The sequence below is a fragment of the Tympanuchus pallidicinctus genome, unplaced genomic scaffold (genome assembly GCF_026119805.1).
Source record: "Tympanuchus pallidicinctus isolate F22 unplaced genomic scaffold, pur_lepc_1.0 scaffold2, whole genome shotgun sequence".
NCBI classification, from domain to species: domain Eukaryota; kingdom Metazoa; phylum Chordata; class Aves; order Galliformes; family Phasianidae; genus Tympanuchus; species Tympanuchus pallidicinctus.
The window spans coordinates 45,294,298-45,365,008 of record NW_026294721.1 but is presented as its reverse complement, the minus strand read 5'-3'; the positions used below and the strand labels follow the sequence as shown (position 1 = coordinate 45,365,008).

Genomic DNA, 70,711 nt, shown 5'->3' with positions numbered 1-70,711 from the left:
AGACTGAACTTCAGATGGCATGAGCAGTGCACTATGCAAAGTGCAGATTGACTTATGCTCAGGTGCTTCTGTGTTCAGCCACTCATCTGCAATCTAAAAGTCAGGTGTCACTTTCAGAGTTTCGGTACAACCAGACACGTTCCTCCACGGAAGAAGTAGAAGATCAGAGAAGATAGAAAACAATAGAACTGGATGCCTATTAGGAAGAATTTCTTCTCAGAAGGGGTGGTGAGGCACTGGAATAGGCTGCTCACAGAGGTGATGGAGTCACCATCCCTGCAGTGTTCAGGGAAAGGGCAGAAAAGGAAAGGTAGAGGCATTAAGGCATATGTGGGCAATAATGGTGGTAGGTTGGAGTGAATGATCTTAGAGGTGTCTTCCAACCTTAAAGATTCCATGAGTATATGATTCTATGAAATAAGAGTAGGAAATCAAAAGAGAAGAAAACTATGGTTGGAAAGATAATCTTGATTTTATTCCTCAAAATTTTTTAATTAAGGCCTTTTCCTAAGCACTGAGAAGATGTCAGGCAGGAAGAGGGAAGATGCCTTTTAAAGGTAAAAATGATGTGAAAATACTAATAGCCACCAGTAGCAAATTGATGGTGCTGCTCTTTCTGTGGTTTCTCAAAGCTTAGTTTTGAATGGGGAATGTAACAAAGCAAAGCACTCCCAGAACCAAGCCTTTGTCTTGTACTTTCCACTGAACGCCATGGGCTTAATTCCACGCAACATGAAGTCGGGCATTACCCTGAAGGCATTTTTTTAATGCCAAAATTGCAGTAAAAGGCTGTTATTCACATTTCCTACTTTTCATCAAAACCAGTGACTGTGCAAATTAATCAGCTCTTCCTGTTCCCTTTCAGCAAGCGCACGTCTCAGTTTGTGCTCCTCTCCCATTGCAGAAGAGAAATAAAGATGCACTTGAGAAAGGATGGATCCCTGCCTGCATGTTATGTCTGCAAGAACAAACATCAGACGTGTCTGGACAGGACACGATCTCAGTAAGGGCTTTGGTTCTCAGCAGTGGGAACACGCTGGGACAGTGGTTGTTGTTCCTGCTCCAGCCCTCAGAGGACACCACCTTGTCCCAAGGCAGCATTGCTATACTGTACTGTGTTATATCCAAATAACCTGAGGATGTAAACCCATGATGCCTTCACATATGTTACAGTGTGACCATGTGCATGAATGTCCAACCTTTTGCCTTGCTTAGGTCACAGTGGAATAGTCTTGGGCCTCATAGAAAAAACATAGGTTGCTCGAAAGTAATGCTTTCCATTTATTTCCATGGTAAATACAACAGATACGAAGACCACAATAACACTATTTGATAGAGTAAATTTTCAGCTACGAAATACTATTTTTCAACATAGTCACCACCGTCAGCTATGCATTTTTGCCAGTGATGAACAAGAGCCTGCATGCCAAGCACCACCATGCAGCGGCCACACTGCCACATGACCCATCGTGCGTCTCAGCACAGTGGGGAAGTTGGGCCCAGGCCTTCCACTGCTCCATGCCCTTTCCAAACTCCTGTGTAATCCATGAGCCACGACACCAGTTCCAGCAGAGGACTACCCTGTCTGGCTGTACATTTCAGCCCAGTGATCAGGAGCAGCATGGAGAATGGGTTGGTGTTCAAATGGCTATAATTAGGCTTCAAAGCAACCATTATGATGAAAGGGGAAATCTCACATTCCTCCTTTCCACACTATCATTTCAGGGTATCTGGCAGCACCCCAAGAAGACAAAACTGCATCGCCTTGTGCCACCAGGGCTACCTGTTTGCAAAGAATGTCTCACCTTTGCTTTATAAAGGCATTTTTCTGCAGGAAGAGAAGCCGTGCCCTTTTGAATTAAACATTCTCTTTTCTCCATGTCTGTGGGCTGTTATCTGCCCGGTATTTGAGCACTTTGCAAATATTTGACTGGAAACGACATGAGATAAGGATAGGTGATGATCTACTGGCGCAGTGGGAGGCATGCTCCACCGAGCAGCTCTGTAACTGCAGGGGTACCGATAAGGGTCACCATGCTGCTGCTCAGTGCTGGTACTGGCTTAGTATGGGTTTATTCTGAACAACATTACTTTTCTTTCCAAGCTGTCCACTTTACGGAATGGGGGATCTCCTGCCAGGGTCAGTCCTCTGTGCTATTCCAGCGCTTTTCTTGAGGATATTAACAGTTTCCATCCTCCTCCTAATTCCATGCCATAAAACATCCCTCTTACTCATGCAGAACACTCCGATCCGCCCCCTTGCCTCCTGGCTAATTACCGTCATTATCCGGCTAGACAAACTTGTCGGGAGATAGGATCTCCTCCCAGCCAGGGTCAGCGCAGGAAGCTCTGCCATCTGCCACTGTGTCAGTGTCACCTCTGCAGCTCTGGTTCCTGTCAACCAGGAGAGCAGAGGAGCACTGCCACATCGAAGCTGCTCCAAAGGCTGCTGTGCTCTCACTAACGTTGGTGGGCAAAGGACACACTTACACTCTTACTCCTGGTACAGGAGTCCTCCTTTACAGATGCCGAAAAATACATATTGAGCCCATTGCCTGGATGTATCATTAATGAGATAAATCATGGAATCCTTCACTCTGAACTTCACAGTTCATCCTAGCACAAACCCCAGGTTTTTGTGCACTGAGGATGTAGGGCTTGTGCTGAGAAAATGGAGGAACTTCCACCTTTCACCTAATTCCTTTCCTGAGTAGGTGAGAACACTCCTTCCTCTTATAAACCTTGGGTGACTCCTCACTTTGCACACACAGCCTGGCATGCCCAGCAGTGGTGTGTCACTGCTGTACCAAATAACTGTGCTGCGTGGTACCAGCCCTTAGGCACCAGGGACATCTGTATCACTCCATGGGTGCTCCAGAACGGAAATGTGCACATTTATGGGCTGCTGCAACCATGGTTACAGCGAAACAAAACACTCCCTCCGCTGCTGTGGTGACCCACACTGGGGATGGTTCCAGCTCTTCTGAGCACCTGCAGGGCTGCAGCCAACCTTCTGAGGCTCAGAGATCAAAGGGATTGTGCTGCAGATTCAAGCTCAGCCCCATCTCTGTCCAGAGAGACCATCTGGAGTCCTGCAGTTGCCCCTGAGAGAAGGAGACACTGGCAAGCTGTGGCCACAGTATGACCATCACATCCTGATGTATTGGATGCCAATTGTGCATTGGTTGACTTTCACCTCTCTGTGCCCCAGTTTCCAGATCAGTGAAAGGAGGACAACAGACACCATCAGCTTTGAGCTCTCCTGATGGAAAAAAGCCAGGTTGCAGCGTGGGTCTTCTTTATACCCTCTGCCAGACCCTGGAAACATTCACCAGTAGGAGGGAAGAAGCTGCAGTGCAAGAAGGGTACTCCAAGCCAGATGTGGAAGAAGGGATGCTCTAGACAATAGCCCTCTGATTCATCCTTAAAGCAGGCCCTGTCCTGTATAGGAAAGGAGGCAGAAATAAAATGTTGCCTATGTGTGTAATGGGGCTCTGTCATCAGGCATATACAAAAGGCAGCCAAACGAGTGCTGTACAGACATGCTACTTCCAAAGGTACCCAAATACAGGAAGTATCCCAATTCCTTCACAGTGGCTCTATTTGAAGAAACGTGTGATCCAACCAGCTCTGTGAAGTCCACCACCTGGCTGTCTGTGCAGCATGGCAGTGAGCATAGTGGGTGAGGACAGTTATACTGGTCTGCCTTCAGAGTCTTCTCAGCATTCCCAGCAACTGGAAGAGCACCTGTGCCCTAAATTTGTGCTGCAAATTAGATGCACTCTGAGAATACATTTGTCAGTAGATTATTAAGCCTTCTGCATCCCCTATTCTTCCTTTTCTCCATACTTCCACATTGGTTTTGCCAGTTCTGTGAGATCTGAGTGATGCTTAGGGTCACCCCCTATGACAATATCTCAAACCCGGGCTACACACATCAGAATTCTTACCCCCAGCTCAAATTCTTTATATTAATGAAGATAGACAGAGAGCAAAGTGCTCCAACCTGCAGCCGGTCAGTCTGGGTACCTGCCTGAGATAAAGCACTGCTTCCAGGCCTGCTCTGCTGGTTTCAGTGATTCCTGTCTCAGAGCTGTCTCTGAGTGATGGAGCTGCTGACCTCCTGGTCGTGATCCCCCTTCCTCCCTCCCACCTGCAACTCTTCTCTTCGGCACAGCGATACCATCTTTCTCTCCACTGTAGCAAAAGAGGCAAAATGCATTGGGCCAAAAGGCTTTTGGGCCAAAAGGAATGCAGAAGGGCAAGCCAGCTGTGAGAACAACACCAGCTCTGCTGCCTCAGCAAGCAGCAAGCTCCACAGCAGGAGCCTGATACTCTGGGTGGAATAGGGAGAAGGTTCTCTTTTGACCCAGGCACAGTTGTGGATGAACGATGTCAGAAGCTGGAATGAGACAAGGCTGGAGATCTGCACTTGCAGCACAGGCATACCTTAAGGATCAGTTTTCCTCTATTGCTCCTGAAAATGCCTTGCAATCCATTGAAAGGATTTCATTGTCATGCAAACGTTCTGCAAGCCAGAATTGCATAAGTTGCACCAAATGACCCTATGTCATTATTTGCTGCACATCATTTTGTCACAGAGTAATGTCTAGATAGCCTTCCTGATAGACAGCAGGAAGTCAAGGCCTGGGGATTGGTGTTAGGAAATAGCCTCTATGTGCTTGGCCTGTCCAAAAACCATTGCCTGGGATGGATTTTTCAGTTTCATTGGTCTCACAGTCACCTCTCTACATTCCCTTGTGCATTATACCACCTCAGTACATTTATCTTTGGGGCTCTGACGGAAAGGAACTCTTCAGGACCCTCCATGTGCCTTAGGATGAATCAGAATTCACAGCCATGCAGAAGCCCACTAAGTGGTTTCTCTGTGGGTACTCACGTAGCATTCACCATAGTCACGCTGTCCCCCAGCAGAGCACAGGGCTGGACCTTGGCATCAAAGAATGAATTCTGAGCTCTGTCTCAGAGCTCTTGAGGACAATGATGCCAGGACCATTAGGATTTCTGCTGGAAAGAAATGTGCAGTTCCTGGCACAGAAGCCTGGTACTGCATACACAGGTGGAGGCTTGTCCCTCCATCAAATCAGTACATGCATCGCAGTGGTCCTTGCATGCGATGTGGGCCTGGAAGGTCTTTCTCCCCAATCCCTATTCCTGCTATGGATAAGTGCAGCAACATCTTCTCAAGACCAGAAGTAACACTGATAACATACACTTTGCCTGTGGGATATACACTTGGAAAAAAGAAAAAAGAAATTAAAGACAGTAAAATAACACTCACACCATTATGATCCCTGGGTGCATGTGCTTTGGATCTTTATAGGTCATTTCTGGAGCAGTTCACACTTCGGACTTTCAATATGGGCAGTGGCAATGAGTTCCACACGTAAATGATGCACGAGAAAGATGAAAAAGATTGATGGCTCCAGAGACTGGAGGCCTTGAAGCAAACCATTTTGTAATATCTTTTGCAAGACTATGGGGTGTAAAAATGCTTCTTTTTCCTTTTTTTTTTTTTTCTTCATAAAAAAAAAAAAAGATGAGATGAGATTCTTGCATACATGCAGGAGTTGCAGCTGTAGAAGGGAAGGATTACTGTGAGCTGAGGAGTGCTGCCATCACAACTGGTGGTACTGTGGGTTGTTTCCTGAATAGCGCTGCACCCAGCCCAGCATTCACCTTCAGGGAAATCCAACAATTGAGCTGCTTTAAGAAAGGTTATGACTTCTGTCATTATGGCTGCACAAGCCTTCAGCCAATGGACAGGGCACTGTCTGCCTGCCCAGGACTCCTCTGGAATGAATGAATGGTCCTTCTTCCTTTGGTCGTAGCACTATTGGTGCAGCATGCTGTGTTTGCCATAGCAAACCTGTTAGCATCTTTGGGATCTATGTAAATGCTGCTGCTGCTGAATTCAGCAGTTTCCTCTTTGAGACCTCTATTGGGTGACTTCCACGCTGCCCCCACAGCATCCTGCTCCTTGAAGTCAATGGGAACCTGGGTGTGGTTAGGAGTCAAGATCAGACCTGTAAGGAAACCAGGTGATAAGGAGAAGTGGATCAGTAGGAAATGCTCTTGGGGAATAACGTGTTCCCTCCCATAAATTAAAGACACAGGGAACGGCTAAGTGTATCTTCACTATGACACAAGAGACCATATTGTGACAGGATAATGACTGAGCTTTCTGAAAGGTTGAGTATACTGGTGCTAAATAAATGTCCCAAGCCACCAAATAAAATCCTTTCCTGGAGGAGAACATGCAAATTGGTGTGGTTGCTCCAAGGGTTTTCAGATCTCTGGTATGGTGTTGGCATGTCCTGTGGCAAAGCCCAGTCCCCAGCAAATTGACATGCTGCATACCATGTTCCGAATTGCTTGATGTGGCTGTTCAGGCTTCAGAGACTCAGCCCTAGGGAATGTGTTTTGCAGTGTCCATATCTTTGACAGCTTCTACTATCCATTGACTACTGACATAGCCGTGGCAGGTCACTGTGGAAATCACACAGAATCATTAAGGTTGGAAAAAACCTCTAAGATCAGTCCAACCCCCAGCCCATCCCCATGGGACCCCATCACCATGCCCACTAACCATGTCCCTCAGTGCTATGCCTACTCTTTTCTTGAGCACCTCCAGGGATGGTGACTCCACCACCTCCCTGGCCAGGCTGCGTCAGTGCCTCACTACTCCTTCTGAGAAGAAATTTTTCCTAATATCCAACTTGAATCAAATATGTCACCACTGTCCTTTTGCTTGCTGAGTTCATTCAACTAACCTTATTCCTACATCCTTACCGACTTCCATCTCCATTGTTTTATGAGCCAGAGGAACTCAGCTTATTGTGGGTCGTAAGTTAGAAAAAGGATGTCCACGGCATCACTGCAAATGCAAGAAAAATGTGCAGGAAGGTGCCCATGCATGCAGAGAACCAGAATGGAGAGGTAGAAATGATAAATAAGAGTTCATATTTTCACTGGCAGAAGTCACAATAAGTCACAGTATTTGTGTTTGCTGTGCAGGCACAGGCTGACTCCTGGCCTTTGTCCCTGACAGATAGGTGGGCTTCCATGAAGCATTAAAGTGGGAAATGCTGCTCCCAGTGCTCAATGTCACCACACACGTTGCCTGCGCTCATAGCATTCCACGTGCTGCTCCCTTGTCCCTGTTACCAGGGCTTTGCTTCTGCTACCACCTCACCTCAGGACGCTCTGCACTGCTTATGGGGCAGTGCTGGTGGAGCTGTGCCTTGTGATACACTGTTTCATCATGTTGCTGGAGTCATGCTCAACAGCGGGGCCAATCAAAGAACTTTGGAATGCTCTGCAGATGGGAGATGTCCTACTGGGAAGATCAATCCACAGATCTCCTCTTTGATGGATCTAGCTGCAGGCAGATGCTTTCATGTACAGCAGCACCTTCCCAGACAGATTATTTCCTTGCTCACACTGTGTACAGCAGTGCAAGCCCTGGATAAACAGCTTCATATTGCAGCACTTTTATAAAAGCTGTGACAGTTCTTTTCTCGCTCTGACGGTTTTCCTGTGGCAATGTTTTGGGACAGAGGAGGGAGAGAAGAGACTGGCAGTGACCCTCTGACCTGGCACATGCAACCCCAAGGTAACAAGGAGTGGTGCAGCAGCACACCTCCACCCAGCCCCAGCGCCAAGCACACAGATGGAAAGGAGGCTGAGCAAACATCCAGCGTGCTCACGGCTCAGAGAGGAGGCAGGAAGCTGTTTTGTCAGCATTTCCAGTTGGTTTCCTCAACATTATTCAAGTCAAAAATTCTCTACGTACAGCCACTTCCATTGCTGGGAGTGAAACGATAAGGATCAGAGGGAGCTTCGCTCAGACAGCCGTGCACAAGTGGTGTGTGGTTCCCATCGGCAGACGAGACGCATTGAGACACGTCGTGGTGCTGCCTTCTGTTACTCATTATCACATTTGCACCTGGAAACAGCACGAAACTACCACAGGGCCAAGTGTTACACATGCCAGCCTTCAAACAACCTCAATAAAGAGAGAAAAGGACATCCCATTGCATATGCAGATGTCAGGCCACATGCAGAGACAATAACAAACCCAGCCCCTTGGCTCGTCATTACATTTTTATAAGCCTGCATTTTGGGCAGGAGTTTCTTCTCAGTGAGATTTTGTCTGGTTTCCATTTCCAACAAGCAAGACTAAAAGTAGTAAATTCCACCTCATATCATCTGGCCTGACTCAGCCACATTCTTCAGCTTTATTTCTTTTTTATCTTGATGTCAGCTATTGACTATTGACATCCTTCCACGAGAGATCTCCTGGACGGTGCCAGTCTGGAGGAAACACCAGGAAGTGTGTTGTCGTCAGAGGGTTTATGAGCCTTTATGGTGACGGTTGCACCATGCAGCAGAGGTTGGCTGCAGCCGGCTCTGCCCCACAGCGTGCACCAGAGGGACTGCTCAAGAGGAATGGGGAAGGTGAAAAACTGCCCGAGGTATTTTCATTCTTCCATCCTTAGATTCCCATGTGAGCATTGCTGATGTTTATACCATTTGGCAGCCCTGGTTTTGGGGCATAGCATTCTATATATCTATAATCATCTCTCCATCCTCCCTATACAGAAATTCAGTGACTTTCTGTAGCAATTTGGTCTCTTTATTGTTCTGATATTTGTTCTCCTGAAGTGCAGAAAGGTGATTTCATTCAGCTCCCCAGGTTAATGGCAGATGAGGAAGTGGGTGTGAGGCAGCTCATGTACGCACGGTGAAACCCGGTGCCCTTTCTATATATAGCCTTGCCTGAACTTTCATTCATCCTGTTGCTATTTTGGTACAGCAAACATTCCATCTCCTGGGGAAAGTGCGTTAGCAGTGCAGGTAAGCAGAAGAAAGTGCAAATCAGTCACGCACGGAAATATTTAATGGCTCTAGAAACCTCTGCTGTTTCCAGAGAGCACAGAGAGCATCTACAACCAAAGCAATACCAGGGTGGAGCCTCCCTCGTACCTTCATCCAGTTAACAAGCAGAGCAGCATTTTGGGGGTAAACCCAAACATTCCCACTGATTCATTTTATTAAATTTTAAATCAAAGGACTATTTAAAATCTATATTCTCACTGAAACAGATTTTTCTGATGAAATGAATACCCTTGAGCACTTCTGCCATGCTCTGCCTTTTGAGTGAGAGCTAGCCAATAAGCATTAAAAAGCCATGGATGGGATTTTTTTGCCCTGGACAGGAGCTGGCTGTCAACAGCCCCTGGCTGCTTGGTCTGAATAACCATGCAGCCATCTGCAGCTGTTTGAAGTAGGAGCAGTGTTTGTCCTGAAACAAACTTCTGAATCACTGCTGCCCAGACTGTGCTCTAGTGGCATCCACTTCTAACACCAAGGGAGAACCTGCTTGTTGGATCCACTACACTGAGAGTGTCTCTAAGTGGGTAAATCAGGGATTTCTGTCCATACTTCAGCCAGCTTGCAATGAACAGCTTCCTCCATATTGTCATGATGTCTTAAATAATTCCTTTACTCTCTCATTATCTTGGCTAATGGATAGGTAACATTCTGAATGAACCCTGTGCTGCTTACACCCACCAATGCACACATACTTGCACACTGAAGTGCTCTCTCACTGAACACTTCTGTGCGCATCAACAAAGAATATCTGCTTACAAGATAGTGCCGTAGATTTGAATTGAAGCAAATCCATGATAGAAAAGTCTGGACATGATCTGATGTGGCCACTGACTCAACTTGTTAATACATTAGAAGTGAAGACATCGGACAGCCAGGTCCAGATACCCAAAGATCCTTTTCTTCCAGCAGGCATCAAGAACCTCATTATAACTAGGGGTCCAGTCCATCTCCCACAGTTTGGAAACATGCAGCAGTGTTCTGCTATAACCTCACATTATAACCAACAGGAGACCCCTGTATAACTTTCTGTTGGTCAGTTAAAGTGCAGCTTTTAAAATGACTAAAAATGATCAGAAAGGGAAAAATCAGTTTTCCCTTTTGCTTTCTTCATTCATCACCTTTACTGTCTCTTCCTCAGAGCACATTCAAGTAACTTGAAAAACCTATACCAGGATTGGGAATGAAGGTTTTGATTCATTGCTAGTGAAGTGTAGAAAACCTGGAGCTGCAGGCCAGCCTGCAGCCCAGGGACTCCTCAGTGCTTTGGGACATGTATCAGCATCCGTTGCAAGCATCTTCCTGGGGGACACTTGAGTTGGTATCAGCTCCAAAACCTCCCTGTGTTTCGCTGGTGCAAGGGTTTGGGTGTCGCTTCTGTCCCATCTTCTATCCTCCACCTATTTTTTCGCTTCTCACATTTTCAAGATGATCTCTGTACCTCGGCTAGGACAAGGAGGAAGGAACACTGTGCCATCTCCCGTGTCCTCTTTCCAACTCCTGAGCCACAGATGTCAACATCTGCTGGTCAATAAATTAACCCACTGGTATTTCTTCAAGTTGTGGACCAAAATAAGAACTCCAGGAACCATTCCTGGAAAATACTGAGGGCACACACAAAATTCTGTTTGATTCAAGCTTTACTTTATTAGGAAGACCCTGAATACATGCAATGATTCTATGACCCAGAGGATCTCCTTGCTACATAATGCGGGGATGATCACCCTCTCACCCTGTGGGAGAATAATACAGCAGAGCCACCAATCACAGTCTGAAGAAAACTAAGAACCTGTTACTTCAACCTCTTCTAATTACATGTGGGTTTATCTGAAAGTCTTCCATTGGATGGAATAACGAAAGACAGAACTCTGGTGACCCCACTCTGCAGGCAGCTGTGAACAAGTTTGCAAGTGCTTTGCTCAACAGGCACTGTACCTTCTCTCCATTCGAGGCTTAAGGTCTGAAGGCAGTCTCAGCAGCATACACTGGAAAGAGTGTTACCCTCTGACTATAAACGAAGATGTGTGTATCAATACTGCCATCTCTTTTGGCTTGAGCAATCCTCGACGTGGGGCGAGGTCATCATGCTTTCATGTGCTAGCCAGCGAGTGGATTCTCACACCCTTATCTGCTCTATGGGCTGAGGTGTCACTCTGTTTTCTCCTCTATCTGCATAACCAGGTGTTGAGCAACAAGAATGCCATTCCAGAACTTCTGACTGCCTTGGGTGTGTGCTCCTTGCAGGAGTTACTTCTGGGAATCGCTGTGAAGGGGCAAACACTATGGTTTCCAACAATTATGTTGCCGTACAGTGTGCATTTAAATGAATTGCATCATTTGGCCCTACATAATCCCTCCATTGTAGAGCAGCAGACACCTCTGCTATTTCAGCAGGGTGATCCAGCTCCTGGGAGCTGTGCGCTATTTGCGTGCCTGCAATGTTTATTTATAGTGTGTCCATGTGCCAGCGGGGAATTAGGGCTTATTTAACACTTTCCATTGTTTCCAAGTCATGGTAGCATTCATCAGACTCCCACAGCCCTGTGCCTTCATCACTCAGCCCCAGCACTCATTTCACTCAGCCGCATTCAGTACACATTCCGCGATGTGCCCTCAGCAGTGCGAACTGCCGCACACCAGCTCCACCCTTACTGCAGTGCAGCAACAGTTGGCTGTGGGGCAGCAAAGCCTCATGCAAGAGGGGATACAGATACAGCTCAGATGTAAATAGAGAGACACCACTTTTTCCTACTTTGACTTCTCAAGGCTTCCGTGAATGATGAATTCAGCTGCAACAAGGGATGCCCCTCATTCAAACGCATTGGCTGGCAATCCTGCACTATATAAGTGAGATATACTCCTAGCACACTGTACAGCCACACTGCAGCTGGGCATTGTGCAATGGCCATTAGCACTAATGAGCGATGTGGCAGCTGTATGGTCACTGCTTGGAGCAGAGCCTGCAGGAAGACAAGGGAGAAGATGGCAGTGTGAGTTGAAAGGGGAACGGATCAAAGGCACCGATTGGCATCAATGTCTCGCAGCAGGGCAGGGGTGATCTGCAGGTATGGAGCAGGAAGAGGTCAGCTATAGCAAAGCACTGCACCGGAGGAAACTGGGAATGAGGAAGAAGGCTGCAGACTGCACGTACACACTCTCACACTGCTTTGCAAGCCTGAGCAGTACTGCTTTCCATGGCTAAGCTGCAGGAGCACATCCAGATGTCTCTGCACAGCTCTGCCTCTGCAAGAGTTAGAAGGTCAGGGCGGTTGCATTCCATTTTCTCCTTCAACTCTCGTGAGCAATGAGGGCATAAACAGACACAAAGGCATCAGGCAGCCCAAATTTGGTCCTGTGTTTTCAGAAGTGCATTACTGTGGCAGTCTTTCATCTCAGCGCTGCCCAACTCTCCTAACGCCACCATGGCAGGTTTGTGTGCCATCCTGCCTTGGTACTGTAGTGCTGTGAGTGTATCTAAGCTTGTGCATGTAATGGGGATCCTGGCTCAAGGATCCAACTCACATTAAGCACGCATAGGGGCCTTCTGTGTGCATCACAGAATCATAGAATCACCAAGGTTGGAAAAGAGCTCTAAGATCATCCAGTCCAACCATCCGTCTATCACCAATATTTCCCACTAAACCACCACCCTCAACACAACATCTAAATGTTTCTTGAACACCTCCAGGGACAATGACTCTACCACCTTCCTGGGCAGCCCATTCCTGCACCTGACCACTCTCTCGGAGAAGTATTTCTTAACATCCAACCTGAATCTCCTCTGGCACATCACTGCCATTTCTACCTGCTCCCATCACAGCAAACTGGGTGCTGGTATCCACGCGGCCAATCTGAGTGCTATTCAGATCAGCACACTGATACTATGGTGTGTGCATGTCCAAGGGCAGCAGGTGAGCATGGCAATATCTGAGCTTTGCAACAGCTGCTGCTTGGGTCTGCAGTCGCAGTCACTGAAGAAGGGCACAGGCCAAGAGAGCTGGGGCTGTTCCAGCCTGGAAAGGAGAAGGCTCAGGGGAAACCTGAGAGTGCCATTTCGATATTTTAATGGGGACAGACTCTTTAGTAGGATCTGTTATGATAGGAAAAGGGGGAATAGTTCCAAACTAAGAGAAGAGATTTACACTAGACACAGGGAAGAGTTTTTTTACAACACAAGTGGTGAGGCACTGCCACAGGCTGCCCAGAGAGGTGGTGAATGCCCTGTCCCTGGAGACATTCAAGGTCAGGCTGGAGGAGTTCTGAGCACCTAATGTCACTATAGGTGTCCTTGTTCACTGCAGGGAAGTTGGACCGGGTGGCCTTTAAGGGTCCCTTCCAACTCAAATGATTCTGATTCTATGAAGATTTGGGGATTAGCTGTGATTTTTGCATTTAAGTATGGCTTCTCCTCCCACAGCACACAGCTGCCATAGAGACAAAGGCAGTGCCACCCCAGATGACTGAGCAGTTGGCTGTGATGTTGGACTGAAGGTGTTTGAAGATCTATGCATTTGGTCACAGACTCACTTCTCCAGGTTTGCATGCAGCACATTCCTCTGCTGTGTCTCTTGTGTCTTCTCTTCGATGTCAATCACTGGGCACAGCTGTGTAGGTTCCTTGTTTGTTTTGGAGCCAGTGGAAGTGTTGGAGGAGCTGTACTGTGCAGGAAGCAAAGCCGCTGGTGCAGCTCTCAAAGGGGGATTAGCGTGTCAGACACATGGGGAAGCCCTATCCTAATTGATGCTGTGCGTGCTCCCTCAATAGGAGGAGAAAATATGTCTGGTATTTGTCCAAGCTTGTTGGAGGGCAGAGAGAAGGGCAGGCACAGTGCCCAGCAGTGGGGTGGGCGTTGCAGCACCTGGGGTGGTTTCTCCCATGAGCAATGGCTCCTCCTCTCATTTCCAGGTGAACAGTTCACAAAAATTCACACTGACAGCGCCTGGAGCTCTCAAAGCTGTGGGAAGAGGGATGCAGTGGCACAGCTCAAACTCAAAGCACAGTACTTCTGCCTGCCGTTCTTCACAGCCAGTAGGAAGAACAAGCAGCATCCCCAGGACTGGATTCATTTGAATTAGTTCAGAAATCTCCTTTTAAATGAATATCTCTATGGAGATACCTTCTCCACTGTCCGAAACAGCAAACATAAGCATGGAACCATCTGCTCCATACAGGAGCATAAGTCACTTTGGAGTCCACCTCTATAGATAACTCAGTACTTCAGAGTCCACCAAAGACCACAGTGGATAAACCAAATGTATATAGTAGCAGAGATTTAGCAGCTTCAGGGTCTCACATGATCTAGAGGTTGGATTTACTAGAATCTTGCTTCTTACTAAAGAAAGAACAGCACCCCCTGAGGGCCCACACGCAGTACAGCAATGCAGCATCACCCCAACGAGCCCAGAGGCTGCAGCTCCAGGAACTGCACCAACCCCAGGAGCCTCAGGCTGCCCGTCTGTGGGAAGCAGCTGCTGTGCACAGTGCTCTGTGTGAAGCTATGGTCAGTGTGAAACTGCTCTGGTGTAACACTCTGGACCCATCAGCAGCACGCACCAGAGGTCAGCAGAAATTCTCCCATCACTTTTGTTTCTGTCACCAGGGCACTGGTCGTTTGCTTCTCCCTGGCCACAGAGCATGACTGGAAGAGGTCAGAATTGTTCAGCTACAGCCACGTGTTGAAGACCACGTCGAGCATATAAAAAGCAGAACATCTGGGTCTCAGGTGAGAAACCGCATTCTTTTTTTCTCAGCAAATTATATCTTAGAGACACTTTCGTATTGACAACTGATTTCTTAAAGTTTTTGCTCTCAGCCCTAAGGAAGTGAAAATTGTATTAAGGAAAAAACAGATTCATGCCTCGGTCAGAAATCCTCATCTTCTGGGGTGCTGAGGAGCACTCAAAGCATTTCCAAGCCAGCAAGAACCAAGAGTGCCCCATCTCCTATGTCAGAGTTGCTTGCATGGATTTTGCACACATATAGCTGCATTACACCAAGCATTTTTCTGTTGGTCTGCAGAAACATACCACATTGTGGTACCAACTCTGCAGCAGTCATTGGAGACTCTGCTTTTCCATATAGCACACAGAAACCCCAATTCCTGAATGTGGAACATGGAGCTGCCACCACAAACAGCAACCAGCCACACAGAGCTCAGCTGGGAATTTCCCATTGATGCAGAGGAGGAGGGGATGGCAACTTTGGGCTCTGCTCCTTGTGGTGGTCACAGACATCTGTAGGGAATGACAGAACCCCGATGCTTCTGCGGAGGAAATATTTTCTGGATTGATGCTGTTCTCCTTCTCCCCTTAATTTATAAATAGCAGAAAGCAGCAGCATCCCAGCTATGCATTTGGTGGGCGTAAAGGAATGACTCATTAGTCTGATGGAGAGTTATCTGGTCAATAAGTGCTTAAATAAGATTAGATGACAATGAGTCACTATAGATTGTAGGCTTGGGTGGCACTGGTGCAGGTACCACTTTGTTGGGGATCAGTGTAGGGCAGAGGTGAGGATGGGTTCAGGGAAGGTGAGATGCTGTTTTATAGTTTAAATACAGAATCGTACCTATAAGATACAGTCACCAGGCTCTCCTGTGTTCATTTCACCCAGCAACATCATCCAAACAAGGTCAGTTCTGCTGAATCATAGAAAGAGAGAATCATTAAGGTTGGAAAAGACCACTAAGATCATCAAGTCCAACCATTGGCCCATCACCACCATGAAGTGGTTCTGGAGCTACACAGCTGTTTCCCTCGAGGAGCCACCTGTGATTGAATGCATGCAGTGGCCCTCAGTGGTCCCATGCAAGGAGGATGCAGTGCCCCTTGTGCCCATGCCTCATTGCTGAAGGAATGTTGAGTGTGTTCCCTGAAGTCCAGGGCAGGGACGTCACCTGGGGGCTAGAGCTGATGTTTTCAGAAGATCTTGTGACTTATGTTGGGCAAGTATGGGCTTCAGGTCACAATCTCATGCTTCTAGAGCAATCCATGGTTCCAATACTGTTCTGAGGAGGAGGACTGTGGCCTCCTGCTGAGATATTTTGGTGTTCAGCAGCCATGAGATCCCAGATCACTTGCTGCTTGTTAGAGCCCTGGCCTGGAATTTCTGATAGATGTGAGAAAGTGAAATGACTCTGGCCATCAAGCAAGTCCTCCCAGGATGTGAGGGAGTTGCACAACCTCACAGGCATCATTACACAACAAACTGCATCTGCTCTGGGAGAAAAGTCTCCACCCTGGAGCATGGTCTGTACCACAGCTCTGCTCACAGTACTTTTCCAGGACTGGACTGGACCATCAGTCCAAAGTGCCACACATATAGCAGGATGCGGTACCTGGATGAAGTCATACGCACAGCCTCGTGATAAAAGGGCACACAGGTCTATAGGGCACATTGCTCAACTCTCCTGGTGCCTTTCTGTATTTGGAGCAGCCACTTTCTTGGAGAACTGCCCGAAGTATCTAGTGAGGAAATGGCTAAACTAAAGATCTTGTTGGAGCAAACGCCTGCAAACAAACTGCAACACAAGAGCTCTACTGCCTTAATGGACACACAAAGCAGATGAGCATACAGGAGAACATGGCATAGCTGGGTGTCCTGGCCCAGCTCTGCTTACTGAAAGGCCACAGTAGAACATCAGCAATGCATCCCTGCTGTATCTGCACACTTTTGACTTTCTGTTCTACTGCTTTTAGGTACAAGTTTGGCATTTGGCACACATTTTACATCCATCCCTCTGTGCTTATTATGGACTCAAAAACTCTTCATTAGGTGGGCATAGAATTAACTTTTTTCTTTTTTCCAGAATGTGATGAATCTGAACGTAGCAGTAACACAGCTGTAAAATTTGACATTCCCCATTACCAGAAACTCAAACCAAGCTCTTCATGCTGCTCCTGTACCAGGCTTATACCTACAAGAAGTGCTCACAGCAAAAATGCCTCAAAGATCAGCACAGTATGAGGAAGGACTAGAGCTCACCCTCAGCCCTCTCTGCTCTATAAATTGTTCCAGATGTGACAGATCCAACTCAACATGGCTTAGAGGCAAACAAATCCCAATGAATGGTTATTGTATTGGCAACATTCAGACATTGCTGCCAGCAAGACTATGGGAAAGAAAGAGGCAATTAGAGAAGATCTGCACAGTTTCAAGGGAGTGGTGAGTGCTTTGTGATGAGGCACTTGGACACGGACATGTGAGGAACCAAGGATAGTAAAGGATCAAACGTTCTTAATGTGTTTCTTAATGCTTCTCGGCACTGTAAGGAGAGCATTGGTGGGTGCTGTGGCATGAAGGTGAGTGCTCATATGCTGTAAGTCAGGCAAATATTTCAGCACTTAATTAAAGGTCTGGAGCAGCACAAGTTTCATAAACAATAACCCTGTGTTTCACTGCAGGATGCTTTCATTGTTCTGCATTGGAAAGATGTGATCCCATGGGCAGCATTCAACACTGAAGAAGCTCCTTCAGTGGGGTTTTGTCTATATTGTGTTCAAGGCTAACAAGCACCGAGGGTTCTTTTCCTTGTGCTCAGTGGCAACAATCAAGGCCAATGGCAAAAAAGGTATTTTACTGCCATGGTGCAGATGAAGTAGAACTGAAAGGATGAAGTGGAACTGAAAGCAAGGCTGCAAAGCTGCTAAGAATCATACAATCATAGAATGGCTTGGGTTGAAAAGGACCAGAATGATCATCTAGTTTCAACCCCCTTGCCATGGGCAGCGTCACCAACCACTATTCCAGGCTGCCCAGAGCCACATCCAGCCTGGCCTTGAATGCCTCCAGGGATGGGGCATCCACAACCTCCCTGGGCAACCCTCCAGACCAATAAGCTGGAGGAGAGTCAGTGCAAGTTAGGGCTTGGAGGGATCTCCTTGGCCATGAGTGGTGCCCTCCATGGCAGGATGTACAGAGAGGAGACACTGCCACAGAAAACCTATGGAGTGATGGCACAGAGTGCACGTGGCTGAGTTTGGCACCATGGGTAAAGTGATTAACTAATGAAAAAATGCAAGATAAACCCATGATATTCTCTGATAGGAGAATACTGACAGGTGGAGGCTGGAACATATCCTAGAAGCAACAACCAGTGGCAATGAGGCAGAGTTGCTTTCCCAGGGCAAGTTACAGTCGGAGAGCAGTCAGCTTTACAGACAGATTCAGAGATAAACCCTGATTTCCATATGTTTGCTGTGCCACATCATTCCCAAACATCCTTTGATCTCAAGCCCTCTGTTACTGTAATTACTGATGGATGGTTGATGTTCTGTGCTGCTGTCAGGACATGCAAGCACAGGGACTGCTCCTAAAAGGCCACTGCACAGTACAGTTCCAGCAGAGTAAGAAGTTACCTTGGTCCCGTCTGACCTCGATGCTACTCCTCTCCTTTGTGCTAGTGGAAAAAGGAAAGGGAAAGGGCTCATTTGGCATTCTACTCCTGCTCAACCTTGACAGATGCTGTAGGTCACTGCTGACCCTTTGCTTTACAGACACTCAAGTGACTGCTGTGATCATCCAGGTCCATCTCGACGACAATGCAGATCCCTTCTGGATGGAAGCAGCACCTGAGAACTCCCATGCCTGGAAATAAGATGCTGTATGCATTCTGTGCCAGCATCCAGACAAGTCTCCACGCAACGGAGGTGAAAGAAGATAACAGCATCAAAGTATCTATCAATAATGTAAGTGGTCCACAGTCCTATGCAGGGCTATTGGGAACATTGCTTTTAGGTCACAAAACATGCGGTTCTCTGCCAGAAGGAAGTTGCCCAAACATTTCCAGTGTGTTATTCCCCTCCTTAATTTCACCTTCATGGTGCATCAGCTCCAAAGTGTCAATTATGTTTTCCAAAGATTAATATTTCTGTAATGACACCAGGTGCACGGTTACACTAAATGTGCCCTCAACCCAATACTGGGCCATGGGAAAAACCTTGGGTATAGCTGAGCACCTTCATCTGATGACAGCCCTTTGTTTCAGTTAATTATGCTCTTCAGACCTGGGTCAGCTCTGAAACACGTGGCACCCATGTGGAGAAGTGGCACACAGCAGTGCTGCAGGACACAGAGCAGACTCATGGCACTGCTCCTGGTCGCTCTCCTCCAGCCTCTGCCTGGTGGCTGCTGCTCCAGCCTCCTGCTGCAACATTGGGTTTGTTCCTGGCAATCCCTTGTGCACTGTGAGCACATTTCCTTAGCACAGAAGTACCGTGGAGGTGTTTTCTTTGACCTGAAGCCACAGCAATAAATGTTAATTAGAGACAGATTAAAGGTGCAGTCATGGATATATGTATCCACACACACACAAAATCATCTCTGAGGTGCAGTGTTTTAGTCACATCCCATAAATGTCATAAGCGCATGTCCAGGACACAGCACACACTACAGCCCTTTGCTATAAAAATACAGTTCTACCTGGACTTATGTAAGGCCTTTGATGCAGTCCTGCATGACACTGTGTTCCTGGAGCTGCCAGTAGTGCCTCTATTGGAGCAACAGCAGATCTCCGTCCCACAGGATTTGAAGCTCTCCCTGTCCTGGCCAGAAGCATAGCTCATCCACATCAGAGCCCTGTAAGATGTGAGTGGAGCTGCACCTAGTGCTGTGCTCAGGCACTGCCTCACTGCAGTCTGTGCTGCAAACAGAGCAGACACTTCTGAGCTCCTCCATATGCACTGGAACCCAGAGATGCCCAAGGTCAGCTGTGCATACAGGAACATCTCCTTATCCTGCCTTGGTCTCAGTTAACAAATCTAGGGTTTAAGTTTGGGATTTTGAATTGCTTTTGCAGCCAGGCTCTGTTTAAATCCAAAAGTCGACATCGAGCAAGCTCTGGAGTGCTGACATTCATGGAGTATTTGGAGCTTCATCTCAGGAGTTCTCAGCCGCAACCGGGGACTCCTCCAGCTGCAGGCATTGCGCTGTGTGCGGGAACACCGAGACCTCTGGTGGCCACGCTGGGTAAACGTTCACCTTAGTGCTATGTACCAGCAGGACTTCGGGGAGCAGCAGAACTCTCAACAGACAGTGGGGATACTGGCCCATCCGCAAGCACACTGCTGGGCCATAGCTCCTTCAGCATCACTGCTCCCAGAACACTGTCCCACATTGAGCTGCAGCATTGCAGCACCTCCACTGCGGTCCTTCTGCAGCTGTGACATGTCACACAAACAGGATGTATTCATAGCAAGTCACACATCTGTCTGTCTCTGTTCTACATCAAATCATCCTATGCTTAAGGAACTGCTGAGTTTCCCAAACAGGCGCATGTTTGGCAGCTGCTGAAGTCCACATGGCTGGAAAAAGCCAAAGCTGAGCCATTGCCACTGGGTGCTCATTTGCTGAGAGATACCTCCAGTTCAGTGTATTTTATTACTTTCATATTAATGCCTGACTGCATCTTAGACTATTTTTATATACATATTACAATATTTTTTATTAAAACAGGACAAGAGCATTCAGTGAGCTCCAAGTGGCCATACTGATTGTTGTTACCAAAAATGAAACTGATACGTTTAGTCTATTCAGTATTTTCTTTTTAAATTTCATCTTTTATTCACTCTTGAAGAGTCCGTGAGTTATAGCAATCACAGCATTTCTCATCTCCTTCCTGAAGCAGCCTACTGATGGTTATGCAGATATGGCAGCATATCAGGTCATTAGACAAGTATATTGCTCTTGGTTTTTCCAGAGATTCTCCTTACCAATGCTACTACCTTTCTGGTGTGGATTTCCTCTCCCATACAGGTACCAAACACAGCCATGCCATGTGCCAAGGCACCACACTGTGAGCATTCATTTGGAGCCACAACCCCGGATCTGCAGGCCCAATCCTGGGGACAGCTGTGGGCAGTGTATATTGCAGCTGCCTGATCCTTCCACCTCTTCGAAGGAAGCCATGAACTACTCTGGAACTCCATGCTAAGGGCAGAGGCAATGACTCCAGGGGACAGCAGTTAAACCAAACACTTCTGTATTTAATTAACAGTTCCAGAAGCTCAGAACGCAGACAAACGCACAGAGCTCTGCCCATGACAACTCACTGTGCAGCACCATCGCCATCCCATGCCTCAAGTGCTGCCCACAGCAACTCCTAAACAGGAACAACATGGGGTGCTCATGTAGAACTGAACAGCGGTGTCTATTTGCTTCACTCCGCAGAGGTTCCCAACACCTCGGAAACATCGCTCAGCCCAGCAGTTGCCACTTTCCCTCTGCTCCCTGCATGTAGATTTTTTGCTCTGTACATCAATAACAGATTTCCCCCCACTAATAAAGCCATCCTATATCCATGGTGACACACACCAGAACATCAGTCCTGCTCCTCTTCATCCCCATCCTCATCTTCATCCGCTTGATCTCCAGATTCAATGTCATCTTCATCCTCCACCTGAAATTAAGGTGATCTGTGGTGAGCAGTGACATCCCCCCTTCTACCCTTCACATGTAACAATAAGCGCCACGAGCACCTCAGCTTTCCATGCAGTTCTGTGCAGTGCTTTGCAATGCCACCAATGGAAGTGTTCAGTGTTTGCTGGGGTGGCTTTCCTCTGTCTGTCCTACATCTGGAAAAATTCCTCAGCTACAGTGACAGCTCTGCAATTGCCACAGATATTCCCCAGACTGACATCTCATTCATACAGCTGGAGACAAAGCAGATCAACTGCTACCTCCCAAAAAGCAAAACGCACCAAAAAGGACTGATTAAAGTATTAGGCTGCCTGAGACCTTACTCAACTCTTTGGTTTGCTCACCGGCATCCCCAGGTCCTTCAGCTTGCTCCTGAGGGCAGACAGCTTCTGGTCCTGGTCAGCGAGCAGCACCAGCAGGTCATCCTGCTCCTTCTTGGCCTCAGCCACCTCCTGCTGCAGTTTGCTCTTCTCATCCTGAAGGATGGCCACTGTGCTGCTAGAGGAGTCCAACTGCTGCTGCAGCGATGCTTTTTCCTCTGAAAGGGCTTTGACTTCACTCTGGCAATAGGAGAACCCCCATGTTGAAATTTTCCAGAGAGGAGAGGAGTACACCTCCCATGCATTGCCCTAAGCTTATACAATGGTGGTAGTACAACCCCCCAACCCCCTTCTGCATGGCCATGGCTGTGGGCTGAGGCCCAAGGATGGCTCTGTGCTCACATGACTGACCTGCAGCTCCCCCAGCTCCTGCAGCAGCCGGCCCTCCTTCTCTGAGCTCCTTGATGCCACTGCACCACTGGCACCCAATGCAGGATCTACAGCTGTGTTCTGCAGAAAGGAAGATGGGATCAGAAGAACCCTCACATTGTGCTTGAGCACAACCACCACACGATGCTGTCCTTCCAGTTGTGCACATGCCCATGGACCTGCAGCTGATCTGCTGAGAACCATGGCAGCAGTGTGTTCATGCAGTGTGCTAATGAGTGTTCAGCTTGAACACTGACCTTCTAATGCCACGAGCTGGTGCTAAGGACACAGCCACTTTGTTCTAAGTTACTCTCAAAGGCTTTAGTGGGAAATCTTTTCAATAAATGAACAACTAAAGAAGTTCTGAAGCAGCTGCAGGTTAGCACAGACAGATGTAGCTGCTGTTGGCCAAACTGTCGTGTGTGCATTTCCAAACTCATATCCTCAGATATTTGAGAGAATAACCACACGAAAATGTAATGGGAGAATTTTGGTGTTTTGGTCATAGTATAAGCTCAAAGCACAGAATAATAGATACCTGTGTTAAAATCACTATGAGCAATGTCCTCACAGAGCACTGACTGAAGTCAGATCTCTTCCTGCCTTAGAAAGGATTTCTCTAGATCACCCCTTGTTTCATTTAACGCTGCTGAAATGCCTTGCTGATGTGTGTTGTCTCAAGTCTGATGTAGGAAGAGAGCTACCAAGAGCTCAGCAAGAAGGTTTTGTCCCCAAAGGAAAGATAAGGTGTCACCAGTACCATGGCTTGCAGCTTCTGGTTCTCAGCCTGAAGCTTCGAGATCTCTGCTGCCTGCAATTGGATCTGAGTCCTAAGCAGCTCCAATTCCTTTGGGAAACAAAAAGAAATGCATGTTTCATTTGAGACTGTAGTTCTTCACACCGGACTCCTGTTAATTTAAATCTACCAGGCCATTTGCTTCCCAGCCTCAGTTTCCCAATCACAATGTCCAGTCTGCTTTCGAAACACTGCCAGGTATTTGTTGAGGAGCAGCCACCTGAAATCATGGAGCCCACAGGCATGCAGGCACTTACTCTGTACTGTGAATCTCTCACTTGGAAACTTTCCTATAAAAACTTGACAATATTTTGCAATAGAAAATGAAAGATTCCCCTGAGTCCTGCGTGCAAGCTGAATTTCTGTTGTTGGCATGAAGCTGCTTGGCAAAAGTAGCTGGTTTGTTTTTAGGTACACCATCTCAATGCTCTGAGATTGGCATCACCACCAAAACCAGGGCCATCAGTGAGACCACGGTGCTCAGCACTCCATCCTCAGCTCTGTAGCCAGACACAACTTCTGTCCAATCCTGAACTACTGCTGCTCATATAGCTCTGTTGAAAGCATATTGCTCACCTTTTGCAGTTCAGCACTGTGTTCCACGCCTCCAGAGCTGCTCAGCTGTGAGGATTGTTCTGTCCCCGTTTCCAACTGCAAGGACTTCTGTAATAGCAACAGGAATATTAAACATTAAGCTATACAGAGTAAACACAGCTCTGTGGTCTGAAAACAAAGTGAGATCCTACAGCACCACAGCTCACAGCTACACAGGCTACTCCCAGGAACAGTGTGAAGCAAAAAAGAAGTCTCTGCTTAAGCCATCCCTCACCATATTTGTTATCATCAGCTATGGCTGCATGATGCCATTACAGGGATGGCCTTCACTGTATAAGGCAAAAAAAAAAAAAGACGTGGAAAAAACATCAACATCTGGACAGATGTTTTGGCTCTCACCAGGTTCTCAATCACAGCATCCTTCTCCTTGAGCTGCCCCTGCAGTTGCTCATGCCTGTTCCTCCAGTCCTCCAGCTCCTCTCGCAGTTTGCTCACTTCTTCCACCTGAATGCCATTCACCTGCAGTGTGTCACCATGGGAATTGTGGTGTTGCGTGTCTTTTCCTAGCAGACAGTTTATAACAAAGGTCAGTGACATCATTTAAACTGTTTATCCCCAGAATGAATGAACTCATTTCCCTCTTCTTTCCCCTTCACAGAACCACACAAACCATTCTAACTGTAGAACCCAGCTACAGGGAATTGTTCAGTGCTTCCAGAAGCCCTGTATAGAGCTCTCACTTGTCACTGTTAACCCTTGATGGATGTATTTCTTCCATAGCTTGCCACAACCTACACAAGATCTCCAGTACCACTGAAGCCACTGTTCACTATTCCTCCTGAAGCATACCTAGCTGCACTTTAAGGAGGTTGTATTGATCCTTATGCTGCTGGATCTGCGACACTTGCTGCGTGACTGTCACCTGAAGCTGCTCGTTTTGAGATTTTAATGTGCTAACTTGTTGTTTTAACTCCTCAAGCTCCTGATCCTGGAAAAGAAAAAGAGAGCACTTGCAGTAATACTGGAACTGTAGGAAGGAAAAGAAGAGCAAACCCTTTCCCAGAATGCAAAACACTGTTCAGTGAGGCTGTCAGTGCTGCCTGCAACGAAAAGGAGGACTCCATACCAATATAGACAAGATTCTTGGGTCAAAGGGCTGGGGGGAGACGCAGCAGTTTGGTACAGAGCCCAGCTTCTTCCAGACCTTTGGAAGAGAGTTCCAGCATCCCCACACCAGGGACAGGGAGAGAAGGAGATAGGAAATCTTGCCCTTGGGTTTTTCTTTGCACCCACAGCAGCCTACACACATGTGTTTGGCTCACAAAGCCTTGGAAGCAGCAGAGGTATCTGCAGTTAGAACACGCTCAATAAACCTCACTGGAGGTCTGAAGGTGTTACTTAACCCCAACCGCACTGGTTTGCAGCCATGTCAGGCCCCTGAGCTATGGGGTGCTATTGCATTCACCATTAGAGAAGTCACTCAGCTCTACTTCTCCACTATTTCCTCTTTCAGGCACATCTCAGCCATCACCTTTCAAAAGGTGAGAGCAGAGAGCATGGTGCCACTGCTTCTCACCTGTTCTCTGATGACCTTTTTGTAGTGAGTCACTATGTTGTCATGTTGCTCCAGGGTCTTCTTGACCTCCTCCTCTTTTTTATCTTCTTCACTGGACTTGTAGATAGCTTTACTTATGACACCTGCCAACAACAGCTGCTGTCAGCCACAGCCTGCTTCATTCATCTGTTCTGTCCTCATAGCAGTTCCATCCTCCCCCCAGTGTAACTCAGTGCAGGAAACGATAAACACAGTATGTACTTTGGAGAAAATACAGTGGTCGCACACAGTCTTAAAAAACAGAAGAGAAGGTACTGCATTTTAACTCCATCACACCGCTGCTAAGGGGACATTCAGCAGTTCAGCCATCAGCTCATAACAAGGAATACAAAAATAAGCAGTGTCTCTCACCCTCCAGTTCCTTCACCAGCTTAGTGAATTCATGATCAAACATCATGTGCTCAGGGCTGGAAAAGCCAGGCTGTGGCTTCTGTGCAGCTCTGGAATACAGTTCATGCTTGCTGATGAAGCCAAGCTTCTCAACAAAGTTCTCCCGCCCAATCCTCTTCTCAATGAGCTGCTTCAGCTTCTCTCTGAAAGGAGGAGATACATCACAATGGTGAGGCATTGGCACAAGCTGCACAGGGAGGTGATGCAGTCACTGTCCCTGGAGGTGTTCAAGAACCATGGAGATGTGTACTGAGGGACATGATTAGTAGGCAAGGTGGGGATGGGTTGGCGATTGGACTTAGTGATCTTTGAGGTCTTTTCAAACCTTTTCATGGAGTCTATGATTCTATTCTATAATGAGAGAAACAATAGAACAGTTGCTTCCCCAGTTCAACTGTGATTATCCACAGTAGCATTCAACAGCCGACATCGCTCAGTGCGCCATTTGCTCACAGCTGAAGAGCACACAGCTATGAGGCAGAGCAGTGATCTCTCCCCAGTTGTGCCCACTAATTTGCACTCTGGAAGGAATGCACATGGCAAACAGTCACTCAAACATTCCCAACCCTTAAAGCGCCATCTGCCCCTCACTGACAGCTCGCTCTTATTCTCACATCGCACTCACTTCCTGTAGTTTTCCAGAGAGTTGTCGTTGTAGTAGATGGAGATGCCAAGCAACAGTGCGCAGAGGCCCTGAACCAGCTGTTCCTCCTCTCCCAGGTTCTCAGCAATCTGTCCTGTCAGCTGCAGCTCTCGTTAAGGACACTGGAGATATTCCATAAGCACAGTGCATACACAGTCCTTTGTTCCGAAGTTTTCTTTCATTTCCTGCCCCAGTGTGTTTGCTTTTATATCGACAAGTATCCCTGCAAACTGACTGACTTAAACATTTGATTTTAACAGGAATAATTCAAGTGACTTCCAGGCAAGTGATGTTAACCTGCAAACAGGTCAAGGATACAAAGGGCACATTGGCTGGGTTGTGCAGGAAGTGTGTGACAGCAATGGAGCAGTTGCTTAGCCACGTGCAGAGCAGCATCAGCAGTCCAACTCGGGTCTGCACTTTGCTGCCCTGAAAGAAACAAAATCCCCATCACTCTCTTCCCACAATGAAAGGCTTTCATAGCCCAAAGAGTTGCACCAATTCACAACTCACCTTTTCACTCGTGTAAAAAAACACAAGTCACACCTTTGACAATCCCCATTTGTTAGTTCTGCTGAGCACAGCTCTACGACACAAGTAGGAACCCATTCATTTTAGCTGTTCTCAGGGCAAACCAACAAGCAACACAGATGTCAAATGTGACTCAACGCAAATTAGCATCAATAGAAAACCATAACCAATTAGTTCTGTATTTATATTAATATCACAGTAACATGAAGGAACACACACACAGCTCTGTAAGAAAAGAACAAGCTGCAAAACCTCAGCTGAGGATTCCCTTTAAGAAGCACACTGTTATAACACCTCCATGTGCTGCTGCCTAAGAACTGTCATGCATTCCTAATGCTCTGTACTAGGTAAATAAACACTGAAATACCTTTCTACTCAGAAAAAATAACGTTTACATTACACCAGAAAAGGGAGTGCTAATTTCAGTGCTGAGTGCCAACTATTGAAACTTGCAGCATGTCATGAGCACTTGGAAAAACAATATTTTCCAAGAAGGCAAAAAATAATCCAGCACTGAATAACACTCAGACTGTCGCACTAACCCTAACACTGTGTATGAGGGCAGGAGAGCATTTGGAGCTGTCTTCATCATCTTCCCACTGACTTCCAGAAGTACAGGTGAGCCACATCAGAACAGCACAGAATGCAGCCACTGACACTGCAGCATTGCACAGCACTCGCCTGCTTGCTTGGTGTGCAGAATAAGCACTGCATACTGAGTTAGCAATTATTGTTCAGGGTTTGTCCACAGCTTTCCTGCAATCCATTTTCCTCATCCACTTGACTACTGCATTCTAAATATTTATAAACAGCAAAAAGATCCCCTCTCAGTCTTGTCCAGGCTGAATAGCCACAGGTCTCTCAGCCTTTCCTCATAACAGAGATGCTCCAGGCCCCTAACCATCTTTGTGGCCCTCTGCTCAAGCAGTTCTTTCTTTCTAGAGCTAGGGAACCCGTAACTGGACACAATATTCCACCTGTAGCCTCACAGAGCAGTGCAGAGGGGGAAGATCACCTCCCTCAACCCACTGGCAACTCTTTGCAATGTGTCCCAGGGTCTCATTGGCTTTCTTGGCCGCAAGGGCACACTGCTGGCTCATGGTAAACTGCTGGTCAGCTGTCAGTCAACCAAGATACTACTGGCATTGTTGGCCACAAGGGCATACTGTTGGCTCATGTTTACCCTGTTGGCCATCAGGACCCCAAGGTCCTTCTCCACAGAGCTCCTTTTCATCATCTCAGCCCCCAGCCTGTACTGATACATACCGATTAGACGCATAACAGCCCCATGGCACAGCCAACTGTGTAACTCAGCATGGTACAGAAACCCCTGTGAAGAACATGCCCTGATGCTCTCAATCTGCAAGTGCCACCAACTAATGGAGATGCAGACTATTCTTTTTTCCCCGATTAAGTTTCTTTACATCTCAGACTGGCTCTAAACCACTGGTAACCCCTCTCCCCAGAGCTCCTGCCCTACAGACAACACTACAGCATATATGTATGTACAACATAGGAATTGAATTCAGTGCAGGTTCAGCTCAAGTTTGCTTCAGAAGCCCAGAGATTAGAAGCACATTTCCAATTTGGATGGCACTAACTGTTGGCTCCAGGCAGCCTGAGCACACAGCATTTCTGACTGTAATTCGTGTAATAGCTGCAATTTGTCTTACATGTCCATCTATGAGGTGGATAGGTGGTGAATGAGTACGCCCCATGGAAAGAAAGCACCCGTGTATCCCAAGATCCTTATCCCAGAGTGTTGTGGAGCACCCCCAGAAGACACAGAAAGAAGTGGTTATGGCTGTGCCAGGAAAAACCAAATCCAACTGCAACACAGAGCTGTGAGTGGGAACACATGGAGGAGCAGTTAGGGAAACCTCCCAGCAAACCCAAGGCAAAAGAAAAGGCCATTTTGGGCAAGGAAGTGCCGCAGTTGTGCCAACAGATACATACCCGTCTGTCGATCTTATCGCCCTGCAAGTTACACATGTGTTACTCAGGGACTAGGAGCAGAACACATTGCAGAAACATTCCCCAAAGTCTGAATCCCCTGCACCACCAACCAGGCTCTGCTGATGGAAAAGCAGAATACGCCTCTTCTCCCCACCCACGAGAGTATGGGGCTTTAAGCAAGTCCTAAAATCGGAAGGAGAGAGCCCTCCCTCTCATCAGGCTGACACTAATCCTTCCTGCAATGCACCTGCTCAGGAAGAATGCTTTTCCCAAACACGCGGATTTTCAGCCCAAGGCCAGGCTGGAGAGTTGCTGTACCTGTGAGAGTATGTTGGTGCACTGTTGCAGCAGTGACACGGGTGGGTTGCCAATGCTCGTCGCCAGCTGCACCCGCAGGAGCTGCTCCTTCAGAGCGGCATTCTCCTGCAGTGCGTGGGCCAGGGCCACAGCAGCACACCAGTTGGAGAGCGAGTCCGTGGAGAAGAGGCCCCCGCAGAGCAGTTGCCCGGCCGACACAGAGCTCCCTGTGGCTGCCAGAGAGGCCAGAGGCACACAGCAGATTAGGACAAGACAGACAATCAGCTAAATATGTATGAAGTAAGCCTATGGTTTACTTTTAATTTACTTAAAGACCATCTATTTCAAGTTTTAGAGAAATCATAACCAGATCATTGCACTTGGATCTGACACTCAATTGCAGGGAAATAATTCTGCACAACATAACAGCTGATGCAGTAAGAAATTCTTCTAGATCAGAGCTCTCACTGCAGAGGTGATTGTCTGCATACCGTCAATGGTCGATGGCAGAAGTGTTGAGACAATTTCCCCTTGTCCTTTGTGGTTTTTGTACAAAAAGCACTGGAAGCAATAGAGCACGGCACAGCGGAGCACAAAGGGCTGCCTCTCGTTCACCATAGACATCAGCAGCACCACGATGGCAGGCCTGTTGGTAAGGGAAAAGAAAACCATCAGGACAGAACTGTGTGTGGAAACAAAGGCTGATAAAAAAAAAGTATCTTAGAATTATAGAACAGCTCAAGTTGGAAGTTGGAAGTGACCTTAAAGATTATCCAGTTCTAGCCCCCAAACGACCTGGCTATTGTCTTGTCTTGAATGTACAAGTCCTTTACAGGATACTACCTCTGCCTGTCAATACATCATTACCCAACAGTTGTACACTTCTATTCCCCTACCTTGGTGGATTTGAAGGTGCATTCACAGAAGCAAAGTAATCCTGGTTCATCTGGCACCCTCGGATGACCTCTGACACAGTGTTAATGGTCTGCAAAGAGGACAGAGAAAAAAATGCAACAAGTCAATAGCTATACATTTTGTAGTTCAGTAAGAGCAATGATCTACACACCACACAATTATTCAGTCTGACATTTTGATATGGGAAAAATTTGCTCCCTGCTACCTCTGTCAGGATATCAGCAGGAACTCCGGTTGCCATCAGGATGGTACAGAGTTGTTGTAGCAACCCACAGTGAAACATGGCCTTCTGGCAGCTGGTGGTAGCACCTGGGGGGTTCGTGGGGGACACAAGCACTCGGACAAGCTGGGGGGAAAAAGAAAGGTGCATATGTGAGGAATACCCAAGAGCTTCCAAAACACAGAACTAAATTTACCCATCTGATTCTGAGTTTGGTGTAGCTCTCCAAAATTCTGAAGTATGTGACCCCAGTGCAGATGCTGCAATTCAGTAGTAAGAAATGAGGCTGTAACTCTTTTACTACTTAGCTCACCATAATTGCATACAAACTCATAAAGGCAGATTCTGTATAAAACATCCCTGGTGATATACTTAATTCCAATCACTGTTATATTGTAAGTTATAGGTAATGAAGTTGTTTGACATGCCACCCACTGCAAGGTCACAATTTGGAAACAGCTCCTGCAGCAGAAGAGGTATCTCACTGATACGGGTACACTGTCATTGAAATGCAGAGAAGACACCTACTGATACTGTTAACAGAAGTGAGGTGCCATGTTTTACCTGCAGCATGAGATGGAGATTTGTTACTTTCTGTGCAGACCAGCCGCAGTTGTCATCCCCAACTTCAAACCATGGCTTCATGCGCTGAATGTAGGAACCTTCTTTAAAAAAATTCTGATTGGAATTGTTATTCTTCAGCAAGTTTTGTAGGAGGAGGAGACAATCTTCCACCACTATTCCTGGTGAGACAACAAAGGAAAAAATGAATCCGAAATGAAGCAGAGCAATGACTTGTTTCTCTACTTGTTGGTATGTTTCAGAAGGAACAGAGCCCACACTTCTGAACTTTTCATTCTCAGGAGCATCCTATTTTGATTAAGAACTGAATCTCATGCATGAACAAATAATCAAAGATCACTAACTGAAATATATCAATGTTGATCTGGCATATTTCACATGAAATCATAATTACGGCTCTTCTGCAAGTTTTTCCAAAGAGCATACACTGTCAGAGACTAGCCTCAGATAATTCTGTCTGGAAGACAACACTAATAGAGGCAGTCCGCTGCTAGGATGCCTTCCAGTCTGGACTTTATAGAAAGGACAAAGGCTTGGCCTTCGCACGTATTAGAGCACATGGCAGTATCAGACCTAAGAGAGGGTGACAAAGAGCAGCTGCCACATTCCCCCATCCCACTGCTGTCGCAGAGCACAGCTGGGAATCTGCTCTCAGCAAGGCACAGGCAGGAGGAACACACGTGGGAGGGGGAAAGCAGCAAGCTCTCAGCACACAGGAGTTGACATACCAAGTTTCTTACAATTAGCTGCCCAGAAATAGCAACTTTGATTTGTTCAATCCTTCCTTGCCAACATAGCTGTGATACTTCAGACGGGAGAGAAGAGGTATACTAACTTCTCCTGCAGAGTATCAATGAGCAGACATATAGCTTTGTAATGAAACAGATCCTGCAGCAAACTACAATTTGTGGCAAACTCACACATTAAGAGAAACAAAGCAGTACCCATGTGCTGCATCTCTGCTGCTCATTCTTCTAATCCTTTTTTTCTCTCCCCCTACACCAACATGTAATAGATTTGGCTGTGAACTCAGGCACAGAAACACAGGCCTGTGGAAAAGCTTCAGATATTTCTATACCTCCATCACTGTTTCCTTCTTCCGTTACAATATCCAGGAGTCTCTCAAAGGCATTTTCAAAGGCAACAATCTTCTGTATGGCCGCATTGCTTTTTGTCAGCTGCTGTAACAACAAGACACCCTTGGCGGGCAGAGGGGAGAAGTGATTACACTGAAGTTTTACCAAGTTTACTATAGAACATCACTTTTTATAAGCTTTTTTATAATTTTAAAAAGTTTATAGAAGTTTTTTTATAATTTATCTCAGAAGAATGCTAAACAAGCAGCCTAAGCCTTGGCCAGAATCACGAGAGACAACTGCATCCCACCCACCATGGCCATCCAATTGACAGTCTCTGATGATAAAGGCTAAATGACTGCTGCTCTGTACTTACATCATTACGTATAACCTCCCTGGAGTCTGCTAGTAAATCCATCAGTCTGGACACCCCTGCAAGAAACACATTAGAAATGAGTGCAGAAGACGCAGATTTTTCTTGCTAAAGGTCTTTAGCACCCCATGCTCCAGATTCCTCCAACCCTTTACCACATTTGCTGAGTTTTCAGCTTAAAGCTCAGCAATAGAACAAAGCTCAGCAATAGAACACTGCAGCACTCACCCATGGGACTGACGAGGATGATCTGCTGTACCTGAGGCCCTTGCTGCTTTAGGAGAGATGTGAGGAGCTTCACTCCAGGCCAACGGACATGGAAATCAAATTCCTTTGCAGATTGAGAAGAGTACGTTATGTCAAAGCTGGGTCTAATCAAAACAAGAAAGCTCAAGAACTAAGGAGTGCTCTAACCACCACCACAACGCTGGCCTCCCCAGGTCAACTCACACCACCACAGCCAGTGACCAGCCCTACACTCCAATGGGTCACCCCACTGAGCCTGTTGTGCTTCTCTGCTAGTGTTAAAACTTCAACTTATGGTCAGGCACTGGATCACTAATTGAGACAAGCCTTATTTTGTCAGCACAACACTGCTAATAAAGAGGATGCTCAACAACAATGACAGCTACAGAGAAAAACAATTGTTTACTGAAACCTAATGCCAATTTCCAGATCTCCACCATCATACTATGTATTTTTACCATGCCATAGCTGTATGTGTCATTGTAAACCAGGCTAATCGAAACAGGCACAGCTCTATCTATAACCTTTATCTATGTGGTCAACCAGAGAGGTTCCAGACAACTAGAGACTTGCTCATGTGATGCCCATCTATAAGAAGGGTTGGAAGGAGGATCTGGGAAACTACAGGCCTGTTCACCTGACCTCAGTACTGGGAAAGGTCACAGAACAGATCGTCTTGAGTGCAACCATGCAGCATATGCAGGACAGCGAGGGGGTCATAAAGGGCAAGTCCTGCTTGACCAGCCCCATCTCTTTCCATGAACAGGTGACTCGCTTGGTGGATGAGGGAAAGGCTGTTGACATAGTCTACCTAGACTTCAGCAAAGCCTTTGACACCGACTCCCACAGCATTCTTCTGGAGAAACTGGCAGCCTACGGCTTGGACAGGTACACTCTTTGCTGGATACAAAACTGGCTGGAAGGCTAGGCCCAGAGAGTGGTGGTGAAATAGATTTAAATCCAGCTGGCACTAGTGGTGTTCTCTGGGAATCAGTATTGAGCCTTGTACTTTATTAATGATCTGGACTGGGGGGATCGAGTGCACCCTCATAAATTTGCAGATACCAAACTAGGATTGTTCAGTCTGTAGAAGACAGAGCTCAGGGGAGACGTTATTGCTCTCTATGGCTCCCCAAAAAGAGGCTGTAGCAAGGTGGAGGTCAGCCTCTTCTCTCAAACAACAGCAATCAGACAAGAGGTGATGACTTTCAGTTATGCCAGGGGAGGCTGAGTTGGTAAATTGTAAAAAAATTTTTCTCAGAAAGTGGTGAAACATTGGAATGGGCTTCCCAGGGAGGTGATGGAGTCACAATCCCTGGATGTAACAGAAATGCTAAGTCACAGACTAAAGCAGTGATTGAGCACCTGGTGGGAAGGCAGGGCCAAACCAGGGAAACTCAGGTGCATGCAATCCACCAGAGTGACCAGGAGGGGTGAAGCCAGGATCCACCCCTTCCCAGACCTCTTTTAAGGGCTGGCAGTAACAGCAGTGGTATCTCTTTGGTAGTTCCTGTGTTTCTGGAGCCTTCTAAAGGTAAGCAGCTTCTTTCATTTAGTTCTCTGACCATGTTTGGATTTGCTTAAATGTAGTAGCCTTGTTGCAGCCTAGGGTCTTGCTTCTCTGCTGTCATTGCTGTGCTTTCCATTGTATTACACTGGAGGTGTTCAAGAATCTTGTAGATGTGGCACTGAGAGACATGACCAGTGGTCATGGTGGGGATGAGCAAGAGTTGGACTTAATGATCTTAGAAGTCTTTTCCAACCTAAGTGATTCTAATAATGTCAACAGCGTTCCTGGTGTAGATTAAGGCCTCAGTCCAAGTGATAACAGAAATGAATCTACTGTATCAATTTTTCTATAGTGACTGCATTGCATGCCTCAGGAATATGTTTATAACTCTAGCTTTTATACTCAAAGTAGTTTTATAGTACTGAAAACCACAAAGAGAAGTTCCAAAAAATTAACTTTATTCATTTGCTAATCACAGCACCCAAAAAACACGCTCCTGATTTGTATTTGTATAGCTTGCAGGCAAACTATGACTTAGCTGCCATTACAGAAACATAGTGGGATCATTCCCATGACTAAAGTGTTGCAATAGATGGATACAAGCTCTTCAGAAAGGATATGCACAGGAGGGGTGGTGGTGTGGCATTTTATGTTAGTTTTGATGTTACTGGCTTTTGGCTGAGGATGATATGGTTGAATCTCTGTGGGCAAGGATGAGGGGAAGGGCCAACAAGGCAGTCGTCGTGGTGGGGGTCTCACCTCACCAGGATGAGGAAACAGATAAGGTGTTCTACAAGCAGCTGGTGGAAGTTGTGTGGCTGCCAGCACTTGTTTTCACGGTGGATTTTAACTTCCTGATATATGCTGGGAATACAATACAACACAGAAGAAGCAGACTAGGAAGTTTCTAGAGTGTATGGATGATAACTTCTTTCTGTAGCTGGTGAGAGAGCCTATGAGGGCAGGTGCCCTGCTAGACATGATGTTCACAAACAGAAGATCTGGTGAGAGATGCGGAGGCTGGAAGCTGTCTTGGACAGAGTGACCATGAAATGGTAGAGTTCTTGATTCTTAGTAGAGTGGGGAGAGGGGACAGCAAAACTGTTACCTTGGACTTCTGGAGGGCAGATGTTGAATTGCTCAGGAGACTAGTAGGAAGTGTCCCTTGGGATTCAGTCTTGGAGGATAAAGGGGTCCAGGAAGGCTGGCTGCCCCTTGTGAAGGAAGTTTTAAAGTCACAGGAACAGGCTATCCCCTGAGCCTCAAGATGAGCTGGCAGGGAAAAAGATCAGCATGGATGAACAGGGAGCTTCTTCTGAGGCTCCAGAGAAAAGAATCTACCTCCTGTGGAAGAAGGGATGGGCAACTCGGAGTACAAAGAAGCTGTTAGGATGTACAGGGAGAAAACTAGAAAGGCAAAAGCCCAGCCTAAGCTCAATTTGGCCAATGGGATATAAAGGAACAAGAAACTCTTCTATAGCTATACTAACAGTAAGAGGAGGACTGAGGAGAATTGACATTCTTTACTAGATGTGGCTGGAAACAGGACCATTGAGGACAAGGAAGAGGCTGAAGTTCTCAATGCCTTTTGTGCATCTTTAAAAGTCAAGCCAGTTATCCTCGGGGTACTCTGCCCTCTGACTTAGATGTATTGGATGGGGAGCAGAATAAACCCCCCACAATTTAGGGTGAAACAGTTAAAGACCTACTCCCACTGGACTGCCACAGGTCCATAGGACCAGATGAGATCCACCCAAGACTGCAGAGAGAGCTGGTGGAGCTGACAGCTTTTCATCATCTATCAGTGTTCTTGGTCAACTGGCAAGGTTTCAGAAGACTGGAGACTTGCCAGTGTAACTCCCATTTACAAGAAAGGTCTCCTTCTATGATCTAGTGACCTGCCTGGTGGATGAGGGAAAGGCTGTTGATGTGTTCTACCTTGACTTCAGCCAAAACTTTTGACACAGTCTCCCACAGTATTCTCCTGCAGAACCTAGCAGCCCATGGCTTGGACAGGCACACTGTTTGCTGGGTAAAGAACTGGCTGGAGGGCTGGGCCCAGAGAGTGATGCTGAATGGAGTTGAATCCAGCCAGACACCAGTCTGAAGTGGTGTTCCCCCGAGGTTGGTGCTGGAGCCTGTCCTCTTCAGTATCTTTATTGATGACCTGGATGAGGGCATTGAGTATGCTCTCAGTAAGTTTACAGATGGCACCAAGTTGGCTGGAAGTGTTGATCTGCCTGGGGGTAGGAAGGCCCTACGGAGGGATATGGGCAGGCTGGACTGCTGGGCTGAAGCCAATGGGATGAGGTTCAACATGACCAAGTGCTGGGTCCTGCACTTTATCCACAGAGACCCCAGACAGTGCTACAGGCTTGGGTCAGAGTAGCTGGAAGACTGTGTAGAGGAAACAGACCTGGGCTAATGGTCGATGCTTGGCTGAACATAAGCCAGCAGTGCCCAGGTGGCTAAGAAGGTCAATGGTATCCTGGTTTGTGTCAGAAGCAGTGTTGCCAGTAGGAGCAGGGTATTGATCATTCCACGGTATTCAGCACTGGGGAGGCCACATCTCAAGTACTCTGTTCAATTTTGGGCCTCTCACTGCAAGAAACACATCCTGTGGATTTTGCCCTGGAGTGTGTCTAGAGAAGGGAAATGAAGCTGGTGAGGAGTCTGGAGCACAGGCCTTACGAGGAGTGGATAAGAGAGCTGGAGAAAGGGAGGTTCACAGGAGACCTTACTGCTCTCTATAACTACCTGAAGAGAGGCTGTGGTTAGCTGGGGGTTGGCCTCTTCTCTTGTGTAACCAGTGATAGGAGTAAAGGGAATGGCTTCAAGTTGCACTGGGAAGATTCAGGTTGGACACTGGAAAATATTACTCTTCCAAAAGAATGGGCTGCCCAGGGAGGTGGTGAAGTCATCAACTCTGGAGGTGTTCAAGGAACATGTAGACTTTGTGTTGAGGGACATGGTTTAGTGAGAATTATTGGTGATAGGTGGATGGTTGGGCTCGATGATCGTCTAGGTCTTCTCCAATCTTTGTTATACTATGATAAACTTAGTTTAGAACTCTTTTAAACAATTAGGAGTAATGAAGCAGACCTTGAGCATGAATTCAGTGGGACACAAGTTGGAACTGCATTCCAGCACTCACAGCCATCAACTCGTGGTTATTTACTGATCAGCTCAAATAATATCCTGGCACAAGCAACAGCAGCAGCTGGTTGTGGACCAACAGTTTTTATTACTTCTCATCAAATAATTAAAATTCTTTCCATATTATCAGTCTCAAAAAAAAAAAAAAAAAAAAATCATTCCAGATTTAATTTGGGTCACAGATCTTGCTCATCTCCATCCCTTCATTTGTTGTAAGGTCAGACAGCACTGTACACTTAACACAAAGGCTTCATCAAAAGGGCAAAGCCATGTTCATGAAGATGACAGAACACACCTCTCTGTGCAATACCACATCCCTCAGCATCCCAAAAGCAGTATTGTCACTCACCTCTACGAGTGTCAGCAGCAGTGTGACATTCTCCGGCTGTTTAATGAAGATCTCTGTGAACTGACTCCCCAAGTCATCACCTTGTTTTGGCGAGTTCTCCTCTGCAATCACCAACAGTGCATTACAACACACAATTAGAGGAACTTCAACTAGCTGTGGATTTCACCCTGGCTAAAAAATAGGGCCATGAACCACAAACAAGGCTTTGAGTCATGGCTCTAATTTTAATGGTGGTACATTTAAGTAACTTTCCAAGCAGACAGAGCAACAACTGTGCATAAAAAGAGATAGGGCCTGTCCTGTTCTCAACAAGTTTTGAGAGCTGTTTTGTTTTTAAGCAGGGAAGAAAGCAGTCTACCAAAAAGTAACTTATTTCAGTAGAAAGATAGGGGAAGAAAAAAATCCCATTTCCACTTATCCAAATTCACAGTTCTCAGCCCCTGATAGAGATAAAAACCAAACAATTCTGAGTGCCCTGAGAATTTGGACACACATAATCCTAAGAGCAGATAGGGAAAATGAAGTGCCAGTGGTTCCACAAGGCTCCACCAATCTGGGAGAAGATTCCTCATAGGGATCTTTCAGCATTGAGTGGGAAAGGCAAAGCATATGTCATATGGAGAGGATTCTAGACAGTGCAGAGAATGTCATCTATCCAAAAACCTCATTATGGTGCCGCTGGTGAGCACCATTCAGCAGTTTCCACTGACAAATTTGGGAACTGCAGTTCAAATTCAAAGATAATTTTAGATTCTCTGGGCTGCATTTAAAAAATGGGTGGCCATCAGGGAGAGGGAGGTAACTGTCCCCCTCTGCTTAGCTCTTGTGAGGCCCCATCTGGAGTACTGCGTCCAGGTCTGGGGCACCCAGTACAGGAAGGATGTGGAGCCCTTGCAGTGGGTCCAGAGGAGGGCCACTGAGATGATCAGAGGGCTGGAGCACCTCTCTTATGAAGAAATGTTGAAGGAACTGGGCTTTTTCAACTTGGAGAAGTTAGAGAGGCCTTCCAGTACTTGAAGGGAGCGCACAAACATGAGGGGGAATGGCTGTTACAAAGGTGGATAGTGATAGGACAAGGGGGAATGTTTTAAACTGAGACAGGAGGTTTAGGTTAGATATTAGGAGGAAGTCTTTCATTCAGAGGAAGGGTGGTGACACACTGGAACAGACTGTCCAAGGATGTTGTGGAAGCCCCATCCCTGAAGGCATTCAAGGCCAGGTTGGATGTGGCTCTGAGCAGCCTGAAATAGTGGTTGGTGACCCTGCACATAGCAGGGGGTTGAAACTGGATGATCCTTTTCAACCCAGGCATTCTCTGATTCTTTTTTCATTTTAGGAGGAAAATCTATCTCATGCAACTCCAATAGTTTCTTGCACTTCAGCTTTCTAGTGAAGACAACTGAACAACCTAGAAGTAGTCACACTAAAAAGGGATGAGTGTTCAGCTCAATGGGACACAAGGAGTCACCTCTAAGAAATAAACACTGTGTTGAGCAAGGGCTCTTTGCTTGTTGCACTCTCAGAATAGAAATCTCAGGGGCTAAACACAGATGAAGTAACTGCTAGGGAGCAACACAGGGACACATCCACATACAATCCCAACTCAGGCTAAGCAAAGGCACTGCTACTCAACTCTTGTATGTTTTACCCCAAAAACATACTGCTTTGCATCCTGCACTACAGCACTAACCTGTGCCTGTGAATGGAACCATGGCACAGCACAGCTGGAAGCAGCAAGCACAGATATGCAGTAAAGCCACCACATTTCTGACCAAATCTGAAGAGCTGATTGAGGTAACTGATGGCAAAGCGAGGATTTCTTTCCTCTCTCACTTCAGTTGTAGAATGCATAGCTGCAAATAAACTGTTGGCAGCTGAGTGGCTATATATAGGGTCAAAGATTGTAGCTGACCTGGGAACTCTGCAGCTCATTAGGGGTACAGCAAAGCAGAAACCAGAAAACTAACAGTATTTTTCTACTGGTGCCTAGAAAATAATTTTAATTCAGCCAACCCCATTTCCTTCGGGTTGAAACAGTGATTCATGATACTGACACTAACACCTACTCCTATTGACTCCAGGACACGTAAGAGATTCTTATTTAGTCTATCATTAGGCTGGAGCTGACCATTTTTCTGATGCAGTTTAGCTGTACTCTTACCAGGAAGCAGATACAGGCAAGTTGCTTACAGCAGGGAGAGAGAAGCATCAACACTGCTGCACATTTTGGAGTGGAAGAATGATGGGTTACTAACAGAAAGTAACAAAAAGGAGGACAGACTGCATGCAGAAATACCTCTAGCCCAGATATGTAGCACCCAGCAAAACCCAGGTGCATCTAACAAAGTGTTAGAGGCCAGTTTATGACAGAGGTGAGCACAATTTTACCATGCATCACTTGAAAGGGACACTGGGAAGGATCTGTGCTAAACTTTGGGGCTTTCTGGAAAAAGAAACTGCACGTCTGTGCACTTTTGTGACATCCTCAATGATAATTTGTTGTTGTTCCAATCTCAAGAAGTCTGCTGGCATTTGACGTGCCCCAGTCACATGAGTAACTGAACAAGGAACTTGCTCTAAGGCAAGCTTGTGTTGCAGAGCAAAATGCAAAAAGCACCAAACCTCAAAGCAGGTCCTTGCAGTGTCCTTTCTAACAGCAGAGAGCATTATGGTGTGAGCAGCACTACAGCTACAAAACAAGCACTATGCTTATAGAAGTAAAGGTTCCTTTACCTTCAGAATCATCTGTCAGTGCAGATAAAGGAAAAAGAGAGAGAGGTTCACAAGTTGAGCAGCGTTCTAACAGCACAACACTGATGTTTGGAATAGTCCCTCCCTCCTACATCAGAAATGAATGATCCAGGAATGCTCCCAGCAGGGGTTGGAGAGAACCATCCCAAACTCCTTCCAATACTGATGTTTCCACCCAGAAAACCCAAACTTGTTAGTTTTTCTCTCTTACTGAGACTGCTGTAATGTTCTCCTAAGGAGCCCAGCAGCAAGGCACTACCAGGAGCAGGGAAAGAAGGGTGAGAAAGCAAAGAAAACTGACAACTGGAGAGGGAGTTTGCAATATGTTGCATGAAATATCTACTCATCTACTTCATCACAATATTTATCACTTGGTAAAAGATCCTTTGAAGAAATAACTTAGAGTGAATGCAGCAGACAGGTGACCAGAACCCAAATGCAGGGCTACCTGCATTGTGCCCATTCACAGGAGCACATGTGTTCTATCTCATTTGACAGAAAATGAAAAAATGCAATTCCTGCAGCTGTTGGGGACTAAGGAGGCTGTGGCAAATGCAGATGTTTACAAACCATCTGGCTCTTCCTCATTCTGGGCACTCATAGCTCCAGTATATGTATTTGATTTTATGATGATTTTTTTTCTACCACTATCACCTTTTGCAGTGATGATTCTGTAGAACGAGGAATTACTTTCCTCAGCTACCAGCCTCACAACTTTGTCAGCTGATCAAGAAAGGCCTCTGAAAATGAACTCTGGATAGACAGTACTGCAGTCTTGGCCAACTCTGCAGGCCCATTCCAAACTGGCTGGTGTTTACATAACCTTAATTTTAAAATTAATCAGCAGGAAATCCAATGTTACTTTTAATGCAAGCCCTGCTCAAAGATGTTTTGCACTGCCTTAACAGCTACAGAGTAAGTATGAGTGTTACTAACTGTACAGTATTATTGTTTGTGATTAAACACAGCCATCAAGAATAGTACCCTCAGAGTGACTACAGCTGTTACTGCCACAGCTTACCTTGTTCCTCCTCTTCTAGATCATTCGATATGACATTGTAGAGCGTGTCCAAGGCATAGCCAATTATTTCAGAATCTGAACTGGGAAGAAAAGAACCACTTTTCTTTAATGACTTATTCATTTCCAACTTCTCTTACTGTTTTTCTCTACAACATTGTTTTTCTGCTCAGGTAGTCTCCCTCACAGCATCACTGCAAGTGAGAAGAGCTGATGATGACAGCTATTTTATAATACTGCATTTTTACCAACCATGAGCTGCACAGCCCCTGTGTGGAGTCACACCCCTTTTGCCAGTTCCGCTCCCTGGGGCAGCCCTATCCAGAAAAGCCAGTGATGCAGGACAATCACAGAAGATGTCACTAGGAGCATATACTCCATCCTGAGCCTCCCTTCCAACTCACTCCTCTGTACAGCAGGAGAGACCTCCAGTATTAATTCATGGAATCACAGAATGGAAACAAGGAATAGCTTGGTTTGGAAGGGACCTCAAAGATCATTCAGTTCCAAGCATCTCCCAAACAGGCTGGTCCAGGGTCACCAACTCAGCTCACACCCAGTCATTACAGGTCTGCAAGCTCTTAACATGCTCAGGAAGCTGCTGGCTGCCCATCCAACTTCTCCAGCATCAGCTCACTTTCTGACACCATGTTTTTCTTACTAAGTTCTTCTTTAATAGAGTCCTTTTTCTTCTGCATCCAAACAATCTGTAAATCCAGTGCTAAAACAAACATGATACCAGAATTGAGGGGCAGGAGAGCATGTAACCATTTTTTGCCATTTGCTTTGTTGCTCATACAGTCAAACAGCATTGAAGCATAGCTGGTCCAAACAAACAGAAGCACTGCCATGCACAGGAAGGCACTTGACGGTAAATCAGTACAAACAAGAGCTATTTTCATATCTTACACAAGAATCAGGAGAGTACTGTCACAACATGACCTCATTCAGACGTTTGCATATTGATTTCACTAATTTGCAAAACATACAACAGTAGATTTTTTGCACCACAGAGCTATCTGCGCTTTAAGAAGCTGCGATGCCAGCTTGCAGCAAACCCTACAACCTGTCCAACCAGCAGCCTTAAAAGCCAGTCCTAATTGAGGTCAGCTATCTTTGCTAGGCCTCTAATTAAGAATGACATTTACAGCACACCTAAGGTGACCCATCAGCTGTGAGAAGATGAAATGGAGCAATCCATGACTACACTTCTTGCATCACTACAGCAAGGGCTTTAGCGGGCTCTCAAAGAGACAAATCACCTCCCTTTACATGACACTCACACTAAACCAAAAGCTAGGAACCATCAGCTCTCAGCCCTGTTTGTCCCATGACATTAGGTTGTGACTGAAACCTTTCCCTGCTGCCGTCTTCAGGTGACGTGTGCAATTCTGGCTTGTCATCAGTGTCATGCAACTCACACTACCAGTATTTAAGCTGGGCTGCAGTGGAAACAAGGAGAGAAACAGCAGCAGCATCTTCTCTACCAAGATGTGAGTCAGGGCATATATATATAGGAAGGTCTGGTCTGTGTAAGCAGCCTCAACCAGCAGGTACGCTTCCGTTGCCTGTCTGTTTGTTTCTTCTTTTACATTTTACCTTTTGCCATTTCAGTTGAACACAGTACTACAAAGCCCATGGTTTCTTTTTCATGTGACTGAAACAATTCCACATTACAAAAAAACACGGAAATGACTTCCTGGAGATTCATGGGGCAGTAAAAAGCAGTCTCAGCCTTGCTTTTGCTTTTCTTTTTGCTCACAGGAGAGAGAACTCAGCAACTACAAAAGAATAATCAAATATCATATAGATATGGAAGAAGTTGGCCTCATTTTTCTTGTTGGAAGAACAAAACCAGGATATCTTTCCATCATATCTTTGCTATTCACTGCCTTGCTTCTGTCTGCTGTTCGTTACATATCACTATTCCCTTGATTGTTCTGCTCAGACTGAAACTGCAGTTTTTGCACTGCAGTGAAAATCTTCAGTCAATAAACTGACCTTCACTGTCTCAAGCATCCACAGAAGACACAGGCTTTCTGCAAAGCACCAATCCAGAATGAGCCACTGGTAAACTTTCCCTCTGTTCTTGGGGCTCCTCCATAGCACTTGACTACAATGTCAGCTCAGTACCCCTTGAATTTGCAAACAAAAGCAAAGAACCACATGGCAGTGCAGGTGTCCACGTGCTGTGCCACCAATGGAGAGTACCTCCAAAAACTTTTACTTCCCCTTCTAAAACAATGGTATTTCGTTTCATGAATTTCCAACCTGTCTTGTAGAGTAGGAGGAAGGAGAGTGTTTCTATCATGTCATCAATGACAGTGTGCCTGGAAAGGACTAACAACAAACACATTCCTTCTTACAGCAGCTTTAATAAAATGTATAACAACTCTGAATATTAGGAATTTAAAGCACATAAATAATTGAGGTTTGTACCCTATGCAGATAGTGAATGCTTTCTGGTCCATGTTAGGTTTCAACCTGTTAGAATTGTCATGGTGAATTTTAAAAAATAAGATTTTGTATTAAAGAACAAAAAGAGTAAAATGCCAAGTTAATTTTGTGCTCTGCAGCTCTCTTTAACACCAGCAGTTAAGTGGAGCTTTTCTGCTCAACAGTCAGTGCCAGTTCTTTCTTAACAGTCCCTGGTGGGAAGTGGCAATGCCCAGACAGGCAGCCAGGAGAAGGTTCTCCAGCCAACCATAGCTCCTAACTCAAATTGCAAAAAGAATACTCATTTGTGTTGGAGCCTGGAACATTTAAAGCTGCCTTAAGCATTATCAGGCTCCCACATGGCCAACGCAACAAGCTGAAGAACCAGCCCAAGAAGTCTGTTTCCTACAGAATGAGTTTAAACGTCAGATCTCAGCCCAAGCAGGAGACAGAGCTTAAGGCAATCCACAAGGGAACTGTGTAACAAGTAGAACAAGACATCCATTAAAAAAGGAAAGTGGTGCAATATCTACTCCAGGATAAAGGCTGTGAAACAATGGAAGCTGCCAACAGCTGCAAATGAAAGAGAAAACTACAGAGAACTGACTTAGTCCCCACTTCATGTTTCAAGGGAAGGAGCAACTCAGTAAGCACAAACAAGAGGTGCACTGAAGATTAAAAATGGCTCCTTTTTCACTCCAGATCCACATAAATAGCAGCGAGCTACTGTGCTGCCACAGTTGACTGAGGTGGTCTGTAATACAAACGACTTTGTGATTAGATGGCATTTTCAATCAGCTCATTTGCATTAGAAAATAATTAGTAGCAAAGTTGTTTCTATTTTTTACATTGCTATGATATATGCCAGCAAAATAAATGCTGCTGGCAATAGAGCAGTTGTGCATCTTCAACCATTCCATTCATTCTTTGTAAACATCCAATAGGAAACCACAGGCACACCTGTCACTGTTCTCACATTGCAGCACTCTGCAGATCAGCTCTACGCTGCACACATCCCAGGGCCCTGCTGCATTCCTACTGCACGTTCAATCAAAGTTCTGTGGAAACCAGCATTTTTTTTGCCATCTAAAAACCCCAAAAATGAACATATTCACTGCTTTTTAAACTGCTGTCTGAGTCACACAATGCAGCCCAGCAGAAATCTAACAAGCACTGCTCCTGGAGGAGCAACTGGAGCCCAACAAAGTCCAGACAATCTCCACATCTGTACCCAGCAGGGTTCTGTCCAACACCTTCACAGCAAGGAGCTCAGCAGCGTTCTGACTCCCTCTCACAGCTCAGATCCAGCCTGATGAGCAGCTCAGGGGATGAAGGCAGCTCCTTGGCCTCATTTTCTGAAGGGCTTCTCCTCCGTGGGATTGCTGCTCTCGTGATCTCCGCTGGTACTGCCCTGATCCTATGAGCTGTAGAGCTAAAGCTGAAGGCATGAGCTGTAGACAGCCAAGGGATCAGCAATAGCATGGCACCATTCTTACACCAGCCCATAGCTTCTTTCCAGCTGGTGAAACCAGCCAGGTGAGCCTGGCTGTCAGCAGCCCTCAGAGAGCACTGGAGAGTTTCTACTTCTGAACACTTAAGCAGAGCAGGATGCCCCTGTGATGTAGGTCCTTGAGGATTTCTTTCAGATACCAAATCACTGCTTTCCTAATTTGTCTGTTGTACCACTCCTGCTTTTCATGCATATCCATGCAAGTATCCCATATACGCCTTTATGACATTTTAAAAACAAATAAATGAAAAAAACAAAAGCTTAATGCTCAAGTTCAGACTGACAGTGTCACAGTACAGCCAGCTGAACACCCTAAGTATTCAACAGTTGAGGCCCCAACCAGAGTACCACAGAGAGCTCTGTAGTTATACCATATGGGTGATGTCATATACAACAGCAGTGCAAACAACTGAGAGATGGACAGTAAAAGAAATTAAGTTCTGTATAGCATATTCTCTTCCACAAAGCTACTGATATTTACACTAAAAAATATATATTAGTAGCAGTTCCTTCTATGTGAAAGGGGCATAGATTTCTTATTTGAACCCTTCCAGATAACATTCCTTCTAACAGAATCATTCTAGCAATTCATTTAATAACATGTATCTGAGGAAAAGTAAAAACACATCTGCTGACATTGTTATTCACTCTTAAATTCTACCATCTATCCAAGAACAGGATGGTTTGGGCTGTTTCAAATCATTTAATTAATACTGTAACTTTAGTTTTACCCTTCACTTATCCCTTTTATAGAGAAAGATAACCACGTATGAAACACAGAGATGCAGTTTGCTGTTGTTTGATCCAGAACTGCTCCTCCCATCCCTAACAATCACACCCCTTTCATTCCGACCATCTCCAAGTACACTCTCATCACACTGTTCAGGACAGGCAGTCACCACAAAGTCCCCAAAAGCCCAGTTCCCTTCCAGCTATGTAACCATGCAGAGAGAGGACTGAATTTATCTATGTTAGTGGAAGGAAGGCACCCAATGGGAGCCTTGTCTGCAGCAGACTTACCGGTCTGTCTGCAGGACGTGTACCAGGTGCTCCATGGCTTGGATGCCCACCTCCAGCCGGTATTTCTGTGAGGAGAAAACATGGAGTTGACAACAAGCAGCTCCAAGCCCAAACAATGTTATCAGCAGGACATCCAACCATCCCCGTAAACAGCGCAGGTTTCCCTTAGGAAGCTCCTCCCAGGAGTCTGCCAAGAACCCCAGGAATCCCCAGGGACTTCTCAAAGAGCTCCTCCGAAAAAAAAACAGAAACCCTCTCAGGAACGCCCACAAGGAACTCCAGGAAAGCCTTAAGATCCCCGGTGCTCACCTTTGACAGCGCCTTCAAAGCACGTACGGCGTCCCGGCGGTCATCTAGGAGCGTGGAGGAGGCCACCCGGTCGCAAAGCTTCTGGATCTGGAAAGCACCGGGCGTAGGTCACAGCGCGGCCCCGCCAGGCCCGGTCCCCGTTCCCGCCCGCTTCCCTTGTCCCTCACCGTATCGGCGCCAGAGGGCTGCGGCCCGGCGCTGGGCCCCCCCATGACGCCCCGCAGGAAGTTCATGGCAGTTCCACTGCGCGCCCACCGGCTCCGCACACCGCCGGCCCCGTTCTACCGCTCCCGGCCCCGCCGTCACCCCCGTGCCGGAAGCGGCCACTGCGCATGCGTCGCGACGTGGCGCCGACGTGGCCTCCGGCGGGGGCGTCATCACGATGGCGGTGGGACTTAGCGTGAGCCACGCCTCTCCCCCCTCGGGTCGGTACCCGTGGGCCGTGAAAGGGCCGTCCCTGTGGCCGGGGTCGCACATTCACAACAACAGCAACGTGGTTCCTTATGCTGCTGCAATTCCCAGCAGGCGTCAGTGGGTCACGGTGTACTGTGAGAGGGGGGTCTCCTCCCCTCAGCGACTGCGACGAGAAACTCAGCATTTTCTGTCAAGTTTTATTTTCCACTCGGTTGTTACAAAATAGATGATAGAAAACAAGCATTATTCTAACGTAAGATAAAAACGCACGCCTCCCTCAGCGGAGCACCGACCCTAAACGCGAAGACTGGCACCACACCCATCCGCATCAGCGCCGACTCCCCGTAAGGGCACTTCCGCCGGAAGCTGACCTCTCTCAGCCGAAGGGACTTCCTCCGGAAGTACAGCACCACCCGTGGCGTAAGTGACCTCAGTGCAAAGACTTCCGCCGGAAGCGGAGAGTAGACTCGCGCCCCGCGGACGTCACCTCGCACGGCCCCTCCCTCCGCCCTGTGACACCGCTGCCGGCCCCGAGCAGGCCCCGGGGGGAGCGCCGCGGCCCCGCGCACGCCGAGTCTCTTTCCCCGGGTGAGCGCTGTGGCAGGAGGGGAGGAGGGGAGCGCGGGGTCAGCAGCGACGCGGGGTCCGCTCTGTCCTTCGTGCTGCAACGCCTTCGGGCCTTGGCCGTGCGGCGGGGTTGGGGCTTTTGCTCCTGGCGGCCGGAGGGTCCCTGTCTCTTCTGTAGCCTTATGGGCTCCCTCCAGGGGAAGAACTCTACGCGCCGAGCGGGTTTCTGTGAGCCTCTCGTTTTGTTCCTAAGCAGGGCGCGGGGTGTTTTCGGGTTTTGCTGCCCTCGGAGGGCTGCATCACGCAGCGTCGAGGTGCGCAGCAGCATCATCCCCAGAACGGGGATTTTGCGTTGCTACGGTGGTGGGGTGCCGTTGGGCGTTGAGCTCTGCGCCAGGCACCGGAAGAGCCAGTGCAGTGGGGGGGAGGGAGGAAAGATGCGGCCATGGCTACATTTCACTCAGAAAACATTACTTCATTTTCTAGTTTTTATGATTGTCGTGTGATTTTTTTGCAATCTTTGAGCCTTCTGTAGATACAATTCAGTGTGCCAGTATTCTGCTTTCTTACAAAGTGAAGTGTGAAGATGCTTGAAGTGGTTCTGATCTGCAAAGACACAGGGTGCAGTACTTTTTTCTTAGGTCAGTTGTTGTGCAGGCTCTGGATGTGAAACCTACATCCTTAAAGACAGTGTTCTGCTCTCTAACCTGTAGTGGTAGAGGGATTTGAAGGCAGAGAGAATTCCTAGTATGTTTTTCTTGTTCATAGTAGGTGCTTTCAGCTGCCTCAGGGTCTTCCTCTTTTTCTTCTGTGTGCTGTAAATTTGTGAGCAGGAGCAGAATAAGGTCACTGCAGCTCAATGGCAGCAGTTTCTCTGCAGCGTAGCTATGCTGCCCTGCTCAGTGCTGTGTGGCACAATGCAGTGCAGTCATGGAGTGAGCCCTCCTATGGACGTGCACGTCTCTTTCAGGAGAGCTATGTTAGTGAAGCAAGTCCCTGGCAGAAGATCTGTGTTATGCTGTGATGAGCAGGTACCACATTCTTAACCTTACATTTCCAGCTCAGAAGATGTTGTTACTGCCGAGCTGGTCTTGCTTTAACTGCTGGAGTTAATGAATCGTTAAAAAGGTGTTCTGTGTTCATTGTGACCATACACATGCCTGCAGGGTCATACCTGTCTTGAGAAAGCTTTCTTATTCCTAAGGGAACACCATCCTGCTTCCAGACTTGTTCAGGGCTCTGGTAGCTTGGGTTTAATCCTTGTTTACCATGAAAAATGTTCTTGTAATATTCCCATTGGCAGATTTTGGCTCACTGTAGGGAACTATGATCTGTATTGTATGAATTTTTCATTAGCAGAACAAAATCTCTTCTGCATTAGCACAGCTTAAACTGGAGAGAGAGCACGGGGAGCCAACCATCCAATGTACTGATCTGCTACTGTTTTTCTGGATTTTATGTTCTGCATAAAACTGAGGTTTCAAATTATACATCTACATTAGGGCTGAGAGAGTATAGTAGGATGCTGAGCATACACTGACCCCGCGTAGTGTCTTAACACAATGTTGAATTGGATTCTTTCTTTTCCGTGTAGCAATTGTGATACTGGATGTCAGTTTTTTTGAGGGCATACGGCAAGTGAAGACCTTCTTTGCAACTCGGGGAATATGTGAGAAGAGCAGTGTATCAGGCTGGTGGGTAGATTTGGTGACAGGAGAAAGGCACAGAAACTATTGCTGAATGGCAGGGTCCAGGGAGAGGGAGCTGAAAGGGGCTTCCTGGGAGGAGGTGGCAGTGACTGCAGGTGTTGTTGCTGCTTTTATTCAGGTGAGTGTTGGCTCTTTTGGATGGTCCCTATCAGTAGTCTTATGCCTAAAATACACAGTGCCATTAAGCTCCTCAAAAACAAAAAAACAAAAAACAACAACAAAAAAAAGGCAGCATAAAACAAAACCTATCACAGAACAGGTTGATTGGAAAGAGCCACATGTCTTGCCCTGGGGCTCAGCCAGTTCAGATCCTATTGGATTTAATAAAGGAGATCATAAAGCGAAGTAATTCTCTGAGATATTATTGAGGTTCACGGGCTCTTACTTGCTGATGTAGGATGATATGAATGCTTACCTTGCAGAGCAAGGAAGGGAGAAGTTGCTTTCAGGAATGAACTGGCTGTCAGGGACTTTCAGTTGTGCTCTCAGTATTGTTTCAGTTTGGTCAGTGCTTATTCTGCTTTTGCCTGCAATATTACCAGTGTGGCAGGGCTGTGCTACAGCTTGTGCCAGCTGGACTGACCATTGCAGCAAAGTTTTTGCTTTATTCAAGGTGTGGTTACTCACACACTGTATTGCAGCAGTGAGATCTCACATAGATCACAGCAGCAAGCATGTTCTTTAAGGCATTATTTGGTTGTCTGTGTTAGGAAAAGCAATTCAAGTGTGGTTGGTTCTTGGCCTTCTGGAAGCCCCAGTTTTATCTCTCGTGATGGTCTGGGCTTAGGAGAATCCTGTCCAAGATGGAGAAAACCACTTTCTCCTTTTTTTTTCCTCCACTGCTGCTAGATGGGAAGCAGCATGATATCTGCTGGGACTTCACTCTGTGTGCTCACTGCATGGGTAACATCTTCTGATTTTTCAAGAGTGTTTTGCCAAATTTTATTTTGAATTTAAATGGTATATTCCATCCTGGTAATCAATCTTGGCAAAAGCTGCGGACATCTGAATGCAAGAACAAACCACACTGCTGCAGATATTTGTGAAGCAGTAGCTCCTTAGCCATGTTCCTTTAGTCATGGAAGAATTGCAGGCAGAGTGTGAAGGATGAAACTTGCCTGTCAATACATCAAAAGCATTAATTTGCTTATATATATTTTTAAATAAAGCAAAGCCTGCTTGTCCTTGCCATGTGACCTCCATAACCTACCCCTAGTGCCTTTCACATGTGACTGGTCACACTGCTGCTTCTACATGCTAAGGAAAATTGTGTCAGAAACTTTGTTTTGAGGAAAAACGAAAGCTTCTGTAATGTGAAAGATCTGATAGGTAAGATGTGTGTTGGTGGATGTTGTGACTGCTCTGCACTTTGTGCTCCTCTGTACCTTTTTAGGAACAAATTGCTGCTGCCTTCCTTTGCAAACTGATGGATTGGTAGGGTTTTTGTTTTGATGTTTTCCCTTCCTACATGAAGAATTAGCAAACACAATTTAATAAATGGAAGTTTAGTGCATAAAGATTATTACAGGCTGAATGCATGGCATTATTAATTCTCTTGAGCGATTATTGCTACAGTTGATAACCAAACACTTGAGCACAGTTGTCCTAACTCAGCTATGTCTCATTGTTTTGTCTCTTAACAAGTATCATCAAAGGGTGTTTTTTTGCAGAGCTGAGAGAAGTCTGCAATAACCCCGTACAGGAATGTTATTCGATGTAGCTTTGCTGCTGTCACAAAGATAATACTTATTTCAGTGTTGTCCTTCATTTGTAGTTGGTGTTCCCTTTCAGAAGAAAATATCTTTTGTTTTCTTGGTTCCTCATCCTGCAGTCTGATACAAGGTCTGTTAGTGTGGGTGTGGTTTTCTTCAGCGCAGGAATGCACTGTGAATTCAGCGTGCCTTGCTGATAGCACAGGAAATGGCAGTACTGCACGAGTGCAGCAAGTTGGCTCTACTTGGTTAGCTGCTGGGGCAGCTTGCCTGCAAGTAGTTACATGGGGGTGGTTGTGCTGCTCCAGCTATGTGGCTTTTGTCAGGTATGTGGCATAAGGGGCTTCTGAAGCACAGTAATTGCACTGTAATGAAACCAATAGATAAATGTTATTTCTTCTGTTGGCTGTCTCTGTGACAGTGTTTTGTTTCTGGCCGGTATAGGCTCCAGCATCTTTAGTGATAAGTTCTTACGGAGACCTTTTCCCAAATACTGTGGAGGCTTATAAAAAAAAAAAAAAAAAGTGATTCCTTTTATTTCACTGAGAAATTGCTCAGATGGTTACTCTTTGTCTACATATGGGGCTTCTGCTAGTGTGTGGCAGAACATAGAGATAACTGCTGGTTTCAGTCCTGACTGTTCACGTTGGTGCAGATCAGCAATCACCTTTGTTGGCACTCAGGCAGTTTATGTTTTGGCTTAAATGTCCCAGGTTCATTCAGCTCCCAAATCACCAGGCCGGCTGGGACTTGGGTCCTGGGCCTTGAGGAGGTGCAGCACTACCTGGAACAACCAAGGCGCAAACGTACAGTAAACCTGGGTTCTCGGGACGCATGTTGATTGGTAACAAGCAGTGCTTGCCTTTTTATTTAGTTGCCTTCTAATGACTTAGAGGTTCAGTAAGCCTCTTCTAACTCTGTAAGAATATTTGAAGAGGTGGTGCAGAGAATAATGTTGGAAAGGCGAAGAGTTATACAGATACATCCTGTTAAACAGTGGTATTCTCTGAGGTAATGGTCCTTTCACTTGAAACATGGGCAGAGGTGGACTGTACACGTCTCCTTCAGCAGCACGTGAACCCATTTCTCTGTGTTGTACAGGAAGAGTTAGCTGTGTGTGATTATTGTGCACTTGTCTTTCTTGGGTTTGCTGAAATAGCACTTCTAATGAAAAACTTGTGTGCAATACAGCTCTGGTGTGGGGTAATAACTCCCTCCTAGGTTATTGTGTTTTGTACCCAGAGGTGTTTTCAGTGCTCCATGCGGTATGCAGCAATTTGTTAACATGTGTACTGTGCTTAATGCTATAGGGATGTGTTCTGGCTGTGATTGGCTCTTCAACAGGTTCTGATTTAAAAAAGAAAAGAAATTAGGAAGTTCTGTCCCTGTATTTTCTCCCAAGTGCTTGTAGTGATTGTGGCACTGTGTTCTCACCTCCTTGGGGACAGGGCAGCAGAGAAGCGTTGTGTCACCTGTTTCTTTAATTTTTATTTACTCTTTTAAGGTTGGCTTCTAAGTACCATTTGCCTGTGCACACTATTGCTATAGTATAAGTCAGGTCAGGAAGATCCTCCCATGGTTTGCATTGAGTTTTTCAGCAGATGCTACTTTGAGCATGGGCATGGCTCAAGCCCGTGGTTTTCTGTGGTATTCTTGGAAATAATTTTGGTAATTATACCTAAAAAATAAATGTCATTTGGGAGTTTCCACAAGTCTCAGTTAATTCAGTGTTCCCAAGTCTTGGAGGATTGTCTTTAAAATTCTGGATAAGCCCATATATGTTTTCTGATTTCTTATCTCCAGTTTCAGAACTTGTGTTCAAGACCTTGCCTGCTGGCTGTTTCTGAGACCATTGCTTTGAGGGCATTTCTGACTCATGGTGTTTGATAATAGTTTGAGGTACTGTTTGTGGCTTGGTTGGGTTTATTTTAATATTACATGAGCAAAAGTACTTGGGTGTTTTGTTTTCATCAGGTCTTATTGATGCCAGATCTGATGTGTTTGTGATACTCCTGTATGCATTTCACCTTTAATTACAGGCTCTTTTGAGCTGAAGTTAATTTCTAAATTTCTCCTTGTGTGCTTTCTGTCCTTGGAAAGCTGTGATGGGAACAGCCTTTTACATGGCCCATAGTTTTGATTGCTGAGCTGAGGTTATTTTCATAAGAAAACAGAAATCTTATTTTAGGTTGTTGGAGACTGGGGTATCTTGAGAGAGAGGACTGAGAGTGCTGGACTCTGAAGCCTGGAGAGCAGAGGACTGGGGTGGGAGATGCATTGCTACTGCATACCTTGATGAGATCATGCTTCCAGGTAGACCATGTGAAAACAGGAGCCAGTGTGCAAAATTGCGGGTGGAAGGTCTACTCACGTGGGTCCTAGGCTCAACTGGGACAGAGATGATTTTCTCTATAGTATCTGGTAGGATGCTCTGTTGCGGTTTTAGGAGAAAAACAGTGTTGATAACACAGTGATGTTTTGGTCATTGCAGAGCAGTGCTAGAGAGAGGCAAGGACATTTTGGCTACTTGTACTGTCCTGTCCAGTGAGGTAACTGGGAGGCACAAGGAGCTGGGAGGGATCAAAATTAGAATGGCTGACTCAGACTAGCCAAAGGGATATTCCATGGTGCATGATGTGTTGTAGAAAATGCTTGAAAACAGTGGGGAGTTGGTCAGGGGGTGCTGCCACTGCTCGAAGACTGGCTGTGCATTGGTTGGCAGGTGCTGAGCAATTGCCTGTGCGTTGCTTGTTTTGTTTATATAAAATTATCATTACTGCTATTTCTTTTTTCCTTTTCTAAATAGCTTTTATCTCAACCCACGAATTCTATTTCACTGTTGGTTTGTTTGTTTTTTATCCTCAATTCTCCTCCATCCCATTAGGATCTATTCCAACCTTTTAATTATTCGTCAATTTAATTGCCAAAAGTCAAATAAATAGTGCTAGACACTCTCAATAATCTCTTTTGTCTTAGGGCAGGGTAGGAAGTGCCCCATTTTCAAGGGACTGAGTAAAGTTCATTTGTTTTCCCTGTTTCTTTTCAGTCAGAATGGGATGTTAACAGGAAGAAATCTTTGTATTTACTCCAAGGAACGCTGGGGATGGATCTTGAATTCAAGTTCCTGTTTGTGTAATTGTTTCACTTCTAATATCACTATACTAATCCTTTTATTAGGACATTGTGATATATAGGGTTGTCTTCAAACTAACAGGAATACTTTTAATTGCAGCATTCGACCCTGTGTACCAAAGAAATGGTGATGGAGAAGCCCAGTCCCCTGCTTGTAGGGCGGGAGTTCGTCAGACAGTACTACACTCTGCTCAATAAAGCTCCTGACTTCCTGCACAGGTAACACTGACACAACAGTAACCAATGGTTTTGAACAGAAACACGTGTTCTTTATCAAAAATCAGATACTCAGTAGTTTCTGAGTGTGGCAGGAAATTGACCTGATTAACTTTTGGGTGCTTGGAAAACATGTTACAGAAAAAAGCCTTCAGATTCCAGAACCAGATGTATTTATAGGATGTATGGCTGTTCTTAAGATATTTCCTGCCTGGAAAAGTGAGCTGTTTCTCACAGGTAGGGTGGTAATCTGGGAGAATCAGAGAAACAATGTTATTTAAAAAAAATAAAAAAATTAAAAAATTTAAAAAAATAAAATAAAGAAGGAAGGAAAGTTGTGGATGAAGCACCTATGTGCTGCACCAGAGACAAACGTGCTGACTTTCAGTGTACTGAATTTTGTATTATCTTTTGAGTAGCTTTTGTCTAGGTCATGACTGGAGATCTAAGTATAGAAGTCAGGGCATGGACAAGGCATTGGCACATGCACAGGTTTTATTTACCTGTGCCTGCTGTTTCACTGCAGCTCTGGATGTGTTCCTTCTTTTTATGGTTCTGATTGCCTACGTACCGTTTGTCACTTAAGATACTGTATTTCCACATTTGGATTCAGAGCAACACAGACTTTTGATAAAGGTGAAGTTGGCTTTGCAAGTGTTTCTTGTTGCTGCTGTTTTTAGAAACATTGCTTCTTGGATCTCTTCTATCAGAACTTGACATCAGGTTGATTGTGGAGAAATGGAATTGTTGAAGTTAGAGCTCCTTGATGGGAAGCTGAGGACTTCAGCCTTGTGAATAATGTCTCTTTTCATCTGGAGCTGTGAGATAGGGAAAATGGATGGTATCGTTTTTACTTAAATCACTGAGCTGCTGTGGAACAATGTTTGTTTTTCTTTTCTGACTTTAAATGTAGATCTTAAGGGGAAGGGTTGCCTGAGCAGCATGTTTCCAGGCACTATGCTTTGTAGTCTAGCTGGAGACCCAAGCAGCATTTTCAAAAATTGCAGATTTGTTCCTTGCCCCAACACTTCAACAAAAGAGTTAGGTCCAACAAGCAGCTAATAAGTATATCCATGTAACACGCTGGTACCTGTGTGTAAACTTGCAGTTTTCTCTTATCCAAGAGTTGTGTTGTGTGCATATCATTTCTGGGGCATCTCTCCAGATGGCCTGGGAAAGGGCTTGTGTCTTCTTGTTGGTTTCAGATGCAGCTCTCAGATAGATTTGTTACCTGCTCTGTCAGTAGTTAGTATCTTGTCCATATAGCTAACCATCCATTGCCTGTGAAGACTGGGAAGTTGAAATTCTTCTAAGACTTACAAAGGGTGTGACAGCACCAACAATTATACCTGAGCAAAGGACGCAGTGGAATTCCTGATAGCCAAACAACCAGGTAATTGCTGAAGGATAGAAAAGCCCAAGTTGATAAGGCAAGTTTATTGTGAAGTGTGCTGTCATTTCACTTTAAACCCAAAAAGTATTTGCATGAAGAGAGGAAAAGAGCTGATGAGGTGTTTATGCAGTGCTTTAAAGCTTAGTATGAACGGTATAAGGGGAATTCTGTTACTTTTGCTGGGAGATTGCCCTTTTCTTTCTGTAACATTTTTGTTTCAATGACAGTTGAATATAGGGATAAATCACCCATACCTCAAACTCACTATTGAAAGCAGTCTGTTTTGTTTGCAAGAGCATTTACCTGTAATGATGGCAATTGTAACCTTGGCAGGACTTGGAGGAGGAGAACATGTGTTTTGATTTAGAAAGCAAAATACTGCTGGAATGTTTTTTCTTTCTGTCTGCTTCAGCCAAAGAGCAAGCAGCTATTTCAGGTTTGCCTTGCCCCTGCTTCCCCTTTAATGCAATATTAATTCCATTGCATTGATGTTGACACCTGCTACATGAGCATCATAGAGTTGGCATTCCCTGGTGCATTATGGATGTGGGCTGATGCTTCCAGTTTAGGGTGGCATAAAATTTATAGCAGGCTGCACATGAGGCAAAAGGGTGCCTGTAGAGACACTCAGCACGTTGAGGGCATTTGCCTTTGTGTTCATTGGCCACACCTTGCGTGTGTGTGATGCTCTTCTGAGAGGGCGCCTTCTCTCTGATCTTCCTCCTGCTGTGATTTCAAGCAACAACTTGCACATTGCCATAGAAACATTTTGAATTCTTGGCTTCCCAGAACCTGACGGTGAAAGAAAAGGATTAATTTTTGCAGTGAGCAAGAGATTTTGGCAGCAAGTGCTAATGCTCTTGGTTTATTCTTCGAGGGAAATGCACCAAGTGTCTGTCATCTGTTTTCCAAAGCTTATCGAGGGACATGCAGAGATTTTAAAAATTTGCCCTCAAAATGGGTCCTTCTTGGTGTCATTTGTATAGTATTACTGCCCCTTATTTTACAGTGCATATTTCCATGTGTGTGAGGACTCAGTAGAGCCTCCTTTCCTGATCTGCAATTCCCATTTGTTATGTTTTCTGCCTGATAGAGAGTTTGAACAGTTCCTTGAAAGCAAGCTAGAACTACTGGTCTCCCTGTGGGAAGTACTTGATGGGATGCACTGACCATCAGAGAGCTAAAGGGTGGTTTCCCACCTGCCTACCTGCTGGTTTAACTGAACCTTGATTTTTATGTTAGAAAGTCCTAGAGCATGCTCAAAGCCACCATTATGCAGCTGGTACCAAAGAAAATAGTTTAATTTATAATTTCTTGTTGGAAACTAAGGGCAGTTATAATCTTGGCCTGGTATTTGTAGGAAATTGGAACTGGAAGGAGTTTCTTGGTCTAGTGGGATAAAACAAGAAATGGCAAATGCACGTGTTCTCATGTTTGATTCCTCATCTTAATGCTTATGTTGTGCACTGCTTGTTTAGCCAGAGGCAAACATTCTGTATCCTTGCTGTGTGACAAACAGTTCATGAAAATACCAAAAGGAAATGTTATTTCGTACATCAAACACCATTAAGGGGTGGACATTAGCAGAATTCTTTGGAAGTGGTGAAATATTGGAATTAAGACCTCATGGCGGTCATTCCTGAGGCAAAGCTTGATTTGAAATGAAATGCAACATTATGTTGTTGCCTTCCTGGCTATTAATGTGAATTTACAGGGTATTAAGCATTTGTCACATGCTTTATAAGCTGGTAGTAAAAATACAAAATGTGACTTAGGCATTTCAAGACTCAGAACTTGGAAGTGGAAAGAGGGTACAGAAATATCCCTGAAATGTAAGAAAAATATTGAAAGCAAGTGTATGATGCAGAGGGTAGGGGGGAAGTGGTTTTGAAAACAAATCCAAAATTGGGTCAAGAAATGGTTTTCATTTTTGTTTTTTATTGGTTTAAGAGCTCAGTAGGCGTGTGCTCTGTGCAAGATGAGAAAAGCCACTGCTGCTAGCTGGCTGTCACAAGTGCAAAATGTGAGCTTTGTGCTGAAAGTTAAACAGTGGAGGTGGTAAGAAGTGGTGCTTCAGTTATTGTAGATTATTGTGCAATGAGTGCAAATAATATAACATTTGCTAGCTAATTCTAAGAATTGTAGAGGGTAGATTAATTTTACCATAGGCAGATGGCTTTAATGTTCAGGGAACCCCAAGACCAAATAGCCAGCTCAGTTAGAGTGGGTAAATCAGACTGCTGAATGTTAAACGTCTTTCCTTCTGTATTCTTGGAATCTTAGAATTGATCTTGAATTGTTTGTGCTGAAATTCCAAATACCTTGATATCTGTAACTGGTGGCTAAAATATTGTTGGTTTTGGCTCTTTTTTTTTTTTTCTTTTTTTTTTTTTTCATTGATATTATCTTTACTATCTTTTCATTTGCAGGTTTTATGGCAGGAATTCTTCTTATGTCCATGGAGGACTGGATGCTAGTGGGAAGCCACAAGAAGCAGTGTATGGCCAAGCTGTATGTATCAACGTTGGGCCTGAAGTCCTTATTAATGTTCAGAGCTTAATGTAGTTTTTCATTTTTAAACAAATTGTTTGACTTTCCTATCTGGGAAATAGCAGATTGCTATAGTGCCTCCTATTCAGACACCTATATAAATATTTTATGGCTTTTTTTGTCTTGATTGCTGCTGCTGTTACTGTGGGTTATGTTTGATATATCAGCTTTGCATCTAAATGGAGAAAATATATTTAGGAAGGGTAACCTTTTTGACTGTCCTGAACGGTATTTGAGTCATGATGAAAAACTAATTCCCTAAGCTCAGATAGACTCTTCTTGGTGAAAGATGTTCCTGGGTTCCTGCATTTGCCTTTTGAACTTCAGTGGGGGGCTTTTTCTGTTTGTTGAGACTTAGGTGTGAAGCTGTGTATAAAACTCAGTGTAGCTGAAATATAACTGTGTGTTTCCAGGAGATACACAAGAAAGTGATGTCACTGCAGTTCAGTGAGTGCCACACCAAGATTCGCCATGTGGATGCTCATGCCACTCTGAGCGATGGGGTGGTGGTGCAAGTCATGGGGGAGCTGTCTAACAATGGACAGCCCATGAGGAAGTTCATGCAGACCTTTGTACTTGCTCCAGAGGTAAGTAGCTGTAAGATCATGTTGAACTTCAAATGGCCCAAAGCTTACGAAGTGTGCCCCAAAGCTTACATCTCCAATCCATACGTACTGATGAGTTCTAACGTATCATATACACAACCAAGTGTGTGTTGCTCTTTTACAGGGGTCTGTTCCAAACAAGTTCTATGTACATAACGATATCTTCAGATATGAAGATGAAGTATTTGGGGATTCTGAAGGAGAACTTGATGAAGGTAAGAAGAACTGTACTTGTGGTGTAGAGTTGGTTTATTTGTCTGATGGTGCCAATCTTTCAGAGTGTTTGGAGGACACGGAAAGATGCAAACTGTTCCATTCTCATGTAGCGTAGTATGTGGCTAAGGGAGAATGTAGGTCATAATATTGGGACTATGTGCTGTCTTCAACATTGGAAAATGGAGGTCTTACATTAAAACCTTATTTCTGTGGGGACTGCACTGCCTTTTCGGGTGGATGAGACTTGGTGAAGAAGGGTTGTAGTGAGCAGTAGTAGTTTTGCTACATCTGAGTGTTGTTTAGTAGGCTAGATTTCTGTGGTCAGTCAAATAAAATGTAACTGTTTTTTCAAATATGAAGTATCATTCACTCCCATATCATCATCGTGTTCAGGGGTTCGTTTCTGTCCCTGAGCTGAACTTTATTGTTCTGGATGATTTTTCTCTTGCCCAGTCTATTGAGCCAAAGCAAATCAAAGGAGAGTACAGCTGGGATGTACTGGGTAATTTCAGAGATTTATTTAATCTCAACAGCATGGAACAAAACATTTTAGACAAATGATTCTTCTTGTGTTTGAGGTTTACTTTGTTAGTGTTAGATACTGTGATTTTAAGAGCTAATAATGTTTATTTTACGTGGACAACATATGAAAGTGTCCTGCTGCTTCAAAAGATCCTTCACTCTTCCTCACAATAGTAGTAGTAATGGTAGTAGGTATATCTCTGGGGTGTCATTTTTGTGAAAACAGTAGGAAGCAAAGCCTTTGAAAAAGAATAGAAGGGGCTCTCACTTTTCTTCTCAACTCATTTTGCCTTATTTTGTTGATGACGTGTGATTTTGTTATACTACTAGTTCGACGTGCTTGTACTGTAGGTGAGGCTTATGTATGCTTGCAGAGGTGCTCAAGGAATTGTTTCTTTCATGGCAGAGTCTGAAGAGGAGGTGGAGGAAGAACAAGAGGAAAGACAACCGTCACCTGAACCTGTGCAAGAAAATGCAAGCAGTACCTACTATGAGAATCATCCTGTCACGTAAGAAGGCCATTTCATTACAGCATTGCTTTCTAAAATAAAAACAACAGAACTGCTTTGGGTTTAGGCTTTGGATGTGATTTAGCAGTTAATCTAGGAAATTACACTTAAACTGATATGGATCTATGCTGTGTCAACATCACATTTGAAATATTGATTTCGTGACCGGAGAAAGAAAGGAGGGGAGGTTTCATGTCCGCTATTGTTTTCACTTCTAGTTTCAAATATGAGATAAAAAGGCAGTAAGTGTGCTTGTGTACATACTTAATGCAGTCTTCATTATGTAAGCTTACAGTAGTGATATGTTATAATAATCTGTATGAACAGATGTTTTAATGAGAGAGTGGTTAATCATGTGTTACTCCTCAATTTAGCTGGTGCTTGAAGCTGGAAGGGAGAGGTAATTTTTGAGAAGTTGCCTTGGAAAAATAGACTTTTTTTTAAGTGCTTTTTTAAACATGCCGGGCATTGCTTTTAAAGAGCCAGATCTGACTGTCTGGTTTCCTTATGAACAGAAACAGTTCTTGAGTTCATCATCTATTCCTTCAAGGGTTTCTATATCTAACTTTCAGATTTTTTGTTAAAAACTGTAAAACGTCCTCACATTAGCAGAAATAAAATCTGGCTTAGTGTGCAGCTATAAGTGCACAGCTTAACTTAATATGATATCATATACAAAGGTACCATATGGTAACAACTAGGAAACCAATCATTACAAAATCAATCATTACCACTGTATAACTTTAAGAAAAAGCCATAAGAAGGAAGCAATTGAAAAGCTGCATAAAATGCATTTGACTATTGTAGCAATGGTATAGAGGAGGCACTGGAAGAATCGTCTCATGAGCCTGAGCCGGAATTGGAATCAGAAACAAAACCTGAGGAGCTGAAGACTGAGGTAGAAGAAAAGGCTCTTGAGGAGCTGGAAGAGAAGTCTCCTTCTCCACCTCCTGTAGAACCTGTTTCACTACCCCAAGAACCACCAAAGGTCAGTTAAAATACGTATTGTGCTTCTTGGTGCAGATGGTAAACCAAAAGGTTTGGATCTGATCTTAGTCATTTTGAGTGGCCAAACTCTTTTCATATCTGACACTGTTTAGATTTCAACCTTCAACTTAAAAAAAAAAAAAAAAAAAAAAAAAAAAAAAGTTGTGAAATGTCACCAAAAAAGTTGTTCTTCAATGCTATTCAAGTTATGTATTGTAGATGTAATGCTGTGTAAAGTGTGTGTGTGGTTTTATGCATGTGTTAACCTTTTTAAATGTGTAGTTAAGGTATATTAAAAAAAACAATCCAGACCGTCACCAACGAAAAACTCATGCAATGGGAACCACTGCTCTTCCTTTAAAAAAAACAAAAAACAAACTCATGATGCGTTGGCACTTGAAAAATGATCCATAGTATAGGTTAAAAAAAAAGTCTGGAGGCTTTGATTGTCTCCCTTAGAAGCAGGATGCCTAATTTTAAAAAGTGCCATGCGTCATCTGATACAGTAACGTGGAGGTAGCTGAAAGAGATGGGAGGAGTGGATGACAGCTGGAGAGAGGTCGTTCTCTAGCTCCGACATCAGTCTCCCGGATCTTTTCAATCCTGTTCCTCTTTGCTGTTTTTATTTCTAACTTCTGGCATCCACTCTCTTCCTTTGTGCAGAAGAACACTGAACACTGCAGGATTGTCAGTGCTAGGGAAGCAGTGAGCTGGGGATGCTGAGCGAGCCCAGCTTGTTTCAGTAGTGGCAGTAAAAGCTGCACACCCTGCTCTGTACCGTTGGAGTCTACAAATGGCTTGAACTGCAAATCCTGCTGTATCTTTGTAACGTTAAGTAGTCAGCTATGAACCAAAAGTATATTTTCAGCAGACAAGTTTCCCTGTATGTCAGTGGTTTTCATGATGAGTAGCCTAGGTTTGTTGCATTTCCTGCAGGCTTTCTCTTGGGCTTCAGTGACCAGTAAAAACCTGCCTCCTAGTGGTACTGTTTCCTCCTCTGGAATTCCGCCCCATGTTAAAGCACCGGTCTCACAGGTAACCCATCTGTGAACACCTTGGATTGTCTCATTACTTCTGCAAACTGCTTCCGTTTTTCAATTAACAGATCAATTTGTTTGACTTTCATTGCACAAATTAATTGTCTTAAATGTGAATGCGTTCACCTTGTTGTAAGTGTAAGGCACATACACATAGCAGGTGTAACTTTGGGTATAATCGTGGTAACGTTAAAAACTGCTCATGTGAAAACAGGAAATCACTGATTTTTCTTTGGTTTTTTTTTTTACCTATCTTACTGGGATATGATTTGAACACAAACAAACAAACAAAAAACCCTCAAGCAACTACTCCCATAGCAGTTATTTCCTAAAGTGTATGTGAAAGGGGAATTTCTTTGGCAGAAGTGCCCCAGCAGTCAAACAGAGTGCATCCTTGTTGAGAAGGTGCAAGTTTGCCTTGAAGAGATATTGTCTACAGAAGTATGTTGGACTCCATTATCCATACATATTTAATTTGTCTCAGAACCCTGTACCAACTTATGACTGTGTGGGGGATGGAAGGGTTCACATGTCCTGGTCAGGACAATGCTGTCTTCCCATTCCCAGGCTGATGTGGAAAGGAGGGGAGAGAAAAGAGAAAGTTTGAAAAGACTGGGCAATATCTTATGTTCTGCACGTGCCAAGTTGGTGAGATGCTTTGAGACTCTGAGCTGCTTTCATGCATACAAAATTCTCCAAATAAGCAACATGCTTTAATCTTTCCTACCAGTGCCATACTCCAGCAGCACTGTGTGTTGTGGTACTCTCATGTCCAATGCTTTACAAAGACTGTAATTTCAGTAGAGCAGCTGGTTTGTTTTATGGCAGCTGCTGATTTAGCTTTGCGTTCTTCTCTGTTACTGATATAGAAGGACCTTTCTAGGAGTACCCTTAAGCTAAGTGCATGTTTAAAACAAAAAAAACACAAAACCAAGCTCCTGCTTCTATGGTCCTGCTTCTGCTCCTCCGGGGCTGTTGCGGAAAACGAGTGATGTGTGTCACTGTGCAGTGAGTAGGGAAATGTGTCTCATCAACTTCAGCAGAGCTTTGAGTTGTTCAAGTGATATTGGAATAGTAAAAGCAGTGTTTGTTCTTATACAGAATGGATTTGCCTTAAGCAAAACCAGATGTGTTTTTTGTAACAGTGACTTATTTGCAGTAGAGAGGGTAGTTTTTTTTTATATTCATAATTAAAATGCAAGAAGCATTTTGAAATACCGGTGTAAGAAACTAGAGTACAAATCACAGATGTCCCCTAGATCTTTCTGCTCCCTCTGCAATTTGTCACGTTCTGCACCTTTTTGTTACTTCAGTTCTGACCTCATGTTGAAGGAGGTCTGCATGAAAGTTTCTGAAGAAATTTCTCAGCTCTTCTGGAGATGGAATGAGTCTGCTCTTAGCTCATTGGTTTGCATGCTTTTCAGGTATGGTGTACAGAAGGATGGTGGAAAGACATTTTAAATTTCTGCAAGGAGTTACAAATCAATGGTAGCACTTCCCCATCCTGTCACATTCTCTTGTGTCAGATGCTTTGCACAAAACAGTGGCGTAGATTGCAGCAGTGGGTGGGTGGCTCCTTTGGGTTGCTGTTCTTACCAACATCAATGATACCACAAAGCAATTTGAACTGTTCCTTCTATTGCTTTCTCCAGCATCACTCCACTTCATTCCTCACTGCTGAACCTTTATGGCACTTTCAGCTATTTTGCCTCTCTGTGTGCATTAGTTCATTCGACTGTGCTGGAGGGTGGTGCAGGCATGGTGCTCTCTGGTTCTTTCTTGTGGCTGGGAAATGAGAGCAAGGAAGGATCTGTTTAGGGGCTACATTCCTTCATCACCTTGAAAGTGTTCAGACTTTGGATAGACTTTCCTGCAGCAGGGTTTGTGTGTTAAACAGAGCTGGGCTTTAAGTCTTGTGTATTTTAAGGCTAATGTGAGTTTTCTGGGCCCAGATTCAAGGGAGAAGAGGGAGCTGAAAGCTGCTCTGTCTTTCCGTGTTTTGGAATGGTTAGCATGTTTATAGTAGCAAATCTATAATATCTTTAGGGCAGTGATGAATGATTGATCTTCAGTGCATTCTGCTGTTCATGTTCACCTTGGAGATGGTGCAGCAGCAGTCAGAAGTATGCTTCTAAACCAGCTGTTGTGATGCAAGTGAGGTGATGGACATTTGATTGGATCTCATTTAGTGTTTTTCCTTTGGCTGGTTGCTTCTTTGTGTGCGTGCACTTCTGTTGTAGAAGGCAACTCACTGCAGAAAAGCTTTTAAACCTCATAAGATATTAAAAACGGCATTGTTCAAGCCTACAGAGCCTCCTCTTCTCTTGCTCTGTCTGCCCTTCCTCCTCTCCATCACAGCTGGTCTAACTATTGTTGCCAGTAGTATGTGCAAAGCATAGCCGTAGTCTCTTCCCTCCCTGTGTGAGCTCCCGCAGATAATGGAGTCATCTTTTCCTTCACTGTTCTCAAAGGCCCAGAAGCTGAGGTTGGTGGTTTCTTTTTCCTGATTGTCTGTTGAAATCCTTATTCTGTGGCTTTGTGTGCAGAGTTGCAAATTGCCATTGCTTGCTTCTTCCCCTTAAAGCAGTGCCAGAGAACTCTGAAAAAACTGATAGTACCAATTATAGAGGACCGAATAACTTGCACGGCTTAGTTAGGAGTGAGCGAATGTGTGATAGATGAGAAGTTGGGTGAAATGCAGGACTGGTGAGTACAGGTTGGCTATATGTGGGATTTAGTGGAAGGACATTGGTGACGTAGCCAATGTTCTGTGTCCTCAAAGGAAAAGAAGGGAGATTCATGACATAAACTCCTTTCCTGCAGCAGTCGGGGCCTTACAGCCATTGTCCTTGACTTTAATCATCTTCCTCAGAAGCCAGTGCTTGTCCTCACATTCCGAAGGATGAATTTGCTTCTCCAAGACCCCAACAGAGCTGCAGCTGCTGTGCGCAAACTGAAAATAAATGCTGTACGTTGTTTCAGTATCCAGCGGTCTGCAAAGAAACATTTTTATGCAGGAGGTTGTGTCTCTCTTTCTCAAATTGTCTTTGAAAGTATTTTTTGCTTGCGAAAATGTGTGTTCTAGTTCCTGAAAATTGAAAGGGTGTGCTTTGTACATCATGATTTCAAAATTAGGAAAGTTGAAGAACATCCTCAGCAGCTGAGGAACTAAGTCTGAACTAATTACTATCCAATGGCCATATTGCATCATAAATCCTTACTGTACTTCATAAGGTGCTCTTTTTGTTTCCTTTTATTCTTTTCCCTCTTCTTTCTTTTGGTAGTTTCCTTAATCATTTTTCTGCACTCTAGGGAGAGTCCCTCAGAGATGCAGACAGTTGTCCGTCTCTCAGTGTCCATCTTGAGATACCTCCCAGCCCATGAAGTGTGAGCTTGACATGAGGACGCTGTATCTGATCTATTCCAGTCAGGTCGAGAGATTTGTGAATCACGGAGTGGTCTGAGTGCCTGGTCACACATGGAAAGTAAATGTCAGATGTGCTCTGGGGAGACGTTCTGATTGAGAGATGTTTGCTTTGAACCTTTTAGCAGAGATATTGACCACTGCAGTCCTGGATTGGTACAGAGGAATTTATAGAGATGAAAAAATGTATTTCCCAACACATTTACTTGGATGTATATCTTCCAGACTTCATTTTCTGCATGCCACTTACCTATGTCTTGTGTTGCTTTTTGGTTTTGTTTTTTGCTGGGCCTTTTCTTTAATAGACGGTACTCAATAATAATTGTTCTCCTGTTTCAGCCAAGAGTTGAAACAAAACCCGAAGCTCAATCTCAGCCTCCTCGCGTGCGTGAGCAGCGCCCAAGGGAGCGACCAGGATTTCCACCCCGTGGACCTCGACCAGGTCAGCTCATGGGGCTTTGTGGGGCTGGGTGGGAGTGATGACTCCTTGAGGGATCTTCCTGTAACTGTACTGTATTTGACTGATCGTGAACTGTCCACTCGTACCGTCTTCAACTGGAAATGTGGAAGATGATACTGAATCTGAACTGGGAATTGATCTGATACAGAGTTGAGGTATTTCCAGTCCTCTGTTCTACTGAATTCTTTTTTAATAGCCAGACCACTTGCTTATGTGCCGGAATACCTTCTGTGTGATTCAGTACAATTCCAAAAAGGTACTCCAGAAGTATTTTTTTTCTATGTGCCTTGATTTTTGTTGAATGCTGAAAGTAAAAGCTCTTAAGTGGCTGTAGCGCTCTTTATTTTAGAAGAAAACCTTCCAGCCATCTTGGCCTCAAACAGTCAATAATTGTACACATATTTTTCCATCTTGCTTAACTGCCTGTTCTGGGTTTGGCTACCTTGTGTTTGTACTCACCTATGAGCAGCCACACTTCAACATTCCCTGACTGATACAGAGTACCCAAATCCATGGGGTGGCTTTGCTAGCAAAGTTGCCTATGACTTGACAGGTATTAGAAGTGGTGTTGGAACATGAAAGTGCTCTGAGTGGCATTCATCAGTCTGACCTGGTCAATTGGTAGCCTCTGCTCAGTGGTGGACAAAAAGTACTCAGCCCAAGGCTATAATCATTGATGGTTGAATAGCTAACGAAGGTACGAACCATGCATATGAGTCATGAGTTGCAAGGAAGAGAGTGATGTTTGCGACTGTTCCAAGTGCTAGCAAAAAGTTGTCAGGAGCTTGCAAAGTGCTTCATGCAGCAGTGGTTAAGTCTCAGCAGCTGTGAGCTTCTCTACCAGCTCTGATTCATTTGGTCTGATAGAAGTGTTCAGTGAGATCGAGGTCAGCCTTAAAAGTGCTGTTTGCTTTTGGCTTTGATCAGTGCAGGCATTTCCTCACATGGGAGCAATACTGAACTGAAAAGACTTAAGGTACCAAGAACATGTGCTACAAGTTGACATTCCTTTTTTTCTTTCCCCCCCTCTGTGTGTAATATGCAACAGGGAGTGGAAGATGCAACTTGTGGCTAAATCAAGTTGTACATCTCCATTTTTCCTACTCTTGAATGTAAACACAACAAAACCATAACATAAACCATACAGACAATGTGTACCAGAGCCCGAGTCCTTTGATTGTGATCTTACTGGGTGGGTGGCAGGGGACAGAGATAAAATCTCCATTAACCAATGGTAGAGATCCTACTCTATCATCTCCTCTTCAAAGTAAGTCTGTGAACAGCCTTTGCTGCTCTTAAAAGTGCTTCAGCTGAGATGAAGAGGTTACAAACTCTCACTTCTGCTTGGAATAAAAAGAGACGAAAGATAGGGGACTAGAAGCATGACTGTTCAGTACAAAATAAAGGTGATGTTGTTATGTGAAGGAATAGATAAAGTGGTGACTTAAATCTAATTTTTTTTAATACATTGTGATAAGTACAAAGTTCCTCTTCTTTATAAGGTACAGGAGGTTTGAGCGCACATGTTTGGTGCTAATCGCAGGTGGATGTGTTGGAGCCTACGCACTAATTCTAACTGCAGTGTCTCTGCTTTCTTCTTTCCCCTGGCACAGGGAGAGGGGATGTGGAGCAAAATGAGTCGGACAATCGCCGAATAATCCGCTACCCAGACAGCCATCAGCTGTTTGTTGGGAACCTGCCGCATGACATCGACGAGAGTGAACTGAAAGAGTTCTTCATGAGTAAGTACCAACTTCGGACTAAGGAAAGAAACAGATGTGCTGTGTCAGAGACGTGTGTGACATTCACGTATGGTCTCATATTCTCAGAGGAATTCGTATGTGATGTTGGCTGAGAAGAAGCAGGAGGTGGTAAATTATGTTTTTTATTCATATGGCTTTTTCCTTCCACAGGCTTTGGAAATGTGGTTGAACTCCGCATCAACACAAAGGGAGTTGGAGGAAAACTGCCCAACTTCGGATTTGTGGTATTTGATGATTCTGAGCCAGTCCAGAGAATTTTGGTTGCAAAAGTAAGTATTGGCATCCATCAAAGGATAGGCTGAATGCCCTGAAGCCCATATGGTGTAGTCTGTCCCAGCTTGTTCCTGAGGTTGAGAAAAAGGAGCATGGTTACTTGCAGGTGTGACTTGAGGAACTGGTGAAGAGAACTCAGCAGTTCTCCTTTCTAGCATTTGGGAGCTAAACTGCTCTACCAGGTTCTTGACCTTTGAGATGGAAAGACAAAAGCCAGAAGTTAAAAGACCAAAGACAACCCCTGTTCTTATTTAGAAACATTTGAATTCTTTGCGTGCCAATGAATTAAAAATAGTATTCCATTTCATAGAATCATAGAATGGCCTGAGTTGATCATCCAGTTTCAACTGCTCTGCTATGTGCAGGGTCACCAACCACCAGACCAGGCTGCCCAGAGCCACATCCAGCCTGGCCTTGAATGCTTCCAGGGATGGAGCATCCACAACATCCTTGGGCAACCTGTTTCAGTGTGTCACCACCCTCTGTGTGAAAAGCTTCCTCCTAATATCTAACCTAAACCTCCCCTGTCTCAGTTTAAAACTATTTCCCCTTGTCCTGTCACTATCCACCCTTGTATACTGTCCTTCTCCCTCTTGTTTATATGCCCTTTCAAATATTGGAAGGTCACAGTGAGGTCTTCCTGGAGCCTTCTCTTCTCCAAGCTAAAAAAAGTCCGGTTCCCTCAGTCTTTTTTCGTAGGAGAGGTGCTCCAGCCCTCTGATCATTTTAGTGACATTTAGGGCTGAGGTTATGTGTTGCAGGAAAGTTAGTTTTTCTGTCCGACATGTAAGGGTAGCCAGAGGCATGCAGTGAATGTGGTGTTTTCTGTTCGTTGTATAAATGGATGCTGTGAACTGGTGACTAATGTGTGCCTTGAATATTTTCCCTGTAAGCCCATTATGTTCCGGGGTGAGGTGCGCTTGAACGTAGAAGAGAAAAAAACAAGAGCTGCTCGTGAGAGAGAGACCCGAGGCGGAGGTGATGACCGTAGGGATATTCGGCGCAATGATAGAGGCCCCGGGGGTCCCCGTGGAATAGTGGGTGGTGGCATGATGCGCGACCGCGACGGCCGAGGACCCCCTCCAAGGGGAGGCATGGCGCAGAAGCTCGGCTCTGGACGAGGCAGTGGGCAGATGGAAGGGCGCTTCACGGGACAGCGTCGCTGAACTCCACCGCAGGCAGACGGTCCTGGCAGTGGTACATCATCCATCGTGTTTGCATTCTTGTTCATTTCTTTTGGCTTTGGAATGTGACACCGCCCTTCTGATCATTTCTTTGATGTGAAAGCATCCTTTGGTTTCCGGTTTAAATTAAAGTGGACGTTCTTTCCCCAGTTTCACAACAGAAGTCACACTGTTAATTTATAAATGTTGACTTGGAGAATTGAGGACTGGAAAGATTAAAAAAAAAAAAAAACAACAACAGAAACAACAAAACAGTAAACTGTCTGCAACAAAAGTGAACTGAAGGACATGCCCAATAAAATTCAGGTCCTTACAGTCAAAGCCCTCTGCTGCACATTTTGTGTAAGTGTTACTGTTTCTGCCTGTTACTGTTGGAAACACAGTGCAATTTGTGCAATCGGAGAAGCTTGCCTTTTTGTTTTCTTTTGTTTTTTTTAGAACACTTGGCTCCAAACAAACTCTTGTTTACACACTCATCAAAATGCACTACTGGGTACTTTGAACTCGTGTATTGACATCTGCAGGAGGCATCGGAGGAAAAAACCCTTCTTTCTCTTACTCAGACAGAATAGCTTGTGAAATGGTGCGGGCGTCCAACCTGCTTGCTGTGACCAACATATGCACACACACAAACCTTAACAAGACTATGAGTTCATTCCAGAAGGAATCCATTTAGCCGTTAACTAAACAGAACCTAGAGTTTCGAAGCCGTAGTCCTGAGTCCTTAATGAGTTTGATAGCTCACGTCAGATTTTTCTATCTGCCCCTCTTCATACAGGGATGGCTGCTCAACACACTCCTCCTTCCCCTCTCCCCTTCGATAAGCATTGTACGGTGAAAATTGTCTTGACTGTATTTGAGTTCTCTGGTAATGTAACAAGCATGATGGTGCCTTCTATGAATACATCATTCCAGTCTTGCTGGTGATTTTGTACAGTGTAGTGTATGAACTACTGTCCTGCAAAGCCAATTGGCTGCAACGCATCTGAAAAAAATCACGGAAAAAATGTATTAAAAATTGCAGTATCTGTCAATCAGTAAACGTTGCTGAAATTATCATCCACCTTGCTCTTCAATTAACAAGTTCGTCTGTTCTTTTGCAGCGGGGGGGAAGGGAGGAAGAAGGCATCTAATAGTCTCCAGGTTGTCTCTTCTCTTTAATCATTGTCAAACTTAAGGAAAACGGAGCGAGATCTCTCTGGGATGTTTCAGAAGCCAGTTTGGAACGATGAACACTTTTGGCCAGCTCGTGATCAGTAGAACTGAGTGTCCCTTGTGCTGGTGAGCATATCAATGTGGATACTGCAATTTTCAGAGAACAACACAGCAGCTCTTGACTATTTGCATTTTTCAGTTGCGCTTTTTTTAAAACTCGTTTTGCACGTAACTCTTAGCTGAAGTGGACACCATGGCTCTGGACTAAATGATAGGAAAGAGACGTCGTCGTCTTCAGTTTCAAGTGTGAGTTTTCCAGGTTGAGAGGTCTGTTTCTGGATGGCATTCTGGAGCACGTTCCCATCAGCTGCAGCAGGCAGTGTGTTTGGGCTTGGTGCTGGGGCGGGCAGTGAGCACTAAGCTCCGGTGCATCAGAGTGAAAGAGGGGTGTGTGTTTGATGTGAGTCTGTGTGACAGTGTGACCGCTTAAAGCTGCTTCTAAACATGGAAGACCTCAAAAAACAGCAATCTGAAGCAAAAGCAGGCAGGA

General features: G+C 45.2%; 2 protein-coding genes across 5 annotated transcripts; one reads left to right on the top strand and one right to left on the bottom strand.

Annotated features, from left to right (window-relative positions):
* Positions 1–20,876: 20,876 nt before the first annotated feature.
* On the bottom strand, positions 20,877–46,653 carry USO1 (USO1 vesicle transport factor). 3 transcript variants are annotated; one of them, XM_052683010.1, is made up of 25 exons: positions 46,501–46,653; positions 46,334–46,420; positions 46,025–46,089; positions 41,062–41,141; positions 37,290–37,390; positions 32,257–32,359; positions 32,032–32,087; positions 31,658–31,778; positions 30,562–30,740; positions 29,983–30,123; positions 29,759–29,847; positions 29,354–29,508; positions 28,884–29,095; positions 28,566–28,586; positions 26,397–26,507; positions 26,061–26,179; positions 25,397–25,578; positions 25,007–25,128; positions 24,280–24,418; positions 23,830–23,993; positions 23,452–23,538; positions 22,840–22,926; positions 22,062–22,160; positions 21,675–21,890; positions 20,877–21,310 (listed from the first exon to the last, which is right to left on the bottom strand). In XM_052683010.1, the coding sequence occupies exons 1-25, from the start codon at positions 46,564–46,566 to the stop codon at positions 21,233–21,235; spliced, it is 2,880 nt and encodes a 959-aa protein (XP_052538970.1). In that variant the 5' UTR covers positions 46,567–46,653; the 3' UTR covers positions 20,877–21,232. The 3 variants fall into 3 exon arrangements, with proteins under 3 accessions (XP_052538970.1, XP_052538971.1, XP_052538972.1); XM_052683011.1 differs by having other exon boundaries at positions 28,884–29,089; XM_052683012.1 differs by lacking the exon at positions 28,566–28,586.
* A 539-nt stretch (positions 46,654–47,192) lies between these two features.
* Positions 47,193–70,065, top strand: G3BP2 (G3BP stress granule assembly factor 2). Of its 2 annotated transcripts, XM_052683013.1 has the most exons (12): positions 47,193–47,335; positions 53,968–54,086; positions 57,906–57,987; positions 58,440–58,613; positions 58,756–58,846; positions 59,776–59,878; positions 60,686–60,866; positions 61,802–61,900; positions 65,666–65,768; positions 67,400–67,528; positions 67,700–67,818; positions 68,716–70,065. In XM_052683013.1, the coding sequence occupies exons 2-12, from the start codon at positions 53,992–53,994 to the stop codon at positions 68,986–68,988; spliced, it is 1,449 nt and encodes a 482-aa protein (XP_052538973.1). In that variant the 5' UTR covers positions 47,193–47,335; positions 53,968–53,991; the 3' UTR covers positions 68,989–70,065. The 2 variants fall into 2 exon arrangements, with proteins under 2 accessions (XP_052538973.1, XP_052538974.1); XM_052683014.1 differs by lacking the exon at positions 61,802–61,900.
* The last annotated feature ends 646 nt before the right edge of the window (positions 70,066–70,711 follow it).

Excerpts from the sequence above, each read along its gene's own strand:
- USO1 (XM_052683010.1), bottom strand. The coding sequence starts at position 46,566 with ATGAACTTCCTGCGGGGCGTCATGGGGGGGCCCAGCGCCGGGCCGCAG. Across the intron at positions 37,391-41,061 it reads TCTAGAAGAGGAGGAACAAG|AGGAGAACTCGCCAAAACAA; the intron begins GTAAGCTGTGGC and ends TGGTGATTGCAG. Across the intron at positions 26,508-28,565 it reads GCGATAAGATCGACAGACGG|GGCAGCAAAGTGCAGACCCG; the intron begins GTATGTATCTGT and ends TGTTTCTTTCAG.
- G3BP2 (XM_052683013.1), top strand. The coding sequence starts at position 53,992 with ATGGTGATGGAGAAGCCCAGTCCCCTGCTTGTAGGGCGGGAGTTCGTC. Across the intron at positions 61,901-65,665 it reads TTAAAGCACCGGTCTCACAG|CCAAGAGTTGAAACAAAACC; the intron begins GTAACCCATCTG and ends CTCCTGTTTCAG. Across the intron at positions 67,819-68,715 it reads AGAGAATTTTGGTTGCAAAA|CCCATTATGTTCCGGGGTGA; the intron begins GTAAGTATTGGC and ends TTTCCCTGTAAG.